At 38.2% G+C, this 72,089-nt stretch overlaps 6 protein-coding genes across 8 annotated transcripts in view; 4 read left to right on the top strand and 2 right to left on the bottom strand.

The window, feature by feature from the left end:
- The first annotated feature begins 1,604 nt into the window (after positions 1-1,604).
- On the top strand, positions 1,605-3,677 carry LOC106089175 (juvenile hormone esterase). The gene is made up of 5 exons (XM_013254958.2): positions 1,605-2,544; positions 2,609-2,819; positions 2,877-3,200; positions 3,262-3,394; positions 3,455-3,677. The coding sequence occupies exons 1-5, from the start codon at positions 1,729-1,731 to the stop codon at positions 3,636-3,638; spliced, it is 1,668 nt and encodes a 555-aa protein (XP_013110412.2). The 5' UTR covers positions 1,605-1,728; the 3' UTR covers positions 3,639-3,677.
- An 8,617-nt stretch (positions 3,678-12,294) lies between these two features.
- On the bottom strand, positions 12,295-14,408 carry LOC106089189 (uncharacterized protein C15orf61 homolog). Of its 3 annotated transcripts, none has more exons than XM_059363139.1 (4): positions 14,297-14,408; positions 12,835-13,020; positions 12,585-12,771; positions 12,295-12,523 (listed from the first exon to the last, which is right to left on the bottom strand). In XM_059363139.1, exons 2-4 carry the CDS (start codon positions 12,934-12,936, stop codon positions 12,393-12,395), a joined length of 420 nt encoding a protein of 139 aa, XP_059219122.1. In that variant the 5' UTR covers positions 12,937-13,020; positions 14,297-14,408; the 3' UTR covers positions 12,295-12,392. The 3 variants fall into 3 exon arrangements, with proteins under 3 accessions (XP_059219122.1, XP_013110432.2, XP_013110433.2); XM_013254978.2 differs by having other exon boundaries at positions 12,835-12,981; XM_013254979.2 differs by lacking the exon at positions 14,297-14,408 and adding an exon at positions 14,160-14,290 and having other exon boundaries at positions 12,835-12,981.
- Positions 14,409-14,599: 191 nt separating this feature from the next.
- Positions 14,600-16,625, top strand: LOC106089187 (delta-1-pyrroline-5-carboxylate dehydrogenase, mitochondrial). Its single transcript, XM_013254976.2, has one exon. The coding sequence runs from the start codon at positions 14,787-14,789 to the stop codon at positions 16,542-16,544; it is 1,758 nt and encodes a 585-aa protein (XP_013110430.2). The 5' UTR covers positions 14,600-14,786; the 3' UTR covers positions 16,545-16,625.
- Positions 16,626-21,981: 5,356 nt separating this feature from the next.
- On the bottom strand, positions 21,982-27,898 carry LOC106089185 (phosphoinositide 3-kinase regulatory subunit 4). Its single transcript, XM_013254973.2, has 11 exons — positions 27,708-27,898; positions 27,455-27,635; positions 26,936-27,390; positions 26,258-26,882; positions 24,722-25,139; positions 24,075-24,667; positions 23,617-24,016; positions 23,105-23,561; positions 22,604-23,039; positions 22,366-22,541; positions 21,982-22,308 (listed from the first exon to the last, which is right to left on the bottom strand). The coding sequence occupies exons 1-11, from the start codon at positions 27,800-27,802 to the stop codon at positions 22,074-22,076; spliced, it is 4,071 nt and encodes a 1,356-aa protein (XP_013110427.2). The 5' UTR covers positions 27,803-27,898; the 3' UTR covers positions 21,982-22,073.
- Positions 27,899-29,458: 1,560 nt separating this feature from the next.
- Positions 29,459-31,860, top strand: LOC106089186 (G2/mitotic-specific cyclin-B3). The gene is made up of 2 exons (XM_013254974.2): positions 29,459-29,472; positions 29,549-31,860. Exon 2 carries the CDS (start codon positions 29,830-29,832, stop codon positions 31,687-31,689), a length of 1,860 nt encoding a protein of 619 aa, XP_013110428.2. The 5' UTR covers positions 29,459-29,472; positions 29,549-29,829; the 3' UTR covers positions 31,690-31,860.
- A 39,476-nt stretch (positions 31,861-71,336) lies between these two features.
- Positions 71,337-72,089, top strand: part of LOC106089170 (uncharacterized) — a 962-nt gene continuing 209 nt past the window's right edge. Inside the window, exon 1 of the mRNA XM_013254952.2 lies at positions 71,337-72,089. This exon is cut by the window's right edge and continues 209 nt beyond it. Coding sequence (XP_013110406.2) covers positions 71,675-72,089 — 415 coding nt within the window. The 5' untranslated portion in view covers positions 71,337-71,674.

Raw genomic sequence — 72,089 nt, 5'->3', positions numbered from 1 at the left:
AGGTCCACTCCCCTGCTTCTTCTTTCACTCTCTAATATCTTTTATTTCAGCGTGGTCGATAAAAAGAAAAATCATTTTTAAGGTTGTTTTAGGGGTTGGACGACCCCAGACATATCGCTCAGAATGTGGATATCCAATTTGTGTTCTACTTTCAAATATCTTTCATTTAATTGTCATGGCTGGTAAATATCACGGGTTTGGGAGTGTTTTCGGGGTGGGCGGCCACCAAACATTTGAACTAAAAATTGGACATCAGATTCGTTTTATATTCGCAAATACCTTTCTCTTGTGTCCCATATTGTCATTATTGGTCTATATATCCTTTTTGGGGATGTGGTGGTCCCCCCAGTTACCTCACCCCAAATTTGGGTATAAAATTATTTTTATACCCTCTACCATAGGATGGGGGTATACTAATTCCGTCATTCTGTTTGTAACACCTCGAAATATGCGTCTAATACCCCATAAAGTATATATATTCTTGATCGTCGTGACATTTTAAGTCGAACTAACCATGTACGTCCGTCTGTCCGTCCGTCCGTCTGTCTGTCCGTCCGTCTGTCGAAAGCACGCTATCTTTTGAAGGAGTAGAGCTAGCCGCTTGAAATTTTGTACAAATACTTCTTATTAGTGTAGGTCGGTTGGGATTGTAAATGGGCCAAATCGTTCCATGTTTTGATATAGCTGCCATATAAACCGATCTTGGGTCTTGACTTCTTGAACCTCTAGAGGGCGCAATTCTCATCCGATTTGACTGAAATTTTGCACGTGGTGTTTTAATATCACTTCCAACAACTGCGCTAAGTATGGTTCAAATCGATCCATAACCTGGTATAGCTGCCATATAAACCGATCTTGGGTCTTGACTTCATGAGCTTTTAGAAGGCGGAATTCTTATCCGATTTGACTGAAATTTTGCACATAGTGTTTTGATATCACTTCCAACAACTGTGCGAAGTATGTTAAAAATCGGTCCATAACCTGATACAGCTGCCATATAAACCGATCTTGGGTCGTGACTTCTTGAGCCTCTAGAGGGCGCAATTCTCATCCAATTTGACTGAAACTTTGCACATCATGTTTTGATATCACTTCCAATAACTGTGCGAAGTATGGTCCAAATCGGTCCATACCCTGATATAGCTGCCATATAAACCGATCTGGGATCTTGAGTTCTTGAGCTTCTAGAAGGTGCAATTCCTATTCGATTTGGCTGTAATTTTGCACGTGGTGTTTTGGTATTACTTCCAACATTTATGCGAAGTATGGTCCAAATCGGTCCATACCCTGATATAGCTGCCATATAAACCGATCTGGGATCTTGAGTTCTTGAGTCTCTAGAGAGCGCAATTCTTGCTTGGATATTGAAAATCCTAAGCTGATAATAAAGAGTGCTTTAATGAGTGGTTAAACTAAGCTAAGAAATTCTTAAGTTTATTGTCTCTTAAATACTCAACTTATTGCGATTCAATTATAGGCCTCATGGGTGAAAGTTAATTTCAGCCATATTAATCACAATATGCCTTAGCGGTTTAATACTGAAGCAACTCTTGAACGAAACAATCTATTTCGCTCTTGGGTAAAGAGAATTTTGTGGCTCTGAACCAGTCTATAAATTGAGCTCAAACTGCTAAAATCGCTTTCAATTAGTTCGGAGTCGGTGTAGTCTAAGCAACACACGGGTGTTGATAATTTTTTTGTTGTTACTTTTTCTTCCGTTGAATTGCAATGTTAGTCATCTCATTTGTTTTTGGCATTTTGTTGATAACATTTTGCAATGGCACAGAGACAACCATCAATGTGGACACATCTTTGGGAGCAATAAAGGGCCTTCAGATGGAGACACGTTTTGGCCATAAATTCTGGTCATTTCGAGGCATACGCTATGCAGAGGCACCAGTGGGTGAGCTACGCTTTCAAAGTCCTCAACCCATAAGTGCCTGGAGACCCTCAATCTATGATGCTACACTAGATGGTCCTTTATGTCCTCAGGAAATCGAAAATCGTTCATGGATCTCAGAAGATTGTTTGCGTTTAAATGTCTATACCAAGTCTTTAAATGTGACATCGGGACTAAAGCCAGTCATAGTCTATTTTCATCCTGGTGGTTTTTATGCTGGCACTGGTATGAATCGCTATTTCGGTGCCGAACATTTTATGGAACGTGATATTGTCTTGGTGACCCTAAACTATCGTTTGGCTACGCTGGGATTCTTGGCTACTGGTACCAAGGAGGCAGTTGGCAATATGGGCCTGAAAGATCAAGTGACCGCCTTGCGCTGGATACAAACACACATAGAAAAATTCGGAGGCGACCCCAAGTCGGTTACCTTAATGGGCTATAGTGCTGGAAGTTTTAGTATTGGCTTACATATGATTTCCCCCATGTCTAGGGGTTTATTTCATAAAGCCATTATGCAAAGTGCTTCACCGTTGGCACAATTTCGTTATGAGCATCATCAAAAGCAGCTGGCGGAAAAACAAGCCAAGTTATTGAAGTGTCCTTTGGGCCCAGTGCAAGATATGATCAAGTGTTTGAAAAATGTTAGATAATATCATGAATATGCTAAAGCAGGATAATAACTGTTCTCTATCCCACCAATTGCAGAAATCTATGGAAGATTTTGTAAACACCACGCAGGACATGTTTTACTTCAACTGGAATCCTGTCTACAATTGGCTGCCAGTGGTAGAGCCTGACTTTGGCCAAGAACGTTTTCTGATCGAAGATCCCTACAAGACAATGATGAGTGGAAATATTTACAAGGTGCCCATAATAATGGGAGTAACCCAATATGAATTCCATTATTTGGCCTATTGTAAGTGAATTCAAGCAGCAATTATAAACTATGCTTTAATGTGAATCATTTCATTAGATACCCTTCGTAATGAAACTACTCGAGCCCTGTTTAGTCAACAGTTTGATAAGAATACTCCCCATTACTTCCTTTATGAAGCGGATACTCCCAAGTCACTGAGCATAAGCAAAGCCCTGCGTGACTTCTATTTTAAAAACAACTCCATTGCATATCCACAATCGGTGGAACCATTTGGTGAATTATATAGCGATGGCTTGATCATTTTCGCCTATCACCGTTTCCTGCAAATGGTCTCAAAGCATACCTCGGTCTATACCTATCTATTCACCTACAAGGGGCGTTATAGTCATTTTAAAAATCCCGATACCAATCAAACTTTGGGTAAGTATTCCAAAATGTATGACCTGAAGAAAAAAGTCAAAATTTTAATTTTCCTTTAAAGGTGCCATGCATCATGATGAGCTTTTATATTTGTTCTATGTACCTCTAATGACTCCCATGTTTGGTAAGACTGATCCCGAAAATGCCACCATTGAGAGATTAACCCGCATGTGGTATGAGTTTGCCCAAAAAAGGTAAGAAAATCCGAAAGGCAAACGAAAAATAATTTTACAACAACGTTCTTTTGTTTTAAGCAATCCCAATAATCCTTCGGACGAATATCTTTCCAAATTAAATTGGCCTTTGTATGATGAGAAGACGAAAACGTATTTGGAAATCGGTAATGATATGAATGTCAAAAGCGATGGTATCTATCCGGAACGTATGCAGTTGTGGGATCGAATATTCCCCTCCAATGATGTTATGGGCAAATGTTGATTTGATTTTTTAAACCCAAAATATAATTCTTATTACCTATGTGTGTGTGATAAGGGACCATTTTTATAGCCGAGTCCGAACGGCGTCCCGCAGTGCGACACCTCTTTGAGGAAAATTTTTTAAATGACCTAAACTGAACTTCATTTCCGTTGAAAATAAAGAACGAATTTGGTATCTATTTTCAGTAAAATGTGCCGGTGGTCACCCCAGCCCCAAAACACCCTCCAAACGGTTCATATTTACCGGCCATGGCAATATGGGGCTCAAATTAAAGGGATTTGGATGTGCAGCACGAATTTCATTGAATTGAGTCGAAATGTCTGAGGTGCCATCCCTCCCCTAATGAGAACATTACCCTATGGTAGAACATTACCACCAGGAACCGAGAAGGGGCAAATCCGCACACATCAATAAGTGCTTTCCGATTCATTTGAACTCAATGATAAGGGACCATTTTTTATAGCCGAGTCCGAACGGCGTCCTGCAGTGCGACACCTCTCCATGCATGGCACTGTACCTCGCAAAAGTTGCCAACATTAAGAGGGAATAAATACAGCTTTGTTCGATGTTCTCGCCAGGATTCGAACGCGTTCAGCGTCATAGGCTACAATGGCACGAATTCGATGTCTGCATTCAGGGCGAAGTGTCCCCACCGTAAAAAGATATTCGAGTTAAAGAAGGCGCAGCGGAGCGGGCCCGGTTCGGCTAGTCTTATATATAAAAATTAAATTTGTTTTGTTTGTTTGTGTGTTTCTTATAGACTCAAAAACGGCTGAACCAATTTTCTAGAAACTTTCACAGATGGTGCATAATGATCCCGTGGTGAAAAAAGGGTACAACATTTTTTGATATCTGAAGGGTTGCGAACCCTCCCGCTTATCCTAATTTTCAGAAACGCCAGATCTCGGTGATTGATGTTGCCATTTAAGCGTAATTTTGTGTGCTCTCTTAAAGTTACTTAAAATAAAAATTTGGTATCCAAATTTCGGATGGGATATCTAGGGGAGGGGCAGCCCCACCCCCAAAACCTACGAAATATATATATAGACCAATCATGACAATATGGGACTTATATGAAAGGTATTTAAGAGTAGAAAACGTATCTACTATCCAATTGTCGGACTAATCACCCATAAATCTGACAGATTTACCGACCTTGGCAATATAGGACTCAAATGAGAGGTATTTGCGAGTAGAGTACGAATATGATATCTAAATGAGGGGCCAAGCTCCTGGGGTTCCACCCCTTTCCCAAAAACATCCTCCAAAAAGGAAAAATTTACGACCAAAGCAATATGGTGCTCAAATGAAAGGTCTTTCGGAGTAAAGCACGAATCTGATATCAATATTCGGGAAAACGTGTCTATGGCGCTACCCCAGCCCCATAATACCACCCATATAGGAAGTATTTGCTGACCATTGCAATATAGGACACAAAAAAAACGTATTTTAGACTAGAACACGAATCTGATATATATTTTCAGGGCCAAGTTACTGAATGGCCACCCCATCCTCCAAACCGGTCATTTTTGCCGACTATGGAAATATGGTGCTTAAATGAAAGGTATTTGGGACGTATTTGCTCACTAAGACAATTTGGGTCTTCAAGACAGTGGAGCTCGATATTGATAGTTATTAGAGCCCATACCCCAAACCGGACATATTTGTTGACTTTTGCAATAAGGGGTTTAAATGAAAGGTATTCGAGATTAGAAAACAAGAAAATGGCAATATGGGGTTCATATGAAAGGTACTGGAGATATATAAGAATAGAGCACGATGTTGATATATTTTTAGGGCGAAGTGTGTGGGGGACCACCCCTCTCCCTAAAACACCCCTAAATCGGCCATATTTATCGACCATGTCAATGTGGGTCTCGAATGAAAGATGTTGGAGAAAGGAGCACAGAATTGTTACCCACTTTTGAGACCAATTTTCTATGGGGGGCTACCTTGCCCAAAATACGCCACAAACAGCAATTATTTACTGACCATCGCAATATGGGACTCAAATAAAGGTATATGGGAGTAGAATACAAATCTGATATCCATATTTGGAACCATGTATTTGGGGCACCGCCCCTTCCCTAAAACACCCCCCAAAGGGTAAAAATTTACCCACCATATGTGGCTCAAATGAAAGGTATTTGAAGCCGGCCCGTTTCAGCTAATCGTATATAAGAAAAACACGTTTTTAAGAAAATTTCTCACAACACCATGTTTTTTCTTAGATCCTTCATGGCAAAATGATTTGATATAAGAAACAATTCTTATACAGCGGTCAAAAAAAGTATTCATCATTAGCAAAATTGATAATAAATTCACTTATTTTGGGTAATTGAAGAAAATTTAAAGTAAACAAATAATGCAGTTTTATGCAATAGTTTATTTTTCGTAATATGTTTTAAAATAAATTCAAAAAATAAATTTAATTAGCGCAAAAAATGCAATTTTATATAATAACACCAAAAACAGAACAAAAAAAGTATTCATCATTGATGTGCTATCATCAAAGTCAAATTCAAATATTATTTGGGAATCCCCCTTTTCTGTTTTATTTAGTAAAGGAGGCTTTGCCCTTGACAGCAAATATTTAATTTCATTGAAAATATAGTTTTTGTCAAAATGGGTCGTAAGCAAAACGAGGTTTCTGATGAGGTAAAAGTTTTGATAATAAAACACCACAGGAATGGTTTAACTCAAAAAACTATCAGTGAAATATTAAATAGACCACGATCTACTATACAATCCATCATCAGAAAGTGGACAGAAACGAAAACTGTTGACAATAAACCAAGATCTGGTCGACCAAAAGCACTTTCAGTTGGAGATGTGCGTTGGTTAGTGCGGCAAGTTCAGAAAACTCCGAAGACAAATGCGACCATTCTTCGTAAAAACACTATGGAATATTTAGGGAAGGAAGTTACTACACAAACAATTCGAAATACACTCAAAAGGCATAGTTACAGAGGAAGAACTGCACGTAAGAAGCCCTTTATAAATAAAATAAACCGAGTGAAAAGGCTAAACTTCGCAAAAATGTATGTAAAACAGCCCGAATCATTTTGGAAAACAGTCATTTTTGCAGACGAGAGCAAGTTTAATCTTTTTGGGTGCGATGGAAAGGTCATAGTGTACAGAAAACCAAATACAGAGCTTGAAGAACGAAACACAGTTGCTACTGTAAAACATGGTGGAGGTGGTTTAATGGTTTGGGGGTGTATGGCGGCTTCAGGAGCGGGAAATCTTGAAATTATTAATGGAGTAATGGATCATAAGTATTACATTGACATTTTAAAGAGGAATTTAAAAGATAGTGCTGTAAAACTTGGGCTTGGTAATAACTTTCAATATTATCAAGATAATGACCCCAAACATTCTGCTTTAAATACCAAGATGTGGATGCTGTATAACTGCCCCAAAGTCATTAAAACTCCTCCTCAAAGTCCCGACTTGAACCCAATTGAACATCTTTGGGAACATCTCGAACGCAAATTGAGAACGCGCAATTTTTCGAGCAAGAGTAAAATGCAACAGGTGATAATGGAGGAATGGACTAATATAGACCAAAATATAACCGCTAAATTAGTCCAATCGATGTCAAACCGTTTAAAAGAAGTTATAAGACGCGGTGGTCGAATAACAAAGTATTAATTTTTTTAAATTATGTTATTTATTTTTTTGTTTTTTTGCAATGATGAATACTTTTTTTGTTTAATTTTTTGTGTTCAGCTGTAAAATGGCCCTTTTTGTTCCAATAAATACTATTTTTTTCTTTAAAAACAATGAAATTGTGTACATATATATCACACAAGCACTACTGCATCATTAGTTTAATATGTTTTTATTCCAATTGTCTTTTGTAGACTTATTAAAAAAAAAAAACATTGAATGATGAATACTTTTTTTGACCGCTGTAGGAAACAAACGTATACAAGAAATATTTTTAGGGCACCGAATCTGAAAATTCCACTTCAAAAAATTTTGTATAAAAGTACGTTCACATTGGTCATTAATTAATCATAATTCTATATTCAGCCTTTTCGCAGGTTTAATCATACAAAAATAATTACCATTTTTGTAGGATCTATTTTTAAATGTCAAATAAAACCGATTTCACGGCTGACAAATCGATAAAAGTACAAAAAAAATCAAAACAAAACACCTCATGCAAAATTTCAGCCATTCGGATAATACTTGAGCCCTCTAGAGGCTTTAAAAGTCAAGATCCAAAATCGATTTATATGGCAGCTATATCAGGTTATTTACAGATTTGAACCATATGTACTATTGGAAGTTATAACAAAACACTTCATGCAAAATTTCAGCCAAATCCAATAATAATTGCGCCCTCTGGTTGCTTAGAAGTAAAGATCCAAGATCGGTTTATATGGCAGCTGTATCAGGTTATGGACCAATTTGAACTATACGTAGCACAGTTGTTAGAAGTCAAAACAAAACACCTCCAGCAAAATTTCAGCCAAATCAGATAAGAATTGAGCTTCTAGAAGTTTAAGAATTGAGCTTATAGAAGCTTAAGAAGTCAAGACCAGAGATTGCAAATCAGAAAAGAATTGAAGGGCTTAAGAAGTTGGTAATTATTTTATTTTTCTTCAAAGCAAGCTGCTCGTCCGAAAAAAATTAAAAAATTTAATTGCTAGCTGCAAAAAAGGAAATAAAAGAAAGAAAGTTACACATATTGGAAGCAGGATTCATTTATAGAAGGTTAAGTCACTTGCGAAAACATAAAGTGGATAGGCCCTATGAACATCATAAAGGATATCGAAATCTGCCGATTGAAAATGTCAACAAAAAGGAGAAAACGTAAGCCAAGAATGAAAGTAAAAATAGAACAGTTGACATCCTCAATGCCAAGTACTGTCAAAAATTAAAAAAAAAAATTGTTTGTCGGCTGATCGCTTGGCTTAACTTTATTCAATGAATTCCGTATTGGAAGCTACGACTGCCGAAACCCTATATACGTGTCATTATGCCATAGTTTCCGCCAATGGAATGGAAATATGTAATGCATATTTAAAAAGTGCAAACGACGCAAACTGCATGTCATTGAGAGCAGAATTCAGCATGCGGCATGTTATTAGATAAATCTCATTTATCTATGTATATTCACAAGCACCACCAACCAGTCTATATGCGAAGTTCATATTCTTTATCTATATAATTTATCTATGCATCTTACAATTGCAGGGATGCCAGAATTGCCGATTTTAAGTTAAAAAAATAAGCAAGGTGCCGATTTTTGCTGTGAAAATCTAGATTTTTGTAAAATTTGGAAAACTATTTCTAATTTTTATACGTACCATCGAAGGTTGACACCCATAAGCTTGACATTTGCTGTAAAATTTTGAGAGCACAAAAATTTCTGTTATTTCTATACTCTTTGGTAGATGTGCGAGAGTTAGAGCATAACTATTTAGGTGAGGGTGTTAGGGTAGTGTAATGTGCGTGGCCATACTTGGCATGTGGGTAAGGCTCGGCTTTGGCGTGTGTGGCATTTGCATTTTTGTTGTTGTTTGCATATCTTTCGATACACAATGTTGCGAGCCTGCGTACGCAATAGGTGGTTGGGTTTCAGTTATTGATAATGTTGGAAAAAAGTCAACAAAACGTCGAGCAAATATGAAAAAAAATTAAAAAAGGCATTAAGTTCGGCCGGGCCGAACTTTAGATGACCACCACCACCTCGGGTATATATGTAAACCCGCTTTTGTCACAATCCGGTGAAAACTGGTTAACTTATGCACTCAAATTCTGCACGGACCTTGAATGGTCTAATAAATATGAGTCACTGTTCAATTTTATAAAAAAAAATTGGTCTTTTTGGCAGCTATATCCTAATATAAACCGATCTGAACCATATAGGACACGGATGTCGAAAAGCCAAATATAAGTCACTGCTTCAAATTTCAACGAAATCGGATAATAAATGCGCTTTTTAAAGGGTCAAGATTTTAAATCGAGAGATCATTCTATGTGACACCTATAACCAAATCTGGACCGATCTGGACCAAAGTAAACAAGGATATAGAAATCATCATATTTTAATATAACTCCACTACTATATCCGTAGTTATATCTTAACAGGGACTGGTTTCGATCATATTTTATTCAGGTCCCGAATTCATTTACAAGTAACATTTTCAGAGAATACATCTGCTTTTTATGGGATAACGACTCTAAATTGGAAATCGGTTGTTGTTGTAGCAGTTTATTGTGTTCTATCTATCATCTGCTTGATTCTGTTGAGTGTCAATACCCAGGAACTCTGCGACTAAGATGGGGTGCGTCCACAGGGATCTAGGTATGAGTCGAGTAGGTCTGGCCGGGCAATTAAACAGGTGACGTGTATCGTGCGGTCCCTGGTTACAATCGGGACATACATCTTGCACGTCGGCATCAATTCTTGCTCTGTAGGAGTTGAGGCGGCTGCATCTGCCGGAACGTAATTGAGCCAGAACTACTCTGGTTTGCCGGGGGAGGTCAATTTCTTCAGGTGCAATGGGAGGCGGTCGTTTTTCAAGGACTACATTCAAACGGTAGCCATTTAACGCATATGCTACCGTGTCTGCATGAATGTTGTTAGACCTGCTTAATCTAGAGGTTCTCTCTTTTAGCGCTGAACCTCACGCTCTAGATCATGTAAATCTACATTAAGGCTTTTGGGCGGTGGATGATGATTTGGATGGCCTGTGCGATAACAGTCCAAAAGGTATTGCCTAGACAGCATGTAGCTATGTCTTCGCACTAGTAGGATCTTTGGCGGCATTCTGACAGATCTGAATATTATTGCACTGCTTGTCACAAAGTTGACGATACCACACTGGCGCTCCATAACTTACCACAAACCGGCCAATTGCTTTGTACGTGGTCAACAAGGTTTCTTTGTCTGCACCCCAAGTGTTGTGAGCAAGTGACTTGAGGACCTTGTTTCTACTTTTGACTTTATTTCAGATTGCTGTGGCATGTGAGGAGAATGTGTAAAAGCTGTCAAATGTGACGCCAAGTATTTTGGGAAACTTGATGATCGGAATCATTTCTCCATCGACCATCACAGTCAGCTCAGTATTCACCTCACGCGTATTTGTAGTGAACAATGTGGCTGAAGATTTGGTGGCGGATATCTTCAGATTTCTTGCAGCGAAATATGAGGCAAGTTTGTTGAGGTAGACCTTTAACCTATCGCAGATGTCATCAATGGGTGTGCGCCCTGATGCCATGATCGTACAATCGTCCGCATATGATACGATCTCCATGCCGTCTGGAGGGAGTGGAATGGAGGATAGGTAGAGGTTAAACAGTGCCGGAGATATCACACCACCTTGGGGAACTCCCTGTTTCACTCTACGGTGCTTCGACTTCTTATCCATAAATTCCACAAATTACTGGCGACCACACCGATAAATTGGGTCAGATGGCGGGTGACTTAGAACAACTCACTGATTCAAATTTCAGCGAAATTGGGTAATAAATGCAGCTTTTATGGGTTCCATACCCTTAAACGGCAGATCTATTGTAAATATAGTTCGAAACATGTTGAGGGCCTATGTTGGGAGGCTTAAAACAACTCACTGTTTCAAATTTCAACGTAATCGGATAAAAAGTAAATATTTTATGAGCTTCAGATCCTTTATCGGTAGATCGGTCTATATGACAGCTATATCTAAATATATTCCGACCTGTCCTTTATTTGGGTCATACGTTGGGGGGCCTAAAAATACTCACTGCTTCAAATTTCAGCGAAATCGGTTAGAAAATAAAGCTTTTATGAGCTTCAGACCCTTTATCGGGAGATCGGTCTATATGGCAGCTATATCTAAATAAATTCCGAACTGAACCAAATTTTAGGTCGGATATTGAGCGGCCTAAAACTACTAACTGTTTCAAATTTCAGCTAAAAAAATAAAGCTTTTATGGGCTTCATACCCTTTATCGGGAGATCGGTCTTTATGGCAGCTATATCTAAAAATATTCCCATGTGATTCAGATTTGGGGAGGCTTAAAATAAACCACTATTTCAAATTTCAGCGAAATCGGGTAATAAATAAAACTTTTATGGGCTTCAGACTCTTCATCGGGAAATCGGTATATATGACAGCTATATCTAAATATAGTCCGATCTGTACCAGCGCAATATCACAAATTTTGAACGCTGTAGAGTGATTACAACAGACAGACGGAAAGACACACGGACATCGTTAAATGGTCTTAGAATTCTACAACGATCCGAAATATACATACTTTGCAGGACGGAAATTGATTTTTCGATGTGTTGCAATCGGAACGAATATACCCCCTATTCTATGGTGGTGGGTATAAAAAAATACTTTTTGTTTTCCTTTGAAATAAAAAATTCCGAGAAAAAACATCTTAACTTCAATTTTATAAAGTTTACGTTCCGTTAGGCTTAAATTTTAAGGGAACTAAGAATAACAGATATATTAGGCACATAAAATATCGTTTTATTGAACGACGAGATTTGTCCTCAAAGTAATGAAGCCGTCATTCTTTATAAAAATGTGTTTAAGAGAAATTTTATATAACTTGCATACTCACTTATTTTTGCTTCATTTACAAATGCTTGCTCCCTTAAGCTTTCTTACCAAGGGTCCAGTAAGAGATAATTGAAATATTGGAGTTTCAAATATAAAAATTTTAAAATTTTTCTATTCGGCTAACTGCACCGTATTGTTAGTAAACATCCTTATAACACCCACAAACACTGGTACAATTCATTTAAAACCTGGAGCCTTTATCTTCTTCATACAAAAAATATATCGATATTTTTTCGCCATTTGGCATTATAACAAACTCTTCATGCCTTATAAGGCGTATTGCAGCTAAACCATAAAACAACATAGGTAAACCTTAAAAAATCGAAGTTATCATTAGTTTCCGTTGGTAAAAATTTCCATTGTCCATACATACCCAAATTGATTATCTTGAGAAAACGAAAAAACTTGTCCTCCAATGAGAGATCTTGAATTTCTCTTTTGGTGCAATGATATTTGAGGTAGGGATAACAGGCAGTTCTTAAAATGTGATAATTAGCTCCGCTATCAAGGGTCCAGTTGAAATGGGACCTGCCCCACTGATCGTTTTCCACATCCTTTAACTACGAAAATTTATAATAAGTCAATCAAAAGACTTTATTTCAATAGTAAAAGTAGGACCTTACCTTAATGAAATACGAAGTCCAAGGTGGTTCATTACATTGTTTCAAGTAGGCGGTTAATACTTGCGATGCCTTGGGTTTGAACAAGACGCGACTCAATTGCATTGCATTTATAACTTAAAATTTTTAATTAAGCTAAGGTAGAGCATCCTATAGCCGGAAAGTTTATGACGAAAAATGTTAATAAATCTTGAAACATAAAAGAACGCAAACCTATAGTAAGAACTAGGACTTTAAAATATCCCTTGGAAATGGCATACAAATAAAAAAATTCCAATTTTCCCTCAAATATCGAATTGGTAAACAGGATGAAAAATGTTTCGTATCAAGTCTAATTCAAGTTTTGATTTCCCGTGATTTGGGACCCCCTATTTATAAGCCGATGCTGAAAGGCGGATTGCTCAATGACTCTTCTTAGTGCAGGTTAACGTGGCTACAGGCCAACATGCAAAAATGTGTCTACTACAACAACAATGACGTCCGGCTCGGAATAGCTGTGAGCACCACAAAGGCCGGAACATTGAGGTACGATCTGAGTGGTGTTCTTTGCTGTCACGCAAAGCTGCGAGCTAACGGGCGCGTCCAAAGGTTGCGAATAGTGGAATGCTCCATACGGAGTAGCAGCTACGGCAGTCGCGGACAATCAGCGGTATCGGGCAGAGAGTCTCAGTGAGAGTTCGGGCGGCATCGGATCTTGCACAAATACTGAATGCCTATTAAGCTCGATATGACAAGGCCAGTTAATGGCGTCTTTAAATAACCAATTGCCAACCTGATCCCGCGGCGATCCGTCCTTTGGACCGGAACGAGCTTGCTCACTTTCAGGAGCTTGACGAGGATCGCCACCAACACATGCAAATGTGACTACAACAACAACAACAATCAGGCGATAATCATTGCTAAACAATTTTTCTATGTTCTCGTCAGGATTTGAACCCAGAAATGTAGCGTCATAGGTGAAACTATCCAAAAGTAGAGAGCAAGGAGACATGCCAAAATCCCGCACTGAGAACTGCGATACGACTACTTTAATGAAAGGCAACAATTCATCGGCTACTGGTTATGAGTCTGAATGTCTGGCTAGAGTAGAGTGCAACTTGTTACCATAGACCGGTGACAGAGGACAACATATCATACATCTACAATAGCCCATTAGCTATCTTGGCGGCATCTGCCGTATCGTATTTGAGCAGAGAAGAGTTTCTCTGTAGTGAGAAGTCGCATGTTATGGGCAGTGGATGCTCTCCAAATTTATAACCCATCACAAAACGTATTTAGCACGAATTTATGGCAATACGGTGAATACCTGCCTACACCAGATTAACAACCTTTAAATCCTTTTCATATTGTTCCCAGGCTATTTTGAATGAATGCATTCGCTTCATTATGTAATATTTCTTTGAATTTCAATGGGAATCACCCTATTTCCAAAAACACATTGTATAATTTTATCCACTTCAATTACAATTTTAATTTTGTTAAGAAATCACCACGCTCAATTATTATTTCTTTTTAATAAACCGGCATTGAAAATCAGCTTGTTAAACAATTTTTGATAGCAACAACATTCCTTTGTTTTGAACTTGTTCTTATTCATTCATTCACAAGAATTGATAACTTTAGTTCTCAGGGCTATTAATTTCGAATGAATGAATTGAAATTTTGTTTTGATACATGAAATGATAACAGAAATTTCGGTTGCAACTTTAGTTGTAGCATATTTTTAGGCGCCTAGTTAAGTTTGTTATCATACCCTTAGAGTTTAAAAAACGTACAGGTGGATATGTATTGGAAAACAGTTCAATGACAGTTAATTTGAAAGAATTTAAAAAATACTATTCAAATATAAGGCGTCTAGAAAGCAATAAAATATAATTCATATTCCACAAAAACTAAACTTATTACGCAGTAATTTCGAAATCAATAGAAAAGAAATAATTCATCATCCCTTGATAATGCTGTTTATTCTAAGATTACAATTGCTACGAAAATTTTCTTCATCCATTGCCAAAAGGAAAATCAATGGTCACAATAAATGCCAGGCAACATCCATTGTTAATGTACCACAATTCAGCAGTGAGTTTGAGCTAAAGAATGAACCCATTTTGGAATACCAACCAGGGTCGAAGGAATTAACAAATTTAGAAGAAGCCTTAAAGCAAATACAGTGCAACAAAGTTGAAGAAATTCCCATAGTTATTGGAGGCAAGGAGTTTAAAACTTCTTATGAACGTTCCCAGGTTATGCCACATCAACATCATCAATCTATAGCCAAATATTATCTGGCTGATGAAACAATCATTAATAAAGGCATAAGATCAGCCCTAGAAGCTAAATCTAAATGGGAACGAGTTGACATAAAAAGTCGTTTGGCCATTTGGCAAAAAGCAGCTGATCTAATGGCCACCAAATATAGAGCTCAACTAGTGGCAACTACCATGTTGGGCCAATCAAAGACCATATATCAGGCGGAAATTGATGCTGCCGCTGAATTAATTGATTTCATGAGAATGAATGCCGGCTTTTTAAATGAGCTCCTGCAGTATCAGCCAATAAGTGTGGATGAGAAGAGTTTGAAAAATCATCTGCTGTGGAGGGGATTGGATGGTTTTGTTGCTGCCATAAGTCCCTTTAATTTTACTGCTATTGGTGGTAATTTGGCGTATACACCAGCCTTAATGGGCAATACAGTGCTATGGAAACCCTCGGACTCTGCAATTTTATCAAGTTGGCTGATTTTCAAAATAATGCGTGAAGCTGGTCTACCAGATGGTGTGGTTAATTTCATTCCAGCCGAGGGTGCAGTTTTTGGCAACACTGTAACCTACTCCTCAAATTTAGGAGGTATCAATTTCACTGGGTCTGTGGCCACATTTCAAACGCTTTGGAAATTAGTGGCCAAATATCTGCCATTTTATAAAACCTTTCCACGCCTCAGTGGAGAATGTGGAGGAAAAAACTATCATTTTGTACATGCCTCCGCCGATGTGGATACTGTGGTGGCGGCCACAATACGCAGTGCTTTCGAGTATGGGGGTCAAAAGTGTTCAGCCTGTTCTAGGCTATATGTACCAGCATCGTTATGGGAGAGCAGCATTAAGAAACCTTTATGCGAAGAAACATCACACTTGCCAATGGGTGACGTTTGCAACTATGAAACTTTTCTGGGAGCCGTTATAGATGACAAGGCATTTCTGCGCATAAAGAAATATCTGGATCTTGCCAAAACCAATCCACGATGTGATGTTTTGGTAGGTGGTCGTTGTTCAAATTTGCGCGGTTATTTTATTGAACCCACCATTGTTAAGTGTCACGATCCCCATGATGTGCTATTCAAGGAAGAAATCTTTGGTCCCCTTTTGTCTGTGTATGTTTACAAGGACAGTGAGTTACTGCAAGCCCTCGATTTGGTGGAGAGCACCACAAAATATGCTTTAACTGGAGCTATATTCGCACAAGATGAGAAATTTTTGAAGCAGGCCTTTGAAAAACTTCATTCCTCGGCAGGTAATTTGTATATCAATGATAAATCTACGGGAGCGGTCGTGGGTCAGCAACCCTTTGGAGGTAGCAAATTATCCGGCACCAATGACAAGCCAGGCAGTCCTTTTTATTTGCTGCGTTGGTCTTCACCATTGACTGTTAAGGAGACCTTTGTACCACAAAGAGAAATCTATTATCCCTATATGGGTATTGAGGGAAATTGTATTTGAATTTTTCATTTAAAGAAATTTATTTTACGATAAATATTTTTTTCACATTTTGAAATAAAGAAATGTTTTGTTGTTGTCGTTGTTGCCAAATTTTCATGTGGAGGTGGCGATCCTCGTCAAGCTGCTGTATGTGAGCAAGGTCGTTCTGCTCCAACAGACCTATCGCCGCGGGAACAGGTTGGCCATTGGTTAGGGGCGCCAATAACCCGCCTTGTCGTATCGAGCATCATAGGCACTCAGTATCTGTGCAAGAGCCGGTGCCGCCCAGCCTCTCACTAAGACTCTCCGCTCGATACCGCTGATTGTCCGCGACTGCCGTTGCAGCTGCACCGTATGGAGCATTTCACTATCCGCAACCTGTGAACGAGCCCGGTAGCTCGCAGCTAAACTTCTAGTGACAGCCATGAACACACAAAGATCCGACCTCAATGCTCCAGTCTGTGCGGTGCTCACAATATATATTTTTTCAAATCAACTAACACAAAGGGGATGTCCCCTATATATACCGTACATTGCGTTAGAAAGGATAGTTAAGGATTGAAGGGGGAAGAGGGAGTAGTGTTTATTGACATTTGGTTTGAATTTCCAGACGTCGATTCTATTGGCCAATCCATTACTACTGTTGGCCAATCCATACGAACTGTTAGCAAATCCATTACCAACCGGTGTGAGCTTCTAGAAAGTCTTGTATTTCTGACAAACAACCTCAATTCAGGAATCAGAAGGCTGATTTCCGAAGAAACCGTACCGTAGAAGAATCGCCAACATTGAGAATACATATTATGTAATACCACCTTAAGATGCGGGTGGCTGCATACACAACCGCCCACTATAATGGCTGGTGATATGCTCGTTTTTCACAATTGAAAACACATGTTTTTCGCGATTACTTTTTTGAAACACTACAACTTTTAAATGATAACCTAATACTTATATTAAAATTGTTTCATAAGTTATGGGAGAATGTCCTACTGGAAATCAGCAAGTTTTGTTTTGCTTCAAAATCTGTTATCTAAAAAAAGTAATCACGAAAAAATTTCGTGAAAAGCGAACATAGTACCAGCCTTAATTTGGCATTCAAAGTTCTATCAATGCCCGTTACTATTCCGTTAGTTTAGGGATTTCTCATTCTCACAATCAATCTCTCTCTCGCTCTCTCTTTCTCTGGAGCAGCACAAACTAATGTCTTTCAACGAACTAGGCGATGAAAAATAAATAATCATGTGATACCGTGTTGTTAAAAACGTCATTTGGCAAAAGGCAGCAGATTTAAGGACAACTAGTTGCTTCAAATTATTATTATCAAAAATTGGTGCTGTCGCTGAATTACTTGATTTCATGCAAATTATTGCTGGCTTTTTAAACTAACTCGTACAATACCAGTGTGATTGCAAAGTGTGAAGAATTGCCTGTTATGTAGGAGTTTGAATGACTTTGTTGCAATATCAATCAGTGTTATTGAAAAGACTGAAGAATTGCCTGTTATGGAGGCGTGAATGGTTTTGTTGCGTGGTAATTATTTAGCCCAAACACCAGCTCGCAGTTCAGTTGGATCATGGCACGAGCCAAATATATTTGGAATGTTATTTTCAGCACGAATGGTAAGTGGCTTACATATAGCAGACTTTAATGGTTCGGTGGGAGTTGTTGTATCAGTGTGTAGTGTCGTTTTTATTTGTAAGATACATACATACATAGTCTGTTATGATGGGCTGGGCATATGAACGGGTGGTGTATGGTATCTGGTTACAAGCGGGACATACTTCAAGCACATGGGCATCAATTATAGTTCAGTAGGAGTTGAGCCGGAAATACTCAGGTTTACCGAGGCTTATCTTATGCAGATGGGGGTGGTGGATGGACTCAAATAATGGCGTTCAGTCGGTTGTCGTTCATCGATTTCGATGCCTTTGAGAATACCTTTTAGACCCGCTTGATATGGTGCTTAGCGTAGAGGCTCCCTTTTGTAGTGCCGAACCTCTTGCTCGAGATCATGACATCTTTGGGCGGTGTTTGGCTATCCAAAAGATGAAGGTGAATTGTATGATCGCTGCTATAACAAACAACATAATTATGTCCCGGCGCGGGATGACTATGAGCACTACACGGGTTGGAACTCTGAGCTGAGTGAGTGCCTGTGATACTCGATATGACAAGGCGAGTTATTGGCTATTTGAAATATTTTATTATTAAATTTTAAATAACGATTGGTCCAATGGACCGGAACGAAATTGCTGACCTTTGTAGTTTGACGAGGTTTGCCAACTCCACATTCAAATGTAGGCGGAACAACAACATTATTGGGTCATTGCTCATAGAGGATCCGTGTCTTCTGATGAAGGTGGTCCATATGGATAAGGAGATTGTCGGTTGTTGCCCGGATTGATCCGATGGAGTCCTTCATCGGTAAGGGCTGCCACCTCAGTGTACAACACATTGCTACAACAACATAGTTAGTAGAGCACCATTATCGCAGTTCTGGAACTTAATGACACTAGTGCTGCCTAGTTTACAATTTTTTTTAATTTTTTTATGTAATCGACAAAGTTTCCTTTCCGGCAAGTGATATGAGGACCTCGTTTTTATTCCTCACTTTGACACATATTGTAGCAGCATGTGTGTAGGGCCTGTAAAGTCTTTCGAATATGACACCAAGTATTTTCGTATATATGTTTATCGGAATCGTTACGAGATCGACTCTCATCGAAAAGGTTGCCCATGAAAATTCCATTGAGGAACAGGGGTAAACTTCTCACATACCAATGAGTACAGTCCGATTCAAGTTTTAAGCTCAATGTTTAAGGGTCTTCTATATATAGCCGAGTCCGAACATCGTGCGGAGGTATCGGAGAGAAGTTTTAACATGGCATTGTACCTTACAAATGTCACCAGCATTAGGAAGGGATAACCACGGCTTGAAATTTTTCTCTTGGTCTCGCCAGGACTCGAACCAGCGCCGTAGGCGGACATGCTAAACTCTGCACTACGGTGGCCTCCGACAAGGTTAGGTTAGGTATAAATGGCAGTCTCCAATCAGACTCACTTAGACGTTATCGCCCATTAAGATATCATAGTAACAGGATGGATGGTTTGTACCATTAAACCATCCAGATCACTTAAGAGCTGCCGAATATTCGACTGAAGATTTGGTGTCAATTTCTTTAAACCCATGTGAGATGTTATAAATTTGGAGTATTTAATGCCTTGTCCTGAAATTTCGGAAAGAAGGCATAGGAATATGGGTCAACGCAGCCATATGTTGGATCTCCAACTGCATTCTTTTCTTCTGGGGACAAACACAATGGACCTAAAGACTCCAAGTGTAACGGGTAATAACTGAGGTTATCAGACGCGAATCCTATCGACTTTATATAAACCAAAGATCCTATTTTAAGGTGTGTTGCTCCACTAGCAAGTACATACTACCACTAGACAAATCAGCGAGCTTAATCTGGAAATTAACAGGGTAGTCAATGAACATAGGCGGAATTAGTGGCTGGAACACTTGGAGCAATGTAACTGAGGTACCGATTTAGGCAAGTTGTGGTCTACTGTTAAGTCACTCTCGAACCCCGGCAGACGTGACGACAAGACCTCAGTCACTTTAGGCGGCGTAGTAGGACTGATACGAAGAAGTGCACCAGGTTGTTCAACCATCAATTTAGTGTGCGTCCCGAGAGTGACAGGGCCAGAAGGAGAGTCATTCGACGTATCCGTGATCTCCGGGCCGAAAAGAAGCCATCACAATTTATCGTGGACGAAGTTACGTATGACATCCGTGACGTCAAGTCATCCAAGGCGTTGGGCCCCGACGGAATCTCTACACTGATGCTGAAGAATCTGGATCAACCTGGAGTCGAGTACCTTACGACTGTCCTCAACCTGACTTTGAACACTATTATAGTACCCAATGTCTGGAAGATGGGAAGAGTGTTCCCGCTCCTGAAGCCTGGAAACGATTCGAGTAAGGGGGAGTCGTACAGACCGATCTTCCTACTCTCTCCAGTAGCCAAAACGCTTGAGGGACTACTTCTCCCAAACCTCGTAGGAGAATTTCCATTCGCAGAGCATCAGCATGGATTTCGAAGACTGCATTGCACAACAACTGCTCCGCATGCCATAACCGCACACATTTGCCGTCAGCGCAGGGCACGTGATAGGACGGTCCTCGTGGCACCAGAACTTACAAAGGCATTCGACACGTTCGCCATGCCAAACTCTTTGATGACATCGCCAATACGTCCCTCCAGGCAGGTCCGAAACGCCAGGTCGCGTTTTATTTGTGTGGTCGCCAGTCATTTGTGGAATTTAGGGATAAGAAATCGGGACACCATAGAGTGAAACAGTGAGTTCCCCGAGGCGTGGTGATATTTTCCGCACCGTTTAACCTCCACCTATCATCATCTTGTGGATAGGTATTCACCGTCCAGAAGCTTTAAAGTAGATCTACGTGATCTAGAGCGTGAGGTCCAGCGCTGCAAGAGAGAACCTCTCGATCAAGCGTCAAGTGGGTCTAAACAACATTCATGCAGACATGGTAGCAGATGCGGTGAATAGCTACCGGGTGAATGTGGTCCTTCGAGAACAACCGCCCCTATTGCACCTGAAGAAATTGACCTCCCCCGGCAAACCAAAGTAGTTCTGGCTCAATTACGATCCGGCAGATGCAGCCGCCTCAATTCCTACAAAGCAAGAATTGATGGCAACGGGCAGGATGTATGTCCCGATTGTGACCAGGGACCACACGACAAATGTTTAACTGCCCAGCCAGACCCACTGGTCTCCGACCGAGATCCCTCTGGAAGCACCCCATCTTTGTCGCAGAGTTCCTGCACCTGGACACTCAACAGAATCAAGCAGACGAAAGATAGAACACAACAACAACAACTAGACAAATCTCTCATTTTCCAGAAATCAGCAGTTAAAGAGTGGTCAGAGCCAAGTTGAGGATCTGATCAGGTACCCGACTACCGGTAAATGGAAATTTTTCAACAATAGTACAAGTTTCTACGTGGGCAGTGGAACAACCATGCGCATCTGCTACTACGTCCCCAAATGTAACTGAGGTCCTACTGTCTTCAAAGGGGGTTCGAGAGTAACTTGATTGTTGACCTTACCAACACAGGCAATTAAATTAAGAAACCTTCAAGTATTCTAGCCTCAAACTCTGCCCACGTTGTTTGACCAACCCATTGATTTATGGATTCAGTTTCTTGATTCTAGCGACAATACGATTAGTACGACGAATCCAATGATGGTCGTCTGCAAATTCCTTTGCCTGCATTGGGAAATAGGCCTCTCCTGAGGCTTTAAAACAGCTGATTTAAAGTGAAGCTGCTGATAATAACTATCGTTTCAATTTTAATATTTTTCTTTGAATTTTTATTACTTTATTAGTAACATGTGTGACGTTAGGTTTTTTTTTTATCCAAATAAATATACATATGAATATGCTTAACAAATAATCACAGTAAAAAATACAATCATAGGATATAATCAGATTAGAACATAAAGTATACTCAAGATAATCTATTTCCATAGTTTAATGACACCATCGCGTGAAGCCGAAGCCACATATATTTGATCTTTGTCAGTTTTACACATAAGTAAGTCTGTGACGGCATCATGATGACTGGCAGAAGGCATTTCGGGACCAGATCTGGGATTTTCCTCAGTCGAAGATCTCAAAGTATTTATATCGGCTACATTGCCCAATGAAATGAGGTGTTCCTCTATGACTTGGCTGCCTTCTATCAAGCGAGAACTAGTAAAGACAATAATTGTAAAAGAGAAAATAAAGGTAGAATGCATAAAATCTTACTCATAGTTAAAGGACACCAGATTTAGATTATCTTTAGCCGAAGGAACTATCATGGATGAGTTCTTGGGTTGAGCCAAATCCCAAAAACGCAAACGTTGATCTGAACTACCAGTTATAATAAAGGGTGAGTTTTCCACAACACCACTTAATACACCACATGTGGTGGCAGGATCATTCTAAAAAATAGTTAAGGTCTATAACAAAATTCTAGATGAGCTCCTACAACCTGCAAACTTACCATACTAGTATATGACAATACTGGCGCAGAACTTGCCCAAAGTACGGTATGACGGTGACCAGTTTCTATATTCCACACTGATACCTCATTATTTGATTGCGAAGCCGATATCAAACAGGATGGCTCAGTGGGATGACAAGCCACTTTGCGTATCCAAGAATCGGCAGGATGCTTAATTTCAGCTATGGGTAAACGAAATCTTAAATCCCAGCATATGTGTTTACCGCCACTGGTGCCAGTAACCAGCCATGAACCCGTGGGATCAGCACAAATGGTGGTAATCACGCCATGACGCAATTCATTTTGCAAGCGCCAAGCACTGTTTTGCATGCGTGTATCCCAAGCCACAATGCCACCATAGAGTGTGGCATAAATGATAACACTTTGTGAGCATTGCTCATAGGAATGCATGTCAACCACGGGGCCATCATTTTCACTGTGTCAAAAAAAGGTGACAATTTAAAAAAATATGTTTCTAATGGAATTTTTTTTCAAACTTACTTTTGATCTAAATGCAAAGCTTGTTGCAATGTCATCTTGGAAGAATTTCTATCGATTCTCATTATCAATAAACTACCATCTTTGCCTCCCACAGCCAAAGACTGTCCGTTGTCACAAGCCGCCAGGGAATATATTGGAGTGTTTGCCGTATACACTTGACGTGATTTATTTATGCCATTGTTTACACTCAATTTGTTGGCATCCCATAAACGAACTGTGCCATCTATGCTGCCGCTGGCAAAGAGAGGACCATGGGGTTTGAGAGAAGTCAACTTTATGACTGATTCGGAATGTTCATGCAAATGGGCAACCATGGTGCCACCCAAACGCCAGCCATGGGGATAAGGGGAATTTAATTTGTCCAAATGACTGCGTTGTGAAAGAGCCAATACACTGTATTGGCTTTTCATTTTGGAGCGTAAGTTCTCCAAATCTTTGCGGCATTCTGAAGAGCGTTCTGCAAGAAAAATTTTTAACAAAAATGTTTTCATTACCTACCATTTTTTACCTACCTTGCCAATAATTCCTTTCGGGCATGGTATATTCACCCAATGATGTAGCCGCGCTAACAGTTGTCGGTTGCGTACCCAAAACTATTACCCCAGAAGCTGGCGAGCCAGACATCCCGCCGCCTGGCGAAACCGCAGTATCAGATATGGGCGATGTGGGAGTAATACCATCATTTGGCCGGGGTTCCAGATTCATTTTTGCATTGCTATGCCGATCCCCCAAAGGAAATTCATGGCATACAACGAAGTTTCTTCTCAAACTTATGCGGCCATTACCGGAGATGGAAGGTTCATCGGCATCTTGCTGAGATTTATATTTCAATTTCACCAGGAAAACTTTCATGGCCAGCAATTGTTTCTCTACTTGATCGGTTAAGCCATCAGATGTTAAGCGGCGGAAAAGCTGACAATTTTGGAGGGGATTTTCATATAAATTTCATAAGAAGATAGTTAAAACTTACCCCTCCCAAACTTCCCAAATCACCATATTGTGGTGTTGCCCCCGACCTAGTGGCACTACGTATTTTGGCCCTCTCCTCCAGGGCGTGAATAAACGTGTGAACATCTGCATAACGTATGACACTGTCATAAATCTGTCTGGGTATGGGTGGCAAAATACAGTCCAACAATATATCCGGTTTCTCCACTTGAATTATGGGTGTTTTAAGGAATTTCTGTATGGCAGGCATTATTTTGCATTGCACATCTATAGCCGAAAGATTACGAGCTGTAGTGGCTATCATACCACAAATTTCATGCCTTATCCATAAATTTGGATGGCAAAGATAGCAGGCCGTTTCCTGTATAATATCAGTGACAGTGGGCTTTTTTATGTGACCCAATTCGATGAGTATGGTGACGGCACGTATTGCCTTGGCAATGACAAATTCTTCGCGATCTGTAAAGCCTTGCTGCAGCAAGGGCACTAAAATATCCGAAACCTGCCAACCCACATAACCAGCTACCCCAGCAATATTGTCATAGAAAGAGCCTCGTAAGTTTTTATCCTCATCATTCAGGAAGGTCATGATATGAGATAAAATAACATCATTAGCTAAGAATAGAAATTATTAAAAAAAAATCTTTAAGAAAATGTTATTTTGTTTACCTTTCTCTTTGCCAAAGAATGCACACAAGTCGCAAATATTGGATTCCATTAAGGTCTGCTTCACTACGGCCTTGGGATCGGTTAATAAACTCAGCACTGTCAAACGTATGATTTCATGTAGGGCATTTAACTCGGCCTCATATCGACGTGTGGGCATATCATTGGGTGAGTTACGTTGAGTTTCCTCCAGAAAGTAAATGGCGATTTTTGCTAACTTGGCTATGTTTCTGGCAAAGGCCACTCTCACTATAACAGCACTTTGATCACAATTGGCCAATTGTGTTATGGACTGTAGAATGTATTCGGGAAAAACGTTGGCATCACTTCGTGGTATATCTTTAACCATGCTAAGACAAGCTGTCAAAGTTTCAATGGCCTGCACTTGGACTTTGGCTGAGGAATTCTGGGCCAAATGGATCTGAAAAGAATTTAAAACAAAGGTACAAAGAAAATTTTTTGAAAAAACAATAAACTTGCATACGTACATCTATATCCGACTTAAAAAAAATAAAACTAATAATTTAAATAAAAAAAATCATTTATATAAATTTAAAAAAAAAAAATAAGTTTAATAAGTCGCTATCTTTGGCTTTGCTTTTCCATTTGCAATATCCGATAATTGAGCTCGTCTCAAAAGAGAAACAAACAAAAGTTGTAAAATTTAATAATCATTACACAAAAACACAGGCATTGTGAAAAAGTACAGCTAATAGACAGGGTTGTCGAGCGTGGTTAATGTGGTAATTGTATCATAGATGCGTTTTCGCAATTAATACGATTCAAATACAACATACTAACGCACGGCCATTGAAGCCAATACACCAAATATGGTTCAAAAGTCTTCTAACCAAAGACGAAACGCGTCCCATAGTGGTTGGTGTGTGTTGCTATCTTTGGCTTTCCTTTTCCATTTGCAATATCCGATCATTTAGCTCGTACCGAAAGAGAAACAAACAAAAATTGTAAAATTTAATAATCTCGCCCTAGCAGGCAAAAAACTTGAGAAATGAAAAAAGAAAAAAATTTGGCAGAGCCCGGCCAGGATTCGAACCTGAGCACACGGAGCAACGGCGTAAGCTGTTGCCGTTGTCTTAGCTTTCGAAGCCATCAATACAACTTCCAACAGATGCTCAAAATCGTGTGTGGTACGGAAGAAGTGTAATTTACCACAGACAGAATGTCTGCCATTACACAAAAATAAATGCATTGGAAAAAGTACAGCTAATAAGCAGGGTTTTCGAGCTTGGTAAATGTGGTAATTGTATCATAGATGCGTTTTCGCAATTAAATACGATTCAAATACAACATACCAACGCACGACCCTTGAAGCCATCACACCTAATATGTTTGAAAAGTCTTCAAAGACGAAACGCGTCCCATAGTGGTTAATGTGTGCTGCTATCTTTGGCTTTCCTTTTCCATTTGCATCTCCGATCATTGAGCTCGTCTCGAAAGACAAACAAACAAAAAGTACAAATTTTAAATATTTTCCTTAAATCGAACAAAAGCATCTATTAGAGTTCCCCTCATACTCACAATATATGGCAATATACGATCCAATATGGTCTCCGATGTTGTGTACTTTGATAGCTTTTGCAGTATTTCCAGTGAACATATCTTTGTATTCGAATGTTTTAGACCTCGTATACACGAAGTAACCACGGTTATGATCAATATTAAACCATCCTGATCTGGAGGAATATTGGCACATGATTCATCATCCTTCTTTTCGCCATCGTTTTCGTCCAACTCTTTGGCTATGTCATATTTTTCATCTGCCTCATCCGACTCGGGAGTTAAATCGGAACAATGGCCAGAGGTTAGAACCTTTATGCAATGATTAATATCGGAATGCAAACGTACGATTTTATCATCTGGTGACATAATGGGTGAAGAGGAAAACATTTGCAAATATGATTGTAGGAATGAATAGAAGTATTCGGGGAAAAGACGACCTCTTTCTTGGTCTAAATAATCTTCAGCACTTTTGCGACTTATGGAATTTATGTCTATCATGGATGCTAATAAATTACGCAAGCGTTCATTTTCGATGCCTTGCAAATGTTTTTCCACCAATTCTCTTTCACCTCGGCGATAGGCCAACAATTGGGACAACTCAAAAGGAGCAGTTCCCTCAGTCCATAACTCCAACAGAGCACACCTGCCAAAAATAACCATTTAAAATAGACACAAAACTAATTAATCGCCTCTTACCCCGCTGAAAAGATATCCATGGCTGACAGTAATGAATTGCCTGAATAATGGGGACCCAAACGTATTATAGAGTCCGTGGGAAAAATTGCAGCATTGTCGTCCATATCCTCGGATGATAGGGTCTTAACAAATCTTTCGGGTGCTATGTAGCAAGTACGTCTGCGACTGGTATCAAAGAAATAGGTATAATCAGCAGGATTATCTTCGGGTAAGTAGGTTGGCTTAAATGAAGCAAAATCCGACAAAAGTATCCAATTCCAGGATGTTATCAAAATATTTTCCAATTTAATATCACCATGACATATTTTCTGTTTGTGGCATTGATTTAAGGCACACAAAATTTGAAAGGTTATCCATTTCTTTTCCAAAACGGTAAGGAAGGGTCTAGTGGAAACGCGATCGTATAGGCTATGTTTGACATATTCACGCATTATATAGGCCGCCTTGTCAGTGATCTAAAAAGATGGATAGTAAACTGAATGCTAAGGTAACCTCTTAATAATAAGCAGAACCACTAACCTCCACTCTTTGAAAGGGCAAACAATTTACTGCATTTGTTAGGGATTTCTTTATGGACTCCACTCTTGCTTTATGATCCTCCAATGGCAATGTGGGATCATGTATTACAAAGACTTTTACCACTATTAGACCCTCTTCTGACTTTGCTTTGGCCACTTTAAAGAAACGGGTACTTCCCATGCTGAAAATTGTCCAATGTTTGTTTCAGTAGACGCCTCCTATTTGCCTATCTGTAATAGGTGTCTATACTTACTTGGAATCGAATACAATGTCACCAAACTGTCCCGAGAAATAATGTTCTACAGGATATATTTGAGATGGTGCTATTCCCACCAATTGATTTCCCATGTTTAAACTGTATCTATGCCTTTAAAAATCATTAAAATGATATTTTTGCAAAATATTAATTTTCTCCTGTTGTTGTTTGCTAACAAATTTACTCAATGAAAAACAGCTGTTAGTGATGATAAGCAAAATGACAGAGATGTTATATGAGAAGTATTGGAATTGGATACAGTGGAACCAACGTAGCAATCCTTAATAAAGATTTGTATTAAGTTCTCATTTCATTGTCAAAATAAAGATAATTCCATGCAGGTACGTGCAGTTGCTCAACAAAAAAAAATCGAGTGCACTATCTGTCAAAATCAGCGATTAGTGCGGTGTGTTCTGTGTTTCACTTCACTTTCAGTTTTCGGAAACTAAAGGCTTTTCGCGACATTTTTCGTTGATTACTTTTTAGATAACAGATTTTAAAGCAAAACAACTTTCTGATTTCATTCAGACATTCCCTGATTGCTAATGGTAAAATTTTAATAAAGTTGTTATTTGTGTAGTTTTTCAAAAAGTAAAGGCCGGTACTAGAATCGGTTTTCGCGTTGAAACTCCATATAAAAAAAAACCGAGAAATTTGCCGAAATGTTTTCGTTTCGTCATAACTTATTTTTTCATCTAGGGAAAATATACATTTCGAGAAGCCCATTGCAATAATTAATTTTCTAACTCAAAATAAACGCGATCGCCAAACTTCTAATTGTAACAGAATGTGGGCTAGTGTTAGTGATGTTGCTCACATGTATTTACTCTGGGTGGAAAAAAATTATGTGTTTGTGAATGCATAAATAAGAAAGTATATTTTAAATATAAATAAATATACTCGATAGAAAAATAAATATTTTCACAACAATCAATCTGTTCGAAATAATAAGGTTTGAAAAAGGATGTGTTGTGATTTTGGTCTTGCTCTTCTCTTATGGCTGGTTCTTCCTTTTATTTTTCGCGACATTTGTTCGTGATTACTTTTTTTAGATAATAGAATTTGAAGGAAAAAAACTTGATTTTATTCAGAAGGACATTCTCTAATTACTTATGAAAAAATCTTCATAAAAGTATCATGTTTTTATTTAGATCTTTGTAGTTTTTCACAAAAAAAATAACCGTGAAAAATGCGTGTTTTCAACTGTGGAAAACTAATATAGTACCAGCCTTTATTTGATAAAATTTTCAATCGGCAGATTTGACATCCTTAATGATGTTCATGGGGCCTATCCATTTTGTGTTTCAAAAAAGTAACTATGAAAAATATGTGTTTTCAACTGTGAAAAAAGAATATAGTACCAGCTTTAAAATTGTAAAATGTAATCATCATACCGCAAATATAAAACAACAGTTTCACACATGTTTGAACTTAAATTATGGGGTTTATTTGAAAAGATCATCTTGTACAATTCCCAAAATCTTTTAGATGTTAACGCTGGCTTGTTCAAAGTGATCTTCATTGAAAAAATTCAACTCTGTCTGCTAGTGTTGTTGTAAGTGTGGTAACCCTGCGCTTCAACTGCAACCAACTTCAGCGATTCAGCGTGCGGGAACGCTTGTATTCTTTGAAAGGCAGCAATCGCCGTTACTTCGCCAAAGCGGCATAAAAACAGAAAGATAATAGTGAACAACCAGGTGTTACAAAGTTGGAAGGAATGTTTCTATAATCGATGAAATTAAATTAACATTAACATATTTTGGTAAGAACCGAGTGTTTATTATTGCAAGTTAAGGCCAAAGTTTGAGACAAAGTTACCATCGTTCTACAAATTACAGATAAATGCAACTAAAATGAAGATTAGATAATATAAACTTTGAATTAAAATCAAAAAAGAAAAAACTAAACAGAAAAAGAACTGGGGAAACATTGTCTTCTGTCAATTGCATAAATAAATATCTATTTCAAAAGCCGCATATTACAAGACAAATATAAACTTAAAGTCACAACAACAATAACGCTTCTAAAAAACAATTTGTGTTTGAAGTGCGAAGCCGGCAAAGAGGGGAACAAGAAGAAGCATCAGCTGAACAGAACCCGAAAACAAACAGTTTAAAAAATGGCGCCCACAAAGAGTACCCGTGCAGTTTCCAAGCAACAATCATCTGTGGCCTCCACAACACTAACAAATCTAATGCCATTGGCCCGCAAAGGTTTAACCCGTCGCAATGCCATAAATATCCAAGATCACAACAGCGATATCATGCAGACGCGCGCCAAACGCAAGGCCGAGCATAGTCCACAGAAAAATGAGAAAATCAAAAGGTCAGCTTTGGGAAACCTCACGAACAATTTAAATGCCAACAATAATCAATTGACGAATGTACATCAGGATGATGATGTCAAACAAAATGTGGCCAAAAAGAAGGAATTGGTACAAAGTGTGTTTTCCGCCGCCGCTGCTGCCCATCAGCAGCAGGAAAACACCATGCAAATATTTAATGATACACATAACATCCTTTTACAACAGGCTCAAGGTGGAGCTTTGCAAAAACCATCACAGCCAGCAGTGAAAGTATTAACAAGAGCCTCCACTCGTACTAAGGAAGCTGCAGCCAAAGAAATTCAAAAAGAAAACATAACCTCAAAAATCTTTGATGAAGAGGAAGCAATTCTATTGAATTCAATGAAATCAAAATTGGCGGTTAAGGATGACGTCCCGCCAGCACCTCTGCCTGTTATACAAAACCTACAGGGACAAAAAATTGCCAACAAGCCGGTAAGACGTATATCCAATGAATTTAATAAGACTGAAGAATCCTTGTATATGTCGGCCCTGGAGGATTTATCCGCTTCAGACTCTCTACGTTTGTCAGGGAACTTTGAGGCTGCAAAAAGGCGTTCGATTTTGTTGCAACAGCAGCAGCAACAACAACAAGACAAGACTGATGAACAAACCCAAAAAGAGCAAGAAAAATTACATGTTCACCAAGTACCCGAAGGTGTGGAAGATTTTGATAAAATCAATTGGAATGATCCCTTCCAGGTGTCGCATTATGCCATGGACATATTCAACTACTTGAAGGAACGTGAAGCCGAATTTCCCGTAGATGATTACATGGCCAGGCAAATACATCTTTCCAAATGGATGCGTTCCCTGTTGGTAGACTGGATGGTTGAAGTCCAAGAAACCTTCGAACTCAATCATGAAACCTTGTATTTAGCTGTCAAAATTGTTGATCAATTTCTATGCAAGGAGGTTATAAACAAGGACAAATTGCAACTGTTGGGCGCTGCTGCACTCTTCATAGCCTGTAAGTTTGATGAGAGAACACCACCACTCATTGAAGATTTCCTCTATATATGCGATGGTGCGTACAAACATGATGAACTGATACACATGGAGATGGCCACCCTTAAAGTAATACAATTCGATTTGGGCATACCGTTGTCGTATCGCTTTTTGCGCCGTTATGCCCGCTGTGCCAAAGTACAAATGCCCACATTGACCTTAGCTCGTTATATCTTAGAATTATCATTGATGGACTATGACTGCATTACATTTAGTGATTCGAAAATGGCATGTGCTGCTCTCTTCATGGCATTGCGCCTGCATGGAGATGTCCAGCCGTGGTCGTCAACACTCAACTATTACACTGGCTATAAATTGGCAGATTTTGCTGATATTGTGCCCATACTAAACGCTGGCTTACATCGCAAACCAAAGGGTACCATAAAGACTATACGTAGTAAATATTCTCATAAAATATTCCACGAGGTAGCTAAAGTTACACTGATGACCACAGAGCAATTATTTGAGAATCAATTAGATTTTAATTTAAGTTTACCAAATGAACAACAAGAAGAAGAACAACAGCAACATAAACAGAAACAACAGCAAACACAAAAAACAAAATCCCATGTGGGGGCTAGTGGAGGAGGTGGTGGAGGGATTGAAGATAAAAACATGAAATTATAGATAATTTTTTTTTTTTGATTTTTTTTATTAGAGTTTTAAGTATTACTAGACTTAGATGAATATGATGATGAATTTTGGCAAAAGAAATTTGGAATTTTTGGGGAAAAAGAAAATGCAAACAATTTGAAAGAGGATGGACATTCGAAATCACGAAGTGCAGGGCTATGTTTGGAAGTGGCTGTCATTGTAAAATTTGAAGCCATCAGATGGCCCATATAAATATAAATTACAAAATTATCTACATAGATATCTTAAGGAGAGCATAGGACATTCGAATTAAAAATATGGGTTGAGGTAAAATAGAATTTCGTTGATGAAATAATGAGAAAGCGGAATAAAAATTTCAATTTGCTTGGCTAGCTTTTATTATCCTCTGGTAAGGATGAGGTTTAGGCCCAGAAAAGTTGTAGAACCAAATATAACGATATTTTATGGTGAATCGATTTAGGGCCGGACATTCCTTCTTTGTAACACCTAGTGGGGGTCAATTTGATTGCCGTAACAATGGGAACAACCTTTCTACAATGCATATCCCGTTGTTGTTGTAGCAGTGTGCTGTACACTGAGGTGGCAGCCCTTGCCGATGAAGGACTTCATCGGGTCAATCCGGTACCTACAACCGGCTGCCATGAGATTGTATTTTTACAAGCAAAAATATTTCTATAAAATTTTTCTTTTCTCCCAACATGTACTTAAAACAATACTTTTTTGGGAAATAGTTTGTTTTAATTATTTTAAAAAAATATTTTTTGGAAATTATTTTTTAAAAATAAAAATTTAAAAAAAATTATTTTTTAATTTTTTTTTTAAATATTGTTTACAAAGAATATTGTTTAAAAAAATTATTTAATTTTTAAATAATTTACAAAAAAATAAATTTTTTAAAAAGTTATTTTTTAAAAAAGAATTGTTTTTTAAAAACTAATTTTTTAAAGATATTTTTTTTAAATTAATTTTTTTTAAATAATTTTTTTTTAAATAACTTTTTTAAAGAATAATTTTTTTAAAAAACAATTTTTTTAAATTTTAAAAAATATTTTTTTTTTAAATTTTAAAATTTTAAAAAATAATTTTCTTTAAAATAATTTTTAAAATTAAATTTTTTGGATTTTTTTTAAATATAATATGATTAAAAAAAATTACTCAAAATTTTTTAAATTATTTTCCAAAAATAATTTAAAAAACTTTTTGGAAATATAATTTTTGTTTTTGAGCGGTATTTTCTCATATACGGCTAGTAGGGCAAAATTCCTATCTTTGTCACATGTTTCCTCAGTATTTCTCTTTCGAACCTAGCCTTCTATTTAGCAAAGGCTTCAGTGTCAACGGCTATGCTCTTATTCGTATAAAATTACGGTTATCCCTATTTGCGTTTTGCTCACATAGAAGAGCAAACACTGGCAGGGCAATCCTATATGCCTTTAAAACCACTGCGTTCTCCGGCAATCAGTTTAGTTTGCAGTGATATCTACCAAGTAACCTAGTACCTAGCAAACTGTGCCAACTGGGAAAATTATCCAAAAACAAAATCCTAAAAACTGGCAATGTTAGGTCATGTCTAAATGTTATTGGGTTCTGCAAAAATCAGTAATATTCGGAATGGTTTATTCTAATCGTAATAACTGGCAAATTGTGCCCGGCGATGGCATGTCACGTCTAGTAGTCTAGTCAATGGATTCTGTAAAAATCCCTAAAATTCGGAATAATCTCTCTCAAAAAACCTCATAACTGGCAACATGTACCCAGCTGTGCCTGGTCAAAGGCTAAGAATATGCCAGACTGGCAAGCAGGTCAGGCCTAGATGCTTAAAAAACCTTGGTACTATGTTGGAATACTTATATCCCTTGGATACCTTTGCCCCCAATTTGACTTAATTATTTCTTCCCTTCTTCACTTTACAGAACTGACTTCACCCAACGGGTTTGGAATTTCAGTGATCGGCTGTCGAAAGTTGGGTGAATTTCTTATTCTGGTTTTAGTTTCACTGCTTGCACTCTGTGCAAATGATTTGGATTTTCAAAATCGGCTTTCGTTTCATTACGAATTGGACAACAATTGATTTGGACCATAGATGGGCAGCATACATATACGCACATAAATTCCTATGAGCAGAAGCCCACGTACAGTGTTTAAACAGCTTCGTGTTGTTTTGTAGCAGTGTGTTGTACACAGGCAGTAGCCCTTGCCGGTGAAAGACTCAATCGGGCCAATCCTTTTCAATAGTGGTAATGTGCCCATCACTGAATCAGTATCATCTTAATGTAGAAACGAAATTGCGGAAAAGCAAAGTCGAGAGTTGAAATTTTATGCTACGGATTTTGGAAATCTCACAGTAGGATGAGAAATTTACAATTTTAGATCCATGCTTGGGCAAAATTTCTTAGTTTGCATGTATTACGATTTTGCCAACAACTGGCAGCTTGTGTTTTTGGTCCTTATAAATGACCCACCCTAGTTTACACCCTAGTCTGCAAACAACAAGTCATTTTTAGAGCTTGACCACATCTTGCACAGTTTTGATTAATAGACGGCAAAGCAAAAGTAGCCAAAATCAAGAAATAATCCTTTATATTCCATTTGTGCCTCAAGGTTAGAATATTTCCCTTTATTGATCCCTACCAATTATTGGTAACATTTTTGTTCTCAACAAGCAACCAGCTCTGTTGGCCCAAGTGCGAATAGGGTTGCCATAGTATATCAAAAAAATATTTTTTTTTTATTTTTTTACCAAATTGTACTTATATCGTCTCAACTGTTGCATGCAGTTTACACACCTTATGGGAAAACTTTAAAGTCCTTTATCCAATTGTTTGCATTTTCTTTGCCCGCCCCCTCAAAGTTTCAATCGATTCAAGTTTACCTTAACTCTATACAACCAAGTTACGACAATTGAAAATACATGTCAAACAAACATTGCCTTAGGTCTAGAGAGCAAACCTCGACGTCCAACAAACTTTGCCTTAGATCTACAGAGCAAACCTCGACGCCCAAAAAACTTTGCCTTAGATCTAGAGAGCAAATCTCAACGTCCAACAAACTTTGCCTTAGATCTAGAGAGCAAACCTTCGACGTCCAACCAACTTTGCCTTAGATCTAGAGAGCAAACCTTCGACGTCCAACAAACTTTGCCTTAGATCTACAGAGCAAACCTCAACGTCCAAAAAACTTTGCTAAGGATCTAGAGAGCGATTCTAAACGATAGTGGGATAATTGTTCAAATCAGATTTTTATATCATTGCCAAAAGATTTCAAATCGTTGGCTTATACTATTGTCGCTTTGCTTTGTCGTATACCGAAACATGGTAAAAAAAATCTCTTGACTACACTTTATAACGTCTTTATCCCAAAAAAACACTTCCAAGTGGGAGTTTTTTTTTATAAATTGTTTCCTTTTTTGTTTTCCCCCCAAAAATAATATATTGTTTATTTTGTTAAACAACTATAAGAATTTGTTCAACCCTCCTCCCCCACACAAAATAGAAATAAATTTTAGAAAAACATTTTCTTCCAGCACAACGTTTTGAAGTGTTTTGAAGTCAATGTTCTTTTGAATATTGTTGCTATCTTATACAAACTGAAACTTAGTAAATAATAATTGGAAATGACAACATGTACAACAAAAAAAAAAAAGAAAAAACCAAACAAAAGAAAAACTAAAAGGACCATCAAATATAAATTATGATTCAAAACACTTAACACATTCTTATGCATCATTTATATATACAAGAAAAGAGGAATGCTACAACAAAAATTAAACACTTATTATGAATAGTACACAATTTTAGACTAAAAATTAAATATTTTTTGTAAATCCTCTTTCAACCATCTCCTTACTACTTCTCACTCATACACATACACACACACACAAAACAAATGATTATTATATAAATTAATTTAATATTAGTACATATATTTAAGCAATTTTTTTATATTTAAAATACAATATTTACTATTACTATATAAACAAAAAAACAAAGATATACATATAAAAGAACCACAACGAAAACCCCCATAACTCTATACTTTTTTCTTAATTTTCAATAAACTACAAAAAAAAGCAATCAAAAACAAAAACTGCTCAGCTCTACTACTACTACAACTACTGCCACATTTGTTTATTGCAAATGTTCTCTTTGGCTTGTCGGTGTGATGTTATGGCTTACCACCCTACCCTACCTACTCTACCCTTGTTTGTTCGTTTTGATACATTTTTCTCCTACAACATATATTTTTTTTATTAAGTTTGTATTAATTCATTCATATATTCTTTTTGTTTTCTTTTTTGTATCCTTTTTTTTGCTGCCGTGTTTTGTTATATTTAATATTATTTTTCAACTTCAACGTTGAAAAACAAAAACCCCTTATATTTATGTTTAATTTTTTTTATTATGTAGTCTAAGTTATTATTCTTTATTTTTGGTTAATAAATGCGTTTTTTATAATTTACCACGAGTTTTGTTTTTTGTTTTTATTTAAGTCGTTTTTTTTGTTATTTTTGATGTTTTTTATAAATATGTATTGAAAAATGTATATTTGTTATGTTTCGTGTTTGTTAACCAATTTGATGTATAATAACTTAGTCTACTGCCCAAAAAAATATAATCCCCAAAGAGACTTTTTTTTTTAATAAATTATAATGAAATCGGTGAAGAATACGAGAAAGAAAACATTGAATAAAGTCAAATGGGAAACTTGTTATGTTAAGGTATAACTAACCTCTGCCACCGTAGCGCATAGGTTAGCATGTCCTCCTGGGTTCGAACCCTGGCGAGACCATCAGAAAAAAAATTCTGCAGTGGTTTTCCCCTCCCAATGCTGTCACTATTTGTGAGGTACTATGCCATGTAAAATTTCTCTCCAAAGAGGTGTCGCACTGCGGCACGCCGTTGGGACTCGGCTATAAAAAGCAGGCCCCTTATCATTGAGCTTAAACTTGAATCGGACTGCACTCATTGATATGTGAGAAGTTTGCCCTTGTTTCTTAGTGGAATGTTCATGGGCAAAATTTGCATTTGCAACTAAACTTCCCATTTACATTCCATTAAGGAATGTAAATGGGAAATGCTCTCATATCAATATAAATGCATATAAATGCTCTCATATCAATGAGGGCACGCCGGTATTTAAACCCAGGCGTTCTGCATCCTACACAGAGAGAATTTTCCTTAATAAATGTAATGATCGGGTTTTATACATGTAAAGAAAATTTTCATAATATTAATAATTTGTTTTCATAAATATAAAAATTATGTTCTTGAAATATGTCCAGGTAGGTATACAATGAAAACTGTCTCATTTATGAAAATTTGATGGAGAATTTCCAAGTCCAGTCCAAGTAAACTACTAAATGTATACTTCGCTAGAGCTTTGAGCTCCAATCTGTGTGGTGTTCATTGTTATCACGAGAGGCTTAGCTGCGAGCTACCGCGCACGTCCACAGGTTGGGGATAGTGGAATGCTCCATACGGAGTAGCTGCAATTTCAGTCGAGGACAATCAGCGGTATGGAGCGATGAGTCTCAGTGAGAAGTGCCTATGATGCGCCCTTAAGTAACCAATGGCACCTTTAAGTAACCAATAACCATCATGTTTCCGCGGCAATCGGTCCGTTGCTCAACTGAAGGAGCTTGACGTCGATCGCCACCTCCACACATAGATATGTGGCTACAACAACAACAATAATCACTGCTGGAAATTATTCAGTTGTTCACGCCGGGATTCGAAACCAGTCGTTTGGCGTCATACACAGCGGGAATTTTTCTTCATAAATGTAATGATCGGGTTTCATAAATATTATGAAAAGTTATTATATTAAGGAAAAAATCATAAATATTATGCAAACTCTTAATGAATAAACATTTATGAATATGATCGTTTATGAAAAAAAGTTATTATATTTATAAAACTTTGTTTCATACATGTAAAGAAAATTTTCATAATATTAATAATATTTTTCATAATATTAATAATATTTTTCATAAATATAAAAATTATGTTCTTGAAATATGTCCACGTAGGTATACAATGAAAACTGTCTCATTTATGAACATTTGATGGGGAATTTCCAAGTCCAGTCCACGTAAACCTCTACGTTCCAGCCAAGTATACATTAATTAGATGTATGCTTGGCTGGAACCTTGAGCTCCAATCTGTGTGGTGTTCATTGTAATTACGAGAGGCTTCACTGCGAGCTACCGCGAACGTCCACAGGTAGCGGATAGTGGGATGCTCCATACGGAGTTGCTGTAATTGCAGTCGAGGACAATCATCGGTATGGAGCGAAGAGTCTCAGTGAGAGGCTGGGCGGCAACTGCTCATGCATAAATACTGAGTGCCTATGATGCGCCTTTAAGTAACCAATGTCCAACATGTTTCCGCGGCGATCGGTCCTTTGCTCACCTATAGTAGCTTGACAAGGATCGACACCTCCACACATAGATATGTGACTACAACAACAACAATAACCTACGCTGGTAATTGTTCTGTTGTTCACGCCGGTATTCGAAACCAGGAATTAATGAAAAAATCATATATATTATAAAAACTCTTAATGACTAACAAGTAAGAGCATGCTATGTTCGGCCGGGCCGAATCTTATTTACTCTCCACCATGGATCGCATTTGTCGAGTTCTATGCGCGCTATCTCTTTTGGGCATACAAAGAATATTGAATAAGAACTGTTGTGCTATTGGAGCTATATCAAGTTATAGTTCTATTCGGACCATAAATGAATGCTGAACATTGTAGAAGTCATTGAATGCTGAACATTGTAGAAGGTTGAAGCAGTTGTACAAAATTTCTGTTAAATCCAATGAGAATTGCGCCCTCTAGAGGCTCAAGAAGTCAAGATCCCAGATCGGTTTATATGGCAGCTATATCAGGTTATGTATCGAATTGGCCCATACTTAGCACAGTTGTTGGAAGTCAGGCAAAATTCAGAATCGGACGAGAATTGCGCCCTCTATGATGCGCCTTTAAGTAACCAATGGCCATTATGTTTCCTATAGGTGGGTAAGTCCAAGGACCTTGACGAGGATCGCCACCTCCACACGTGGATATGTGGCTACAACAACAACAATAACAAGCGCTGGAAATTTTTCTGCTGTTCACGCTGGGATTTGAACCCAGGCTTTTGGAGTCATAGGCGGACATGCAAACCTTTGTTCCACGGTGGCCTCCGCCAAGGTATTACATATTTTTTTTTGTCATATATGGTTGTTGTTGTTGTTGTGTTATACACTGAGGCGGCAGCCCTTGCCGGATCGTACAACCAGCTGCCATGGGATTGTTGATTGTCATATATGATTGTTATACCCAGCACCATAGGATTGGGGGTATACGTATCTAGTCATTCCTATTGCAAAACCTCGGAAGTGCAGGGATTTTCATTAAGAGCGCTACAAAAGTTTTTTTTTTTAAATAAAAAATGGTGCCTGAATTCGAGGACAGTCCACTGGCTCTACAGGAGCGTGATTAGACCAATACTTACTTACGCCTCAGTAGTTTGGTGGATTGCTGTGGAGAAAAAATGTAACATAAGGACCATACAACAGGTTCAGAAAACATGTTGTCTTGGCATAGGCGAAGCCATGAGGACCACGCCTACTAGGGCACTGGAGACTATGGTAGATATCCGACCCATTGACATACAGATTAAGTGTGAGGCAGCCACTGCGGCTATGAGACTTAAGGCGATGGGAGAATGGATTGAGGATGGGAGCAGCTCATATCATCGCGGTATAATCGAGGCGACGATAGGAAACCTGGAAGGAAGGGACGAGTTTTCGATTAGATACTATTATTAGATACCATGGGCACAGTCTTGGATTAACAGAACCCTAGTATTGCCATCCGGAAAATCATTTTACACGGATGGATCAAAGCTAGAGGACAGAGTGGTCCTAGGCATCTACATTGAGAACCCAGGGACAGAGATCTGTTTTAGACTGCCTGACCATATTACGGTCCTGCAGGCGGAGTGGTGTGGTGCTAACACGAGGACGTCGAGTGTGAACATCTTCACAGACAGTAAAATTGCCATTAGGGCAATAACAACCAGGTAAGGTAAGGTCAAGCACAGCCTTGCAGTGTAAGAAGGAGAATAACGCCTTCTGTGAGGATGGCAAAATCCGTCATCGTTTGGATACCGTGCCATAGCGGAGTAAGGGGAATGAAATGGTAGACGATTTGGTGGTGAAGGCCAGAGGACTGCCGTCAATAAACTTGGTTAAACTGAAGCCTTTCGAGTCGAGGCTGTCCGAGTTAAGGGAGTGGGCGACAAATGCGCATGCAACATTATGGAACAGCGAAACGGTCGGTAGGACGGCGAAAATCCTATGGGGGGATCCAGATTGTGAAAAGATGAGGCTATCAATGAAAGGAAGTAAGAAGGAGGTTAGTATAGCTTTTGGCATCATAACGAGCCACATAGGACTACGAGCTCACTTATGTAAAATCGGTGTGGTAAGTGATAGCATGTGTAGGGCATGAGGGGAAGATTCCTATGGCATTGCCCGGCTATTGCAGTAAACAGACACCGGCACATAGGTGGGGACACAATACCAGACATACACCTACTTAGGGGCTTGGTAGGGAAAACAATTAAAGATTTTGTAAGTAGCACGGAATTCGCGACTTCAATTTTTTCGAGGTTACTTTTTAGTATTTAGAGGCGCACAACAAACAGATTTCTGACTTAGGTGTATGTGCACAGTGGCATGGTGCGGATTAATATGCGATCTGACTCCTGAACATTTCGTTTCTATCTCTCTTCTTCTTGTGGAATAGGTTTTTCTCTTTCTACAATTTCAATCCCAATAACGCTTCTAACTACTCTCAGACAAGTTGGAACTTTTGTTGGTATAAGGTAATCATCGACACAAAATATCACACTGGCCCAATAACACAAAATTTTTATCGATTTGTTCACTTGAAATGGAGTGAGATCTATAAAGAATTGTTTTATTATAAATTATGAACACAAAATATTTAAATTCATGACACTAATATCCTGGATTTCGGTACGCATAAGGGGAGTGTTGGTAGCCATGCTGCAAATTACTTTGATAACCATATTTGGGAGGACTCTGTTGATATCCATATTGTGGAGGACTTTGATAGCCATAATTTGGTTGATTTTGATAGGCGAAATCATCGTTACTATTATAGACATGGCTTTTGTGACCATACGATGGTGGTCCTTGATAGTAGCCTTGTCCATTGTATACTTGATTTTGATAACGACCGTCTACTGGCTGTTGTCCGTACGGTTGTCTATATGGTCCATAATTATTTCGATGATCTATAGGTTGATTTGGATCGTGAACCAAGTCATGAAAGATATCTGCCAATACATCAAAAGTTGGCTTGGCACAAACACCAACGTATAAAATACCAAATATAACGAATAGTGGGATAAATTTCATGATGATCCTTAAAAATTGTAGAACTTATTTTAAGACTTAATTATGTTTTGTTTCTGCGACAGTATTGACAATTAAAAGAAGACTGATTTTAAAACTCTCATCCGGTGGGATTTTTGTATTTATTTCAGTTTAATACAAATTCTAAGAAAATGATAAGACACGATTTATTTTGTTATTGAGAAAAAATTATTTTTTTATAGCTTTTGCTTATAAACAAACATTGACTTTTAAAAGTTCATTGTTTCGAGATACTAGAAGTGTAGCCACACCTTCGGAGAATATTTCATTAAACCATGTATATTGCAGTGAGTTTTTAGGTTTTTACTAGTTCATTAAGTTCAAATGATTGGATTGGACATTTCTCTATCCCCCCTCTTTTGGGCTTGTTCACCTGCACGCAAAAAGGTAAAACGTTTGGAAAATTTTTACGACAAACAAAATTCTTTTATTACAAATTTTTATTTTTTGTAACCGTGTTATGTTTCGCTTCAACATATCAAACGTTAGCCATAAACGTAGCATTATTGAACGTAACTAAACTTGTTTGTTGTTAACCCTTTAGGAGCTTCGCCTACGGTAAAAGGACCTTTCTTTTGTTGTAAAACAAAAAACTATTGGGTTGCCCAAAAAGTAATTGCGGATTTTTCATATAGTCGGCGTTGACAAATTTTTTCACAGCTTGTGACTCTGTAATTGCATTCTTTCTTCTGTCAGTTATCAGCTGTTACTTTTAGTTTGCTTTAGAAAAAAGTGTAAAAAAGTATATTTGATTAAAGTTCATTCTAAGATTTATTAAAAATGCATTTACATTCTTTTAAAAAATCCGCAATTACTTTTTGGGCAACCTAATATTTAATGGCGACGTGTTTCGTTTCTCGGGCCAATAATTATTCTCTTGTATCTTCTACTAGAGAGAGAGAGAGAGAGAGAGAGAGAGGGTGAGTATTTGAGCTTATAGACCAGTGATGGGTAAACCTACTCAGTCTATTGCACACTACTTGGTACGTACGCAAGAAAATAATCCCGGAGGCCACCGTAGCGCAGAGGTTAACACGTCTGCCTATGACGCTGAACGCGTCAGGGTTTGAATCCTGGCGAGACCATCACAAAACTTTCAGCGGTGGTTATACCCTCCTAATGCTGGCGACATATGTGATGCACTATGCCATGTAAAAACCTCTCCTCAAAAAAGGTGTCTCACTGCCGCACGCCGTTCGGGCTCGGCTATAAAAAGGAGGCCCCTTTTCATTGAGTTAAACTTGAATCGGACTGCACTCATTGCTATGTGAGAAGTTTGCCCCTGTTCCTTAGTGGAATGTTCATGGGCAAATTTGCAAGAAAATAATCCCAAGCAAGCCCGTGGGCTTGCAAATAATTCCAATAGTTTGCTCGTCACTGGTACTGACACATTCTCGCTCACAACATGTTTTGCTTTTCTTTTTGACTGACCAAAGAGCAGTCAGTATGATTGGCAGCTCGGTCGAGTGCGGAAGTGCGTTAACACGGAAAATGAAAATTTTTAAAGTTTGGCCTTAGTAACAACAAGTAGAAGCGTGCTAAGTTCGGCCGGGATGAATCTTGAGAACCCATCACCTTGGATTCTGCTAAAATTTTATACAAAACAAGTAAAAGCGTGCAAAATTCGGCCGAACCGAATCGTATATACACTCCACCATGGATCGCATTTGTCGAGTTCTTTTCCCATTGTCTCTTTTTAGGCAAACAAAGGGAAGGAAAGTATGAAAAAAAATAATTGATATGCTGTTGGAGCTATATCAAGTTATGGTACGATTCAGACCATAATGGAGACCATAGAATTGCGCCCTTTAGCTGTATTAGGCTATAGAGCGATTCAGACCGATTGAAGACCACAGCAGAAGTCATTATGCAAAGTTTCAGCCAAATTGGATAAGATCGGTTTAAATAAAAGCTGTATCAGGCTATAGATCGATCGAGAACATATTTTACACGTATGTTGAACGTCATTCGGATAAGAATTGCGCCCTATAGAGGCTCAAGAAGTCAAGTCCTAGATTGGTTAATTTGGCAGCTATATTAGGTTATGGACCGATCAAGCCATACTTTGCACAGTTGTTGAAAGTCATAACGAAACACATCATGCAAAATTTCAGCCAAATCGGATAAGAATTGCGTGCTATAGTGGTTCAAGAAATCAAGATTCAAGATGGGTTTATATGACAGATATAACAGTTTACGGACTGATTTGAACCGTATTTGGCACACGTCGTGCAAAATTTCATCCAAATCAGATAATAATTGCGCCCTCTAGAGGCTCAAGAAGTCAAGCCCCCTTCGGTTTATATGACAGCTATATCAGGATATGGATCGATTTCAACCATCCTTAGCATAGTTGTTGGAAATCATAACAAAACACCTCATGCAAAAGTCAAGCCAAATCGAATAAAAATTGCGCCCTGTAGAGGCTCAAGAAGTCAAGATCCAAGATCGGTTTATATGGCAGAGAACTTGGACTTTCATCGTAAACAAAGTCCAAAGTTCGTTTTTCGCAAAATAACGTTACTTGTCGAAAATTTTTTTATAAATTCTAAGACGATTTAACGATGTCCGTATGTCTATCCGTCCGTTCGTCCCTCTGTCCATCAATTGTAATCACGCTACAGTCTTTAAAAATTGAAATACTGAGCTGAGCACAGACTCGGCCAAATCGGACTATATTTAGATATAGCTGCCATATAGACTGATCTGCCAATTAAGAATCTTAAGCCCATAAAAGATGAAATTTTTACCCGATTTCGTTGAAATTTGAAATGGTGAGTTGTTCTAAACCTCCTGACATCCGATTCAAATATGGTTCAGGTCTGACTATGTTTAGATATAGCTGAGGGCCTTAAGCTTATAAAAGGCGTAATTATAACCCGATTTCGCTGAAATTTGAAATGGCGATTTGTTCTAAGTCTCCCGACGTCCGATCCAAATATGGTTCAGATTGGACTATATTTACATAGAGCTGCCATATAGACCGATCTGCCGATTTAGGGTCTTGAGCCCATAAAAGCCTCATTTATTACCAAATTTCTCTGAAATTTGAAATAGTGAGTTGTTTTACGTTTCCCGACATCGGAGCCAAACATTGTTCACATCGGACTATATTTAGATATAGCTGTTATATAGACCGATCTGCCGCTTTAGGGTCTTAAGCCAATAAAAGCTGCATTTATTACCCGATTTCGTTGAAATTTGAAATATAGAGTTGATGAAGTCTCCCGACATCCGACTCAAATATGGTTCAGATCGGACTATATTTAGTTTAAGCTGCCATATAGGCCGATCTGCCGATGAATGTTCCTAAGCCAATAAATGCCGCAAATATTGGCCCTTATTATGTATGTCGAATTTGAACATTCGACTATGACTGCCGAGAATTCGCGGTTTTATTTCGTCGTTATTATGAACAAAATCGAGGTGATTGCTTTCTTGACCGATGAGCTACATACAAGCATCATATTGGGTTGCCCATAAAGTAATTGCGGATTTTTTAAAAGAAAGTAAATGCATTTTTAATAAAACTTAGAATGAACTTTAATCAAATATACTTTTTTTACACTTTTTATTCTAAAGCAAGGTAAAAGTAACAGCTGATAACTGACAGAAGAAAGAATGCAATTACAGAGTCACAAGCTGTGAAAAAATTTGTCAACGCCGACTATATGAAAAATCCGGGCAACCCAATATATTACAAAAACCAATCAACTCGATTTTGCACAAAATGCCAATGAAATATCTTTTTTCAGCTGTCGAAGCCGAAAATTCCAGTACGACATGCATAATAAGAGTGATTGACTCTCTTTCGATTCTTTCAAACGCTGCAGTTACTGCTTCCGGTGACCGACCTATGATGTCGATGTCGTCGGCATAGGCGAGTAGCATGTGTTCTCTTGTGATAAATGTTCCATTTCTATTCACATCTGACCTATTCTTATTGAGGAACGCGTATCAGCAAGAGTCATCCTGCAGTCTTATTAATTTTGCAGGGATACCAAACTCAGACATAGCTTGAAATACCTTTGAACGTTAAGGGATATCGAAAGCGGCTTTGTAGTCAACAAAGAGATGGTAGGTGTTGATTTGTCCTTCTCGGGTCTTTTCCAGGATTTGACGCAGTGTGAATATCTGGTCCAGGGTGGATTTACCAGGTCTAAAGCCGCATTGATAGGGCCCAAATATCTTATTGACTATAGGTTTTAATCTTTTACACAGTACGCTCGAGAGTACTTTGGGAAGGAGACTTATTCCTCTGTAGTTGGAACATTCCGTCCTGTCTCCTTTCTTGTGTACGGGACATAGTATGCTGAGGTTCTTATCATCTTCTAGCCATATTGCGCAGATAAGCTGATACCAGGTCTAAAGCCGCATTGATAGTGCCTAATTATCTCATTGATTATAGATTTTAATCTTTCACACAGTACGCTCGAGAGTATCTTAGGAAGGAGATGATGGGAAGGTAACTTATTCCTCTGTATTTGGAACATTCCGTCCTGTCTCCTTTCTTGTGTACGGGACATAGTATGCTGAGGTCCCTATCAACGACTATGCGTTCTTCTAGCCATATTGCGCAGATAAGCTGATGCATTCGCCTTATCAGCGTGCCGGCTCCGGTCTTAAATAGTTTAGCGGGTAACCCATCGGCTCCTGCTGCCTTGTTGTTCTTTAGTCGGGTCACTGCTATTTGGACCTCATTCTGACTAGGAGGTAAACATTCTATACCATCATTCAGCAGTTGGGTAAAATGTTCTTTCCATATCCTCAGCGTGCTACCTGTGTCAGTTACCGGATTTCTTCTTTGTCTCTGCAGGTGGATGTGCCTGCACCAAAGCCATCGGTTTGATGTTTAATTCTTTGGTAGAATTTCCGGACTTCATTCTGACTCCTGTACATCTCAATTCGCTCATATTTACGTCTACTCCCAAATACCATTCATGTAAGTCATGAACGGATACGCGAAAAACATAATTTCTTTAACAAATTTTATTTTTGCTCTTACATTTTTAACATTTTTCTATAATTTAAAAATCAACATATAAAACTAATAACCCCGATTTTTGGGCACAATTTGGGTGTGCTGGGTAGGCAATGGATGTTGTTGATGTTGGCCACATCTTTGATTGCCGCGGCAATTATGCTGCTCAATAACATGCTGAGGCGGAGGTGCAACTGGTGTTGGCATATTTTGGGGCGGCACATATGTTCCTGCTCCTACTGTTCCTCCAACATGAACGGGGTTTGGATAATAAATTCTCTCAGGATTCTGCATTACAACAGGATGTTGCACAATTACAGGATGGTGTCCCACAACAGGCACTAAAGGATAATAGCCCTCATAATGCGTATGATGGCAGGGCTGGGCGGGTTCATTGGGTTTCACTTTTAAATCCACAATTGTATTCAATTGCTCAACGATGTTATGCAGAGTTCCTGTGACCACATCCAATGTAGGTGCACCCGAGGCATAGGTAACAACACCAAGGACGAGTAGTAGAATCAAAGATTTCATGATGCCAATGTTCGATGGAATTCTTGAACAAGAAAATACTTTTGATGACTATTGCAAAATGAAATGAAATTGACGAATTTATACACCATTTATGGATTTTTCTGGGTTGATAAGAATGTGCACCCAGCAGTGAAGTTTGATGGGGTGTTAAAAAAAAAACAAATAAGGAAAAAATTGTCATTACATAATGTGATAACAGCTTGTATAGGAAATGCTAGTTAATCATTTTTGTTTATGGATTTGATTAAAGAAGCTGCTGAGATTACAATTTCTAACAAACGTATGGTAAAGTTAGATAAAACAAGTAAAAAGGCGTTAAGTTCGGCCGGGCGGAACTTTGGATACACACCACCTCGTATATAGACATATTAACTACCTTTTGTCATAATACGGTGAAAAATGAATCATTTATGAACCCATAGCAGCTATATGTCTGATCTCCACCTTATTTAAAAAGGCTGTAAAAGAGTAGCACAACTCATTGCACCAAATTCATTGGTTAATAAATGCGCCTATTATGGGCCGAAGATCTTGAATCGGGAGATTGGTATATATGGCACATATACCCACACCTGGACCGATCTGGGCCGTATTGAACTGGGATGTCGAGGGGCCTAACTCTGCTTAATTTCAGCAAAATCGGCAAATAAATTCACCTTTTATGGGCCTAAACCTTAAATGGGAAGATCGTTATATATGGCAGCTACAACCAAATCTGGGCTGTATTGAACTGGGATGTCGAATGGCCTAACACAACTCGCTATCGAAAATTTCTGCGAAATCGGTCAATAAATGGCCCAAGACCTAATCAAGAGATCAGTCTATATGGCAGCCATATTGAGATTGGACCGATCTGGCCCTTATTGAACTGGGATCTCGAACCGCCCACCTCACTGTGCGGCCCACTTCACTGTGGTTCATAATCGAAAAATTCTCAAATCCTTCTGTAACTGTGAAATGGATAAAAATATTGCACATTTTTGTACACACCACCGAAGGATGGGGCTATATTCATTTTGTCATTCCGTTTGCAACACATCGAAATATCCATTTCCGACCCTATAAAGTATATATATTTTTGATCATCGTAAGACGATCTAGCCATGTTCGTCCGCCTGTCTGTTAAGATTACGCTACACTGAAACTTTTCACAAATTCTTTTTTTTTTTTTTTTGGTGGGCTTATCGATGGGCTATATCGAACTATATCTTGATATAGCCCCATATAGATCAATTCGCCGATTTAGGGTTTTAGGCCCATAAAAGTCACATTTATTATCCGATTTTGCTGATATTTGGGACAGTGAGTTGTGTTAGGCCCTTCGACATCCTTCTTCAATTTGGCCCAGATCGTACCAGATTCGGATATAGCTGCCATATAGATCGATCCGCCGATAAAGGGTCTTAGGCCTATAAAAGCCACATTTATTATCCGACTTTGCTGAAATTTGGGACAATGAGTTGTGTTAGGACCTTCGACATTCTTCTTCATTTTGACCCAGATTTGGATATAGTTGCCATATAGACCGACCCGCCTATTTACGGTCTTGGGCCTATAAAAGTCGCAGTTATTGTCCGATTTTGCCAAAATTTGGGACAGTGAGTTGTGTTAGGCCCCTTGACATTTTTCTGCAATTTGTCTTAGATCGGTCCAGATTTGGATTTGGCTGCCATATAGACCGACCTCTCGATTTAAAGTTTTGGGCCCACAAGAGGCGCATTTATTTTCTGATGTCGCCAAATTTCGGGAGAGTGAGTTAAGTAAAGCCCCTCGACATATTTCTGTATTTTTGTCTAGATCGATCAAGATTTACATATAGCTGTCATATAGATCGATCTCTCGATTTAAGGTTTTGGGCCATAAAAGGATTATTGTCCCATGTCGCCGAAATTTGGGACAGTGAGTTGTTTAGGCCCTTCGACATTCTTCTTCAATTTGGCCAAGATCGGTCCAGATTTTAACATAGCTGCCATATAGACAGATTTCTCGATTTAAAGTTTTGGGCCATAAAAGGCGCATTTATTGTCCGATGTTGCAAAATTTGGGATAGTGAGTTAAGTTAAGCCCCTCAACATACGTCTGCAATATGGCACAGATCGGTCCAGATTTGGATATAGCTGCCATATAGACCGATCTCTCGATATAAGGTTTTGGGCCCATAAAAGGCGCATTTGTAGTTTTGGGCCCAAAAAAGGCGAACATCAGAACATCAGAAAAAATTTTAGCGGTGGTTATCCCCTCATAATGCTGGCGACATTTGAGAGGTACTATGCCATGTTAAAACTTCTCCCCATAGAGGTGTCGCACTGCGGCACGTCGTTCGGACTCGGCTATAATAAGGAGGTCCATTATCATCGAGCTTAAACTTTGAATCTGAAAACACTCAGTGATATGTGAGAAGTTTGCCCCAGTTCCATTGTAGACTGTTCATGGGCAAATTTGCATACACGCAGTGTCCGATTTTCACTCATAAGGCCATAGTAACTGATGCGCCCTTATGAACACAAGTCCATCAAAATTGGTGCAGATTTTGATAAATCCTTTCGCCGCCCCGGTAGCCGAGTAGGTAGAGTGGTCGATGGGTTCGATTCCCACTAGAGATCTGGTCTGTCGCTTTTGTGGTATCACATTGAACTAAAATTGTCTAAGTGAATCTGTTTAGAACCTAACCTAGATAAAGCCATCATATAATGATAGGGCCTATTTTAAACTTATAGTGTAGGTGTAAGGTATTATTTCCCTTTACATTTAAAAATGTAAGCAGAAAAGGCACAACTTATTATTAGTAATAACAAGTAAAAGCGTGCTAAGTTCGGTCAGGCCGAATCTTATATACCTTCCACCATGGATCGCAATTGTCAAGTTCTTTTTCCGATATCTCTTTTTGGGCCAACAAAGGATAAAAGAAAATAATTGCTAAACTATTGGATCTTGACTTCTTGGCTCATCAAGTTATGTTCCGATTCGGACCATAATCGAATAGAATGTTGGAGAACAAAGTGGAACTCATTTTGCAAAAATTCAGCCAAATCGAATAAGAATTGCGTCCTTTAGGAGCTCAAGATGTAAAATAGGGAAATCGGTTTATATGGGATTAGACCGATTCAGACCATATTTGACACGTATGTTGAATGTCATGGGAGAAGCCGTTGCACAAAATTTCAGCCAAATCGGATAATAATTGCGTACTCTTGAGGCTCAATAAGTCAAGACCCCAGATCGGTTTATATGACAGCTATATCAGTTTATATATCGATTTAAACCAGTTGTCACAACAGAATACGTCGTGTAAAATTTCAGCTAAATCGGATAAGAATTACGCCGTCTAGTGGGTCAAGAAGTCAAGATCCAAGATCGGTTTATATAGCAACTATATCAAAACATGGACTGATATGGTCCAATTACAATCCCAACCGACCTACACTAATAAGAAATGTTTTTGCAAAATTTCGGGGCTAGCTTTACTCCTTCGAATGTTAGCGTGCTTTCGACAGACGGACATGGCTAGTTAGACTTAAAATGTCATGACGATAAAAAATATGTATACTTTATGGGGTCTTAGACGAATATTTCGAGTAGTTACAAACAGAATGACGAAATTAGTATAGCCCCATCCTATGGTGGAGGGTATAAAAATTCTTAGATAAATACCAATTTCTTATTCAAATAGCCATAATTTTTATAACCTACAGCATCACTGTGGTACAGGGTATTATTAGTTTGTGCATTTGTTTGCAACGCTAAGAAGGAGAAGAGCCAGACCCATTGATAAGTATACCTATCGACTCAGAATTACTTTCTGATTCGTTTCAGCCATGTCCCTCTGTCCGTCCGTTTGTCCATGTATTCTTGTAATCAAAGCGGTGGTCGTATTTGTTGTCCAATTATCACGAAATTTTGCACATAGCACTTTTTTGGCCCAAGGACGAACGCAAACAAATTTAGATATAGCTTCCATATATATGTGTCGCCCGATTTACACTTAAATGGCCGTAGTAGCTACAACTTTCAACCGATCTGCACAAAATTTGGCACAGATTGTTTTGTTACTGATCTTAACATATCTGCGAGATATGCTCCCATACATATGTATAGCCCGATTTACACTTATGACGCTGTAATAAACACAATTTGTAACCGATGTGCACAAAATTTGGCACGGATTTTTTTGTTACTGATCTTAACATATATGCGAGATTTCATCAAAATCGGTTCAAATTTGGATGTAGCGCACATACATATTTATCGCCGGATTTGCACTTATATGTTTTAAAGTCGGTTCAGATTCAGATTCAGGTTCAGAGATATATCTCTCATATACATATATATTTATATATTGCCCGAATTTATAATTGTAGGGTAGGTGCAGGGTATTGTATAGGTAGGTGTAGGGTGCTAGGGCTCTCAATTTATAATTCTTACTAAGAAAAGCTATTGCAAATGATTCCCTTGCTCTAAACTATTCTTAAAAAAATATTCTAATCATTAATTCTAATTCTCCATTACCACCAAACCAAAGGTGAAAAACATATAACCACTGAATTCCTTTTTTTTTTGCTATTCTTCCTCCTAGGACTTAGCTCTATCGAAAAATAAGAACAACATTCATTGCGCACTCAGAAAATTGCGCCAATTTTCTCAATACTCGTAGTTGTTTGTTCCTTTGGTGTACTTATTTAACTCCTGCCATGCATTAAATATTTTGTACAAATCATTGTCATTGTCCTTTTCAACGGAACAGGGAGCACTTTTATAAACAACAACAACAACGGCAACTTTAACGAATCATCTGCACCCTGACGAAATCTGGAGATCTTTACCTGGCATTGTTTGGTTTTTCATTTTTTGGGAAGCATGTTGCTTCCTTAAAAGGCTGCTCGTCGTCATAATTCGTCTGGTCTGATGTCTTTCTGTCTGTCCGTCTGGGCTAAGAAACCTGCAATGCAAGAAAAGAGAATGATCGAAAGAAACTCATTAAAATTACTTGGAATCACTGTTTTTATACAAAGCCAAGGCAACAGGGCCAATGTGTGTGCATATGTATTTGATGGAGGGTAGCTGGATGCATCATCCATTTAGAATTGTTTTTGTTGATATCTTACATTTGACGAAATATCAAAGGTAAAGGAGAGGCAAAAGGTCAATATCTTGTAAATCCCTTCTGGTTATTGTTGTTTTCGTTTGAGCTATATGTACACTAAGAGAAATGAGTAATAATTAAGGTTTTTATACCCTCCATCATAGGATGGGGGGTATACTAATTTCGTCATTCTGTTTGTAACTACTCGAAATATTCGTCTAAGACCCCATCAATTCGATCTAGCCATGTCCGTTTGTCTGTCGAATCACATTAACTTTCGAATGAGTAAAGCTAAGCGCTTGAAATTTTGAACAAATACTTCTTATCAGTGTAGGTCGATTTGGATTGTAAATGGGCCAAATCGGTCCATGTTTTGATATAGCTGCCATATAAACCGACCTTGGGGTTTGACTTCTAGAGCTTCTAGAGGGCGCAATTCTCATCCGATTTGACTGAAATTTTGCATGAAGTGTTCTGGTATGACTTTCAACAACTGTGCCAAGCATAGTCTAAATCGATCCATAACCTGATATCGCCGCCATATTAACCGATCTCCTGAATAGACTTCCGATTTGGTTGAAATTTAGCATGACGTGTTTCGTTATGACTTCCAACAATTGTGCTAAGTATGGTTCAAATCGGTCCATAATCTGAAATAACTGCCATATAAACCGATCTTGGGTCTTGATTTCTTGAGATTCTAGAGGGCGAACTTCTTATCCGATATGGCCAAAATTTTGCACTAAGTGTTTTATTTTGGCTTCCAACAACTGAGTAAAGTATGGTCTAAATCAGTCCATATCCTGATATAGCCGTCATATAAACTGATCTCCCGATTAGACTTCTTGGGCTTCTAGATGGTACAATTTTTTCTCCAATATGGTTGAAATTTTGCATACATATGTCGTTTTGGTATGGACTTTCAACAACTGATTGTTCTAAGTATGGTCCAAATCGGTATATAACCTGATATAGCTGCCATATAAACCGATCTCCCAGTTTGACTTTTTGAGCCTCTGGAGGGCGCAATTATTACTCGATTTGCCTGAAATTTTGGAGGTGGTGTTTTTCTATGAATGGTGTTTTTTTATTCGAAAAAGTTATTCAAAGGACTTGACAAATGCGATCCATGATGGAGGGTATATAAGATTCGGCCCGGCCGAACTTAGCACGCTTTTACTTGTTTTTTTTTTTTTTTTTTTGAAAATGAAATTTCTCATAGGACAAGTTTTAAACTGTTTAAATAAGATCAAGTCAAATACAAAGGGGTCCGACGGGAAGTTTTTACGAATAATCTTGGTATAAATTTCTTCTGACATTTCGTACATCTTTAACTCAATAGTTTCTAGACCAAGTTTCCCAGAAACAAGCTCAGAAAATCCCAATTCCAAAGAACAAGAACGAAAAAGGTCCGCAGCTATACTCTCAGTCCTTTCAAAGTTATATGAAAAACTATTCAAGTAAGCAAAGGAAGGAGTATATAGCCGAAAATCAACTATTTACGGAGGTTCATTGAGGAATCAGAGCCAAGCTTTACAGCTTTGCAAAAAGTTCGCGAGAATCCAATGACGATTCTGTACAAGAGAGATTTTCCGTTTTTAGTTTAGTAAAACTTATTGGCTTCAGACCCTTTATCGGCAGATCGCCCTGTTTGGCAGCTATATCAAAGTATTGTCCGATACAAACCATACTTGGGACGGACTTGGGGAGACCTAAAACTACTCACTGTTTAAAATTTTCGCGAAATCGGGATATAAATAGAGCTTTTATGGGTTTCAGACCCTTTATCGGCTGATCGTTCAATATCACAGCTATATCTGAATATAGTCCGATCTGAACCATATTTGGGTCCTATGTTGGGAGGCCTAAAACTACCCACTGTTTCAATTTTCAGCGAAATCGGTTAACAAATACAGCTTTTATGGGCTTCAGACAGCTATATCTATATAATAGCTATATCTAAATATAGTCCGATCTGTACCATATTTGGGTCGGATGTTGAGGGGCTTAAAACTGCGCACAATTCCAAATTTCAATCGAAATCGGATAAAAAATAAAGACTATGGCCTTCAGACCCTTTATCTGGAGATCGGTCTATATGGCAGTTATATCTAAACATGGACCGATCTAATCCATATTTAGATCAGATGTCGGGGGGGCTTAAAATAACTCACTGTTGCAAATTTCAGCGAAATCGAGTAATAAATAAAGCCTTTATGGTCTTCAGACCCTTTATCAGGAGATTGGTTTATAAGTTTGCTATATATACCCGACCATATTGAGGTCGGGTATCAGGAGGCTAAAAATAACTCACTTTTTCAAATTTTAGTGAAATCGTTTAAAAAAATAAAGCTTTTAAAGGCTTTAGTCTCTTTATCAAGAGATGGTTCTATATGGCAGCTATATCTAAATATAGTCCGATCTGAACCATATTTGGGTCAGTTGTCGGGAAGCTTTCAAATACTCATTGTTTCAAATTTTACCAAAATCGGATGAAAAATAAAGCTTTTATGGGCTTCAGACCCCTTATCGGGACATCGGTCTATATGGCAGCTATATCTAAATATAGTCCGATCTGAACCATATTTAGGTCAGATGTCGGGAGGCTTAAAATAACCCACTGTTTTAGATTTCAGCGAAATAAGCTAATAAATAAAGCTTTTATTGCCTTCAGACTCTTTAGCGGGAGATCGGTCCATATGGCAGTTATATCTAAATATAGTCCGATCTGAACCATATTTAGGTCAGATGTCGGGAGGCTTAAAATAACCCACTGTTTTAGATTTCAGCAAAATCAGCTAATAAATAAAGCTTTTATTGCTTTCAGACCCCTTATCGGGAGATCGGTCTATATGGCAGCTATATCTAAATATAGTCCGATCTGAACCATATTTGGGTCAGTTGTCGGGAAGCCTTAAACTACTCACTGTTTCAAATTTCAGGAAAATCGAATGAAAAAAAAGGTTTTTATGGGCATTAGACCCTTTATCGGATTTGGCCCGTTCAAGAACTTAACTAGCATGCATCAAAAATACGTATCTGTGCCAAATTTCAGCTCAATATCTCACTTTTTGAAGCCTGTAGAGTGATTACAACAGACGGACGGACAGACACACGGACATAGTTAAATCGTCTTAGAATTTTACGACGATCCGAAATATATATACTTTGTGGGGTCGGAAATTGATATTTCGATGTATTGAAAACGGAATGACTAAATGCATATACCCCTTATCCTACGGTGGTGGGTATAACAAGGTCAATAAAGTCAGTTGAAAGTCATGAGAGAAATCATTGTACAAAATGTTAATCTAATCGGATGAAAATTGCGCCCTCTATAGGCGCAATGTATCTTAAAGGATACATTCAGTGTCGGATTGCTTATTTATACTCACCACCGAAGGATGGGGGTATATTCATTTTGTCATTCCGTTTGCAACACATCGAAATATGCATTTCCGACCCTATTAAGTATATATATTCTTGATCAGCGTAAAAATCTAAGACGATCTAGACATGTCCGTCCGTCTGTCCGTCTGTCTGTTGAAATCACGCTACAGTCTTCAAAAATAGAGATATTGAGCTGAAATTTTGCACAGAGTATTTTTTTGTCCATAAGCAGGTTAAGTTCGAAGATGAGCTATATCGGACTATATCTTGATATAGCCCCCATATAAACCGATCCGCCGATTTAGGGTCTTTGGCCCATAAAAGCCACATTTATTATCCGATTTTGCTGAAATTTGGGACAGTGACTTGTGTTAGACCCTTCGACACCCTTCGTTAATTTGGCCCAAATCGGTTCAGATTTGGATATAGCTTCCATATAGACCGATCCTCAGATTTAGGATCTTAGGGCCATAAAAGCTACATTTATTATTCGATTTTGCTGAAATTTGAGACAGTGAGTTGTGTTAGGCCCTTCGACATCCTCCGTCAATTTGGCCCAGATCGGTTCAGATTTGGATATAGCTGCCATATAGACCGATCCTCAGATTTAGGATCTTAGGGCCATAAAAGCTACATTTATTATTCGATTTTGCTGAAATTTGAGACAGTGAGTTGTGTTAGGCCCTTCGACATCCTCCGTCAATTTGGCCCAGATCGGTTCAGATTTGGATATAGCTGCCATATAGACCGATCCTCAGATTTAAGATCTTAGGCCCATAAAAGCCACATTTATTATCCGATTTTGCTGAAATTTGGGACAGAGAGTTGTGTTAGGCCCTTCGACATCCTCCGTCAATTTGGCCCAGATCGGTTCATATTTGGATATAGCTGCCATATAGACCGATCTCTCGATTTAAGGGTATTTTCCCATAAAAGGCGCATTTATTATCCGATGTCGCCGAAATTTGGGACAGTGAGTTATATTTGGCCCTTCAACATCCTTCGTCAATTTGGCTCAGAACGGTCCAGATTTGGATATAGCTGTCATATAGACCGATCCTCCGATTGAGGGTCTTAGGCGCATTTTGTGTCCGATGTCGCCGAAATTTGGTACATTGAGTTAGGTTAAATCCCTTGACATAGTTCTACATTATGGCACAGATCGGTCAAGATTTGGATATAGCTGCCATATAGACCGATCTCTCGGTTTTAGGTTTTGGGGCCAGAAAAAGCGCATTTATTGTCCGATGTCGCCGCAATTTGGGTCAGTGAGTTGTGTTGGGCCCTTCGACATCCTTTTTCAATTTCACTCAGATCGATCAAGATTTAGATATAGCTGCCATGTTGTATATGGTTCAGATCGGTGTATTTTTAGATATAGCTACTAAAAAGACCAATGCAAATCGGATCATATTTCGATGTAACTGCTGTTGGACAAAAGGTATGCAAATTTCACTGGATTTTGATGAAAAGTGATTTACATATATACCCGAGGTGGTGGGTATCCAAAGTTCGGCCCGGCCGAACTTAATGCCTTTTAACTTGTTTTGTTTAGTTTTGCTAAAAATTTAACTTTTGCGATAGTATGCAATCAATCGATATTCTGTCAAAAATTAAATATCGATAGTGCCATCGATATTTTGCCAGCTCCAGTTGTGTTTTTGTTTTATTTTTACTACTGCTGTTTTCTTTGACACTTGTTATTCCCCAACTGTGAGGAATAACAAGCAAAAGATTCTAAATGCGGTCCACTCATCATCGGTTTCATCTTCAACATCATCATTACCATCGGTTTCATCTTGCCATTTTATCATCGCATTTACTTTGTTTGTTTCCCCCCATACCTCTATAGTCTATTTACAATCTAAAGTGTCTTATATCAATAACAATTATTTTTAAATTGGATAGGTTAAGTTAAATTGTTTTCTACATAAAGATGGACAGACATCATTGGATCATCTTATAATAGAAGTGTTAACTTTTCTGGTCGTTTTATGTTTCTCTTGTTGTAAAGGAAGCTAACATTGTCTTATAACCAGCTATTTCTTCAAACAATTACTCATGTCACTTTAAATTTAAAATTTTTCTTTAAGTGTATTTTAAGATCGTTCTCAGCTGTCTTTGTATTGCTGTGTATTCCAGTTCCCCTTTTGATGTTTCGAGTTTTAGACTCTTGCATAAGAGAGAGTGAGAGCTATTGTTTATTTATTTTTGTTTATACAGCGGTCAAAAAAAGTATTCATCATTCAATGTTTTTTTTTTTTATAAGTCTACAAAAGACAATTGGAATAAAAACATATTAAACTAATGATGCAGTAGTGCTTGTGTGATATATATGTACACAATTTCATTGTTTTTAAAGAAAAAAATAGTATTTATTGGAACAAAAAGGGCCATTTTACAGCTGAACACAAAAAATTAAACAAAAAAAGTATTCATCATTGCAAAAAAACAAAAAAATAAATAACATAATTTAAAAAAATTAATACTTTGTTATTCGACCACCGCGTCTTATAACTTCTTTTAAACGGTTTGACATCGATTGGACTAATTTAGCGGTTATATTTTGGTCTATATTAGTCCATTCCTCCATTATCACCTGTTGCATTTGACTCTTGCTCGAAAAATTGCGCGTTCTCAATTTGCGTTCGAGATGTTCCCAAAGATGTTCAATTGGGTTCAAGTCGGGACTTTGAGGAGGAGTTTTAATGACTTTGGGGCAGTTATACAGCATCCACATCTTGGTATTTAAAGCAGAATGTTTGGGGTCATTATCTTGATAATATTGAAAGTTATTACCAAGCCCAAGTTTTACAGCACTATCTTTTAAATTCCTCTTTAAAATGTCAATGTAATACTTATGACCCATTACTCCATTAATAATTTCAAGATTTCCCGCTCCTGAAGCCGCCATACACCCCCAAACCATTAAACCACCTCCACCATGTTTTACAGTAGCAACTGTGTTTCGTTCTTCAAGCTCTGTATTTGGTTTTCTGTACACTATGACCTTTCCATCGCACCCAAAAAGATTAAACTTGCTCTCGTCTGCAAAAATGACTGTTTTCCAAAATGATTCGGGCTGTTTTACATACATTTTTGCGAAGTTTAGCCTTTTCACTCGGTTTATTTTAGTTATAAAGGGCTTCTTACGTGCAGTTCTTCCTCTGTAACTATGCCTTTTGAGTGTATTTCGAATTGTTTGTGTAGTAACTTCCTTCCCTAAATATTCCATAGTGTTTTTACGAAGAATGGTCGCATTTGTCTTCGGAGTTTTCTGAACTTGCCGCACTAGCCAACGCACATCTCCAACTGATAGTGCTTTTGGTCGACCAGATCTTGGTTTATTGTCAACAGTTTTCGTTTCTGTCCACTTTCTGATGATGGATTGTATAGTAGATCGTGGTCTATTTAATATTTCACTGATAGTTTTTTGAGTTAAACCATTCCTGTGGTGTTTTATTATCAAAACTTTTACCTCATCAGAAACCTCGTTTTGCTTACGACCCATTTTGACAAAAACTATATTTTCAATGAAATTAAATATTTGCTGTCAAGGGCAAAGCCTCCTTTACTAAATAAAACAGAAAAGGGGGATTCCCAAATAATATTTGAATTTGACTTTGATGATAGCACATCAATGATGATGTTCTGTTTTTGGTGCTATTATATAAAATTGCATTTTTTGCGCTAATTAAATTTATTTTTTGAATTTATTTTAAAACATATTACGAAAAATAAACTATTGCATAAAACTGCATTATTTGTTTACTTTAAATTTTCTTCAATTACCCAAAATAAGTGAATTTATTATCAATTTTGCTAATGATGAATACTTTTTTTGACCGCTGTACATATCCTTAAAATTCTGTGTTTGCATTTTCATTTCCTTCATCACATCTCTTCTTTCCCAGAGAAAGTGAGCAAAGCAGAACATGAACATCAAAAGACGCTAAATTATTTAATAAAAGAAACAGACCAAGGACACAAATACATCTCTTGAGGATATGTGCAACAACAATTTACCACAGGCAAGACATTTCTGTTATTTGTGGCCGACAGGACTCACAGCAAAAAGTAATCATTTTTTGCACATATTAGCTGACATATTTGTTACACCACATCAACCGTGAAGTTGCAGAAGCCTTTGTGGCATGATGTCCCGAACAAGGTGGATAGTTGGATGGCTGGACATTACGCAAACAAAGCAAAAATTCTAATCAATGGCTTTCTAGACCATTGTTTTAAGATTTTCGGTCTCTTATTGAGTTGAACTGCCATTGATTTCAGCTGTTGGTTGGTGGAATCTTTTTTAGACTGATTTGCCAGAGATGTGTGGTAATCAACTCGTGCTGGCCTTTCATTCTTTTAGAGTACAGATGTTTGCAATAATGCATACACTAAATAAGATTTCCATACATTTTGAATATGCCTTGTTGCTTATGGACATTATTATTCTCAATATCTAATAGCAAATAATCAACATTAGAGTCTGTCTTTCTGTGTTTTATAATTTTTCTATAGACGAGTGCGCGATCTTGACACATTTTTGGCGTACGTATTGACCTAGAATATGTTAATGGTGATGATAAGCCGTATTTGTGTTTGTGATTGACATTGATTCAATATGTTTAGAGTGAACATGAATTAGATCATTAATTAAAATTTGGGCAATTATAATCAGAATCTCCAGTCCTTACGACTTAATTCTTAATAATTCTGGAGCAATCCTTGCAATTATCACATTTCCATGAAATCCTTTCTCCTTTTAGGTGAAGGTCAAAGTGCCATCATTTGCTTGTGTGTTTTTTCGCCACATTCGCCGAAATGGCAAAAGCGATTTTTATAAAATTTTCAATCAAGATGGCTAGTGATCTCCAATCCCCACTACCAGCCAATCTGCAGGATTTTATGACCCATACTGTAAAAAGACTACTGGGGAATTTAAGAAATCTAAGAAACTTACGTTAGTCAGTAAATGGATCATGCGGACAAAGTATTAATAAGCCAAGAATATGTTCCAAAGCAAATATATGGAAAGAAAATAGTTTTGGGTCATCTATTGTTCCTATGTGGGAATATCCAATGTTTCCATACACTACACTAATAGAAAAATGGCGGTACTTTGCCAATACCCCCTGGTATTATTTTGTTCGAGTCATTGGCATAGATTTTTAACGCCATTTGGTATCAATTCAATGCCGGACAAAGGCGACTATTAAGAATTGACGGCATCATATTTATATTCTTTTCATCGCGCCAGAAGTGTATTTGAGCCTTGTACTTAAAATATTGTCGACATTATAAAATATATGTTAACAAATAAAGTTTTATTGAAAAAAATTAAATTTAATAATCTTCGCTCTAATAGGCAAAAAACTTGAAAATAAATAAAATGTTTTAATGAAATTTGAGTGCGTTAAAACCTGTTCAAATACCCGAAAGCTATGAAAATCGAAATTGTACAAATTCTAAGAACATTCTGCATCAAAAACATGATAGTCCATTGTGTGCAAAACCATGCTGTGTTGGTGTATTCATATGAAAACCACTTCTGGGAATCAACTGCTGAACACAAAGAGTTAAGGTTGGCCATAGTGTTACATTACTTTTTGTAATCATTAACATAAATAATCGAAATTAAATTGGATTAAAATTATTTTCAATGCTTTTTTTTGGTTCATTAGGGGGTGGAATAATCAATAACGGTTTGGCTCTAAAACCAATAACGGTCTGGTGCTTTCACCAACAACAGATTGGTATTAAATCCAATACCAGTTTGGTAATAAGGTTAGTAGCAAATGACACTAATCACCCATATCATCCGGTATTGTTTTTGTTCTTCGCTTTTCCGTCAATACCGTTTGGTACTGAAATGAGCACGTTTGGTATCAACTTTTCTCTGGGTGTAGAAAAATCCACGGCTGCATCAGTGCATTATTTTATCAAACTAGCCTATAATAAAATTTGTCATTTTGTCATTATTGGTTTATATTCAATTTGGCTGGCTTAGCAGGATGGGCGGCCACTAGATATCCCACCCTAAATAAGGATACAAAATTATGGATTTAAGCTATTATAAACAAACTAAATTTCGCTTAAATCGCCATATTTTCAAAAACGCTGCCCATATCCGAGATTTGGCGTTTTTAAAAATAGGGTAAAGCGAGGGTCCGCCCTTTAAAGTTTGGATGTTAGATCTACTTCATTCTCTTGGATTTGGCGGTAAATTGGAGTAGCCAAACTCTTTGCCCCGAAAGTGGATATCAGATTCATACTCCACTCCCAAAAACCACATTGGAGCTACATATCGCTATATAGTCGGTATACATGTGTGGTTTAGGGGGTGTTTAGAGCTGAGGCGATAGCTTCACTTAACTTCTTCATTCAAAATCAAATTTCGAAGCGACCATTTGAGATACCACATTCTTAAAGATCCGCAGGTCCCCCTGTGTCGATCCCAATTTGAGGGTAAACATTGTTCGGCCTTCATATATTATTTTTAATTGCTTTTTTTTGGGATAGGATAGGGGGAGGGGGATTGCCCTCTGACACGTCTTTCATTTGAGTACAATATATTCTCGGTCATCCTACATGACAGCTTGGCGTTGTATTTATTGGGAGGAAAGGATCGATCCCCCGACACTATGAACCAAACGACAATTGATTTGAGTGTCTTATTGTCGCGATCTTCTTGTCGTGCTGAACGGTGAAGCCTTATACCTACATTAGATTCGAAATATACTGTCGACTTTTCTTTTAATTGACATATTATCCCAATAGAACTACACGTCCTATTGAAGGGTATTTAGTGGGTGGTTCGGTCCCAGACTCTGTTCTAAATGTGTATACCAGATTCGTAGTCAACTCCCAAAGACCTTTCATTCGATACCCATTTTGCGATGTTGGACATTTATGCCTGTTTTGGAGGTTAAGAAGGCCCCGTAGACACCAAAAATAAATGTTTGTGTCCGATTTGTATTCTACTTTTAAATACCTTTAATTTGATACCCATATTGCTCAAAGCGGTTAAAGTGCCTTGTTGGGTGTTATTTTTGGGGTGGGGGACCCCCCGAAACTTAGAGTAACATTTTAATGCCAAGTTCGTATACTACTCTTAAATACCTTTCATTTGATACCCATATTGCCCAAAGCGGTGATAGTGTCCTCTTGGGGCTTTTTTGGGGGTGGGTGACCCCCCCCCCCCTTTCTATTTCTATACCAAATTCGTACTCTACTCTTAAATACCTTTCATTTGATACCAATATTGTCCTAATCGGTACACATGTCCGTTCGGGTGGGTTTTGGGATGGGGCGTCCCCCTAGGTTATTGACCGAAAAATTTTATACCAATTTCGTGTTTTTGGGGTACCATAAGGTGACATACAAAATTTTGCTTAAATCGGTGCACACGAGATCTGGCGTTTTTGAAAATTGGGGTAAGGGGGAGGGTTCGCCCCCCTTCGCACATCAAAAAATTTACAATAGTACCCTATTTTGACCGGGGACTCAAACTCTACCATTTGTTAAAATTTCATGAAAATCGATTCGGATCGGAACGCTCAATCGGATAATAAATGTGGCTTTTATGGGCCTAAGATCCTAAATCGGCGGATCGGTCTATATGGGGGCTATATCAAGATATAGTCCGATATAGCCCATCTTCGAACTTAACCTACTTATGGGTAAAAAAAGAATCTGTGCAAAGTTTCAGCTCAATATCTCTATTTTTAAAGACTGTAGCGCGATTTCAACAGACAGGCGGACAGACGGACGGACACGGCTAGATCGTCTTAGATTTTTACGCTGATCAAGTATATATATACTTTATAGGGTCGGAAATGGATATTTCGATGTGTTGCAAACGCAATGACAATGAATATACCCCCATCCTTCGGTGGTAGGTGTAACTAGATTAGTATGGGGGGTATACTAATATGGTACTGGAAAAATAAAAAGGAGTTTTATTTAAAACTAAAAAAGTTGTTAGTAAAATAAAATATATGTGTTTATTTTTAATAAAAAGTGTTTGCCATTTTAAGCAGTATCAGTTTAAACTGCAGTGTGCTAACAGCAACAAATTCGCGCTCTGTTGTTATATAGCACACTGTAACATTTCCAGCAAAACACCCTGTATCACTTGTGCACAACTTGTTAATGATTAATCAGATTTTGGGGGAATCTTAAAGCCACAGACTCTTTGATGCTTATGGTCATAAATCCCTCCCACCCACCAACCACATACTCGATTTTGTGGTTAAGAAGTGAATTAATGTGTCAAAGTAGGTTTGTTTGTTGTACATTATTTGCAAGAGATTATCATGAAGCAGCTTTGTGGATTACTCATAACAGGAGACGCTGCCGATGGTGATGTTGATGTTGTTAATGACTGTCGTCCATAGTCATTAGCAATTTGAGAACATCTGGTTAATGAAATTGTTCGGCCGTTTGGTATTTTTATTCAGTTCACTTTTAAATCTGCAACATCTCAAACGTCGTCTACAGCTATGGCAATGCGTTCTGCTTATCTTTTGTTTTTTATTGGCATCCTCTCCATAATAGCGACTATTAAGGCAGAGAATGAAAAAACTTTGAAAAAGTCCGGACAATTGCGTCTTCCAATTCCAGTTCCTTTGTTGGTAGTGAGAAATGCCCAAGCGCCAGTCTACAGTTATCCCACGGCATATTATCCACAACAATATTATCCGTATCCAACATATAATCAACCATCAGGCGGAGGAGGTGTTTATACTGGATCACAATATCCCAATTACGTGTGGACCTATCAAACGCCACAGACAACCAATGTCTATACACATCCTGCCGGGCCCTATGTACCACCACAGATGACACCCAAAGAACCCGTCGATCCAGATCAGAATGATTTGAAAAGTCAAGTGGAATTTATTTACTAAGATGCAAACCCCTTTTTTTTTAAATCATATTTAAAATAAATAAAAATTTATTTACATAGAAATCTTAATGGAAAATGCCACATTCAAGGGGAATTAAACAAAGCTCGGAAGTACTGATCAATGATGTGGAAAATGATTCACAGGCTTCACAAAATTAAAATTCCATCAAAAAAATTACTTTTACTCAGGGGGCTTAAAAATAGTCGAATGAACGGTTATGAGCATCCATATGGAAGAAGAAACTACAATTGCAAAAGTCTGTTAAATACGGCTGGATCGACATGGACCATACTTTTCAAGTTATTTAGACGAAACATTAAACAAGTAGAAGCTTGATTTTCTTTTCCGGCTCAATCTTGGGTACACACCACCATGGCTTCTAAAAATGTACACATAATTCATCAGTTAATATTTGGATTAGTTTGGCGAAAACTCGGGTTTCAAAAACCGAACTGACCACCCTAGTGAAAGTTGTGGCTTTTAGGAGCTCAAGAAGCCTTATTCGAGGATATGGCTCAATTGCAATGGTAATTTTTAAGAAACCAATCAGGCCGATTATTCAACCCAAAAAACCGCAGAACGTTTTAAAAACCGAACTGATGACCCTTGTAAACATTGTGGTTTCTAGGAGCTCAATAAGTCTTATCTGGGGATATGGCCGGAATATGGTTCAATCCTCAATGTCAATATTTAAGCCCAATCGTCTAAAAATTGTGTCTTCTAGGGGCTCAAGAAGTCTTAAACGGGGATCTGGCCAGAATTTAGCGTTTTTTTGGAGGGTATATATGTTCTTTACATACCAAATTTCAGCCAAATCAAGTACAAATTCGTACTTCTAATAGAAGTTCCAAATCTGAACAGATATGGCCAATTTGCAAATCTCATCGTCCAATATCAAAAATTAGTAAAATTGTAAAGGATCAACTCGATATTTTTATTTGTTCGACCCCTATCGTGATGTCAACATACGGATAGACGAACGCAAGGACATGGCTAGATCAACTAATTTCGATGTATTACCGACAGAATGACTAGATTTGTTTAGCCCCAAACTATAGTGGTGGGTATAAAAAGAAAAGATCAGAAAGCGAGTCTGCATCATCCCATTGTGTGAACAGTCTGGAACTGTTTGGAGTTTAACTGGAAGTAACGCTCAAGAAAATATTTTCCTACCAAAATTTAAAAAAAATCCTACCAAACCCGACCAAAACCTACCGAAAGTACTGCAAGCCAAAAATACCGTATATGTTTTTATACCCACCCTCGAAGAATGAACCATTTTTTCATCCAATTTGGAACACATCAAATTATAAATTTTCGACGCTACAAAGTACTAGATCATCGTTATTCATCTAAACATGTCCGTCCGTCTGTTTGTTGAAATCACTCTATAGCCCTACATTCAAAGATGGCCTATATCATGATATAGCACCTCTTATACCGATCTCCGGATAAGAAATCTTGAGTTCAGTCATATTTTTTCCGAGTTTGGATAAGGCGATACCCCGATTTAAATGTTTGAGCTCAGAAATGACATTCTTGCCGTTACAGTTAGTTCCATGGACCGCTCAACATCTGAGAATGAACCAGATCTGCCCATTTTTGTATGCAACTTCCACATAGCCCTGTTTTCAGAATGAAGGTATTGAACGCATAAAAGCCGCATTTCCTACCCTTTACCGTCAACATCAGAGCTTACGGCTTTTTACTGCAATTTGTAGGAGTCCGACCCCCTATAATAGTATTTAGCCCCTCGACATCCATGGTTTTGTTCTGCACTCTTAACGAAACACAGAAACTAATTTTGTGTTATACCTGGCTATATTTTCAGTAAGTTACTTGGTATTTAAATGTTGGAAAACCCTTCCAAAAATGAAGATCAGCCTACAAACCTACCAAGAGAGTAAAATCTACCAATTTTGGTAGGAAACTACCAAAAACGGCAACAATGGTTGTACTACGTGGTCGTACCGGAGTCCTTAATCTGATACCAATGGAGTAAGGAGACTGACTATGGTGAGGCCCCAGTTGAGGCACGATGGAACCCCTACTCAATACAACGGAGAGATCAAATTAATATCAATTTTGCTTTGAAAGACTGCCGTCCTTTCAGCATAGTTGAAGGATCGAGATTTAGGAAAATGATTTCGAAAACCATAGAAATTGGGCAAAATACGGTAAAAATGTGGACGTGGACCACATAATTCGTAGCGCAAGAACTTTGTCCAGAAAATCAATATCAATGGCATTGTAACAAGATTTTAAGAGGGTTTCCTCTCCTATCCAAGGGAGAGATCACGCTCAAACAACGTGGGCTAGAATTGATGCTCATGCTGGCTTCAGTCATGTATGGAGGCGTTGGTAGATTCGTTATATTCACCCGGGACTAAGAGCGCTGCAGGATTAAAACAACACTAGGTCTTGTCTCGCTGAAAGCGCAAACTACCTAGGTGTTTTGCTGGACAGGAAATTTAACTTCAAATCAAACATTTTGAAAAGGGCAGGGAAGGCAACTCTTGCTCTATACACCTGTAAGAGAGCCATCGGCGGGCTTAAACCGCGTGTCATGCACCTTGGTTTAGACCCATTACTGCAGTTGTCAGACCTATAATGATATATGGTGTTGTGGTCTGGTGGACGGCAATTCCAAAAGTCCACCTACTGTTCAATACTCGGATCCAAGGGATGGCTTGTTTGTGCATCAGAGCCGCACTGAGGACGACATCATCTGATGCATAGAATACAATGGTACACGTAATGCATCTGGACTTTGTGGCAAATTGCTGCGACCACGGACACTTAATACAATACCCGATGTTTCAGGCAGTGTGGATAACAAATTGCTTGAGCCGCTTTTTGATAAATAGTAATGTACCACTATTTCTGATAGAACCGATTGGAGCTACAATATCCCTGGTAGCAGCAGTTAAGTAGACTTCTATACGGATGGTTCCACACTAAACGACCAGATGGGCTTTGGGTGTACTATGATGACCAGATGGGCTTTGGCTGTACTAAGATCCTGGCAATTACATAAAATGTTGATGATACAATGAGAATGGCTATGATATAATGCAATAACGACGATTGGCATGAATGTTTTCTCAGACAACCAGGCAGCCATTATATCTCTAGGGAACATATGTATGTCTGAATTCAAAAACCATTCTCCATTGTCGCAGATGAACGAGATGGTTCAAAATTCACCTCTTATGGGTGCCGGCCCACAAATATATCTCAGGGAATTGTGTATCTGACGAGCTTGTGAGACTAGGAACTACCTACCATATTCCAGGGGAACTGAAATATGTGGGTATGTCAGACATGTAAGCTAATTCTTTTGGATCGGGCCCAAAGGGCAACGAATGGTAGATGGTTACATATTGGAGGTTGTGAACATTCCAAAATTGTGTGGACTAATCTAGACTTGAAGAGGTCTACCGCTTTGCTGTCACTGGCTGGAACAGATGTCTCAGTCATCGTGTCCGTCATGACAGCTCACTATCTGATCGGAAAACATGCTGACAGACTGAAGGTGGCAAGTAACGACTTTTGCAGAAGCTGTGAGGACGTTGAGGAAGAAGAGACTATAAAAAATCTGCTATGCATCAGTAGGAGTTCCTCTAGGTTCTCATAAAAACTTGTCTGATTGAACCGATGTGAACATTTGCAAGTTGTTGGGCTTTTTAAAGTGATGTGGATGGTTAACGTTAGGAACTACAAGGCATCTTCCTTATGCTGTTCCTGTGGTATTACAATGTATTAAAACGTCTAAGTGAGTCTGATGGCTTACCCACTGTATAGATATAACTCTTTTAAATTTGAAGTGGTTAAAGCTGTGGTATTATCGGGGTCATGTTCAAAATTTCAAGGCACTAGGTGGTTCGGGCGCCACTTGGCAGGCTCCTAAAGTTGGTCACCTCCGCCTTTCGAAAAATGGTTGGGGATGTCAAATCTCCATTGGTGGTCTTATTTTAAAAATTCCTAAATAATCCCTTTTTAGCAAAGATAGTTTCAAAATCAGCATTTCTTAGCCAATTTGCAGTAGAGGTTAAAATTTGTGTTAGGTGCACACAATTTTCTGCATGGGCTTAGGGGACATATCAAGTAAAAAAGAAATATGTGCCCAAATGGTCCCTCTTTAGTCTAACCTCCGCATCTTTAATATACAAATGGAACACAAATGGGCCCTACCCGAACTACGCAGTGAACCTGTCCGTAGGCAGGGGTCTATTTGCCAAAATTTTCTACACAGAAAAAATGAAAAACTAGGTTCAATTAAGATTTTTTATACCCACCACCATAGGATGAGGGGGTACTAATCTAGTCACTCCGTTTGTAACACCTCGAAATATTGATGTGCGACCCTATAAAGTATATATATTCTGGATCGTCTCGACATTCTGAGTTGATCTAGCCAAGCTCGTCTGTCCGTCTGTCAAAATCACGAATGAGGTCGAACGTAAAGTTAGCTGCTTGAAATTTTGCACCGATGCTTTTTATTGATGTAGGTCGTCGGGGTTTGCAAATGGGTCATATCGGTTCAGATTTGGATATAGCCCCCATATAAACCGATCCCTGGATCAGACTTCTTGAGCCTCAATTTTCATCCGATTTGGCTGAAATTTGGAACGAAAATTTAAGCTATGACTTTCAATATCCATGCCAAGTATGATTTGAATGGGTATATAAACAGATATAGCCTCCATGTAAACCGATCCCCGGATTTGATTCCTTGGGCCCTTAGAAGCCTTAATTTTCATCCGATTTGGCTGAAATTTGGAACAAAGACTTGCGTTATGACTTTCAAGATCCATGCCAAGTATGATCCGAAATGATCTGTAAACAGATATATCCCCCATATCAACCGATCCCAGAATTTGACTTTTTCAGCCCTTAGCAGCCTCAATTTTCATCCGATTTGGCTGAAGTTTGGACCAAACACTTGTGCTATCACTTTTAACACCATGTTAAGTATGATCCAAATCGGTCTATAAAGACCTCATATAAACCGATCACCGGATTTGACTTCTTGAGCGCTTAGAAGTCTTAATTTTCATCCGATTTAGCTGAAATTTGAAACAAGGACTTGTGTTATCACTTTCAACATCCATGTCAAGAATGATTTCAATCGGTCTATAAACAGATATAGCCCCATATAAACCGATCCTCGGATTTTACTTCTTGAGCCCTTAGAAGCCTTAAGTCTCATCCAATTTGGCTGAAATTTGGAACAAAAACTTGTCTTGTGAATTTCAAGATTCATGCCAAGTATGATTTAAATCGGTCTATAAACAGATATAGCCTCCATATTAACCGATCCCCGGAATTGACTTCTGGAGCCCTTAGGAGCCTCAATTTTCATCCGATTTGGCTGAAATTTGGAGCAAGGACTTGAGTTATGACTTCCAACATCCATTCATCGTATGATCCGAATCGGCTTATAAACAGATATAGTCCCCATATAAACCGATCCATGGATTATACTTCTTCAGCCATTAAAAGCCTAAATGTTCAACTGATTTGGCTGAAATAAGGCCGAAACCCCTATGACTTACAAAATCAGTGCCAAATTTTACCATAATAGGATGGGGGTACACTTATCTCGTCATTCTGTTTGTAGCACCTCGAAATATTGATCTAGGACCCCATAAAGTATATATATTCGTGATCGTCTCGACTCAGGATCGATCTAGCCGTGTCCGTCCGCCAGTCGAAATCACGATAGCGGTCGAGCGCCAGCCGCTTCAAGTTTTGCACAGATACTTAATATTGATGTAGGTCGTTGGGGATTGCAAATGGGTCATATCGGTTCAGATTTGGATATAGCTTCAATATAAACCGATCTCCCGATTTGACTTCTTGAGCCCCTGGAAGGCTCAATTTTCATCCGATTTGGCTGAAATTTTGCACTTAGTGTTCTATTATGACTTCCAACAACTGTATTAAGTACCGCCCAAATCCGTCAAGAACCTGATATAGCTCCCATATAAACTGATCTCCCGATTTGATTTCTTGAGCCGCTCAATTTTCATCCGATTTGGCTGAAATTTTGCACTTAGTGTTCTGTTATGACTTCCAACAACTATGCCAAGTACCGTCCAAATCGGTCGATAATCTGATATAGGTCCCATATAAACTGATCTCCCGATTTGATATCTTGAGCCCCTGAAAGCCTCAATTTTCATCCGATATGGCTGAAATTTTGCACATAGAGTTCTGTTAAGACTTCCAACAACTGTATTAAGTACCGCCCAAATCCGTCAAGAACCTGATATAGCTCCCATATAAACCGATCTCCCGATTTGATATCTTGAGCCCCTGGAAGGCTCAATTTTCATCCGATTTGGAAATTTTGCACATAGTGTTCTGTTGTGACTTCCAACAACCATGCCAAATACCGTCCAAATCGGTCAAGAATCTCATGTAGCTCCCATATAAACCGATCTCTTTAAATTCTTGAGCCCCTGGAAGGCTCAATTTTCATTAGATTTGGCTGAAATTTTGCACATAGTGTCCTGTTATGACTTCCAACAACTGTGCTAATTACAGTCTATAAACTGATATAGCTCCCATATAAACCGATCTCCCGATCTGACTTCTTGAGCTCCTAGAAGCCGCAATTTTTATCCGATTTGGCTGAAATTTTGAACATAGTGTTCTGTTACTGAACATAGTGTAGTGTTACTATCAACAACTGAGCGAGATAAGGTAACCAGATATAGCTCCCATATTGTAGCAGAATCCATGGTGGTGGGTTCCCAAGATTCGGTTTTCCGAACTTTGCACACTTTTACTTGTGCACTTTCACTGGTCCAAATCAGTCTCCATATAAACCGATCGATCCTCCGATTTGACTTCTCGAGTCCTAAGAAGCCTCAATTTTTCAACCAATATCAATTTCTAGCAGATACCAAGGTGGTGGCTACCCAAGATTCGCCCCTTCTGAACTTAGCTTATTTTAAGCTTGTTTATCTCAACTCTGCCCAAATCAAATCTTGGTACATATGTTCCCCACTCAGGAATCTCAAACAAAATCTTCCAGAGCAAATCCTCAACATTTGATGATCGCAAACAACAACAACAATTATGTAAATAATTATTTTACAACCAAAGCAGACTTAAATATGGTATTCCCTGTCATCAATCATAAGCTTCTGTAAAGAGTAAGTCTCTTAAACAAAAATATCTTTGCGTAAATCTTTCATACACCATAGTTAAGCCATGCATAGATTTGAGATGTGTGTGTCCGCTGTTTTTTTGCACCGGCAATCATTTAACATTTATCGGTGCGAAGTCAGAGCGTTAAGACGTGATTTGAATTGAATCGTTGTGTAAATCACACAAAAATCATAACTGCAAGAAACAGAAAAAACGGATTTGTGTAAAGCCAAACAATTCAACCAACCACAGTAGAAGACACATTTAAGGCGATTTGCAATCTGTTATTTTCCATGTTTAAAACAACAACAACACAAAAACCAAACCGTGTTCTAAACGGGAGTATCATAAAAAAAAACACCAATCTTGAATAATTTAAAGTGAATCACATTCTGGAATACAGAGAAATACGACTTCTGGACTTAATACATTATGGCAAATTAGCTGTCGAGAAAACATTTAAAAAAAAAAACGACAACAAATGCTTTTTTTCTGGAGTTCTATGAAATTCGATTCCCCTTTTTTTCATATAAATACCGGTTCTAGCTTGAAAAATCCTGGAATAGTGGAATTGTGCTCATTGCGATTGGTAGCTATAGCCAAAGACGAGTTTTTTAAGGACTTTAAGGAAACAAAGAATCCATTTATAGCCATGCATTTTTGTAAACTCATCACCATACTACTTGTCGCCATCATGTGCTGTGATTTATGTGCCGCTCTCTTCTTTAAACCTTGGATTAAAAGTTTCAAGAAATCTCTGCTATATGGTTATGGAGGTTCCCGTGGTTATGGATATGGCTACAATAATCCCTATGCTTATGGCTATAATCGTTACAACAACTACAACAATTATGGTTACTATGGCGGAGGAGGACGATATGGATCCTACTATGGTT

This window comes from Stomoxys calcitrans, chromosome 2 (assembly GCF_963082655.1).
Source record: "Stomoxys calcitrans chromosome 2, idStoCalc2.1, whole genome shotgun sequence".
Lineage (NCBI taxonomy): Eukaryota > Metazoa > Arthropoda > Insecta > Diptera > Muscidae > Stomoxys > Stomoxys calcitrans.
This window is presented reverse-complemented; position numbering and strand designations above follow the sequence as displayed.

What these genes read in the sequence shown, in the direction of transcription:
- LOC106089175 (XM_013254958.2), top strand. Translation starts at nt 1,729, where the DNA reads ATGTTAGTCATCTCATTTGTTTTTGGCATTTTGTTGATAACATTTTGC. An exon ending in TGATCAAGTGTTTGAAAAAT is followed by an intron (nt 2,545 to 2,608) that starts GTTAGATAATAT and finishes CACCAATTGCAG; the next exon opens with AAATCTATGGAAGATTTTGT. An exon ending in TATGAGTTTGCCCAAAAAAG is followed by an intron (nt 3,395 to 3,454) that starts GTAAGAAAATCC and finishes TTTTGTTTTAAG; the next exon opens with CAATCCCAATAATCCTTCGG.
- LOC106089189 (XM_059363139.1), bottom strand. Translation starts at nt 12,936, where the DNA reads ATGCAATTGAGTCGCGTCTTGTTCAAACCCAAGGCATCGCAAGTATTA. An exon ending in GGACTTCGTATTTCATTAAG is followed by an intron (nt 12,772 to 12,834) that starts GTAAGGTCCTAC and finishes AAATTTTCGTAG; the next exon opens with TTAAAGGATGTGGAAAACGA. An exon ending in TCTCAAGATAATCAATTTGG is followed by an intron (nt 12,524 to 12,584) that starts GTATGTATGGAC and finishes CGATTTTTTAAG; the next exon opens with GTTTACCTATGTTGTTTTAT.
- LOC106089187 (XM_013254976.2), top strand. Translation starts at nt 14,787, where the DNA reads ATGCTGTTTATTCTAAGATTACAATTGCTACGAAAATTTTCTTCATCC.
- LOC106089185 (XM_013254973.2), bottom strand. Translation starts at nt 27,802, where the DNA reads ATGGGAAATCAATTGGTGGGAATAGCACCATCTCAAATATATCCTGTA. An exon ending in GCTTTGCATTTAGATCAAAA is followed by an intron (nt 23,040 to 23,104) that starts GTAAGTTTGAAA and finishes TTTTTGACACAG; the next exon opens with TGAAAATGATGGCCCCGTGG. An exon ending in CTGGTGTCCTTTAACTATGA is followed by an intron (nt 22,309 to 22,365) that starts GTAAGATTTTAT and finishes TGTCTTTACTAG; the next exon opens with TTCTCGCTTGATAGAAGGCA.
- LOC106089186 (XM_013254974.2), top strand. Translation starts at nt 29,830, where the DNA reads ATGGCGCCCACAAAGAGTACCCGTGCAGTTTCCAAGCAACAATCATCT.